General features: G+C 39.7%; 1 protein-coding gene and 1 pseudogene across 3 annotated transcripts; both read right to left on the bottom strand.

Annotated features, from left to right (window-relative positions):
* Positions 1-34,352: 34,352 nt before the first annotated feature.
* On the bottom strand, positions 34,353-36,968 carry LOC147626059 (uncharacterized). The gene is made up of 3 exons (XM_086817619.1): positions 36,469-36,968; positions 36,248-36,360; positions 34,353-36,155 (listed from the first exon to the last, which is right to left on the bottom strand). The coding sequence occupies exons 1-3, from the start codon at positions 36,542-36,544 to the stop codon at positions 35,982-35,984; spliced, it is 363 nt and encodes a 120-aa protein (XP_086673745.1). The 5' UTR covers positions 36,545-36,968; the 3' UTR covers positions 34,353-35,981.
* A 224-nt stretch (positions 36,969-37,192) lies between these two features.
* On the bottom strand, positions 37,193-40,531 carry LOC147626058 (putative TPR repeat-containing protein At2g32450 pseudogene; annotated as a pseudogene). 2 transcript variants are annotated; one of them, XR_015268765.1, is made up of 2 exons: positions 40,402-40,531; positions 37,193-40,125 (listed from the first exon to the last, which is right to left on the bottom strand). The product of XR_015268765.1 is annotated as a putative TPR repeat-containing protein At2g32450 pseudogene, transcript variant X1 (transcript). The 2 variants fall into 2 exon arrangements; XR_015268766.1 differs by having other exon boundaries at positions 37,193-40,113; positions 40,402-40,512.
* Positions 40,532-72,089: the final 31,558 nt, after the last annotated feature.

Here is a 72,089-nt window from a genome sequence, read left to right as displayed (position 1 = left end):
TAAAGAGAATGGCATTTAAAGGTTTCACAACTATGCCCAATATGACTATGTACTATGTTATGGCCTACGAATATCTAGTTTCATTTCCATACAATGTCGATCTCAATGGAGAAAAATTATACCATCAAATTTAGGTAGTGAAAAGCATATGGAACCCTCGGCACTAGGATTCTTGGTGCCACTTGCATAGAAACCCCCCTCTCTATTTCCCTAGCAAATATTGATAGTATATTCAAGTGCATGATGAGTAGGTGGAGGTGGAGGTGTATACATATGCAAATGAATGATAGAATGAATAATAGTATATTCATATGCATGATGTGTAGGTGGAGGTGGAGGTGCATACATATGCAATGAATGATAGAATTAATGATAGTACCCTATAAAATATGGAAAGTAATTTAGCACAAAAGCATTGCATTTTGTGGGATGAAATGTGGGATTAAAAGGTGGTGAACGATAGGGTGTGGATAATCAGTACTTGTAGATGGTGGGGTCAAAAGGTAGAGGATATGGTGGATAATTGGCATGTGTGCAATTACAGTCAATCAATCTTGGTAGCAATTACCCGCGATTACTATCAAATAACATTATTGTCTTTTTCAACCCAAACATTGTTTTATGGACCAATTGATCGACATGACCATGTCAAGTCATCAAAACTTCATGGATTTGTAGAAGGAAAAAATATACATTTACTAACTAGGTAGCCGACTTAAAGGCATGTTTTCACTCATTAATCCATGTGGCACAAGTGTTGGCAAAATCACTATGGCACCTTGATGCAAAATGTCACTTGGCACATCTAGACAACATCCATGCAAAATGAATTACATCGAAGAGGAGGAAAGAAGCCCTAAAAATCAAGGGAAACTTTGGATTTTGCCGAATGTCATGTTTAGGATTAGCCAAGTATGGGGACACATTCCATAGTGACAGGTACAATTCAACAACTCAAAATTTAGATAAAACCCTTGGTAAAGCTAGTCAAACAACTAGTAATTATATAACTGTGGAATAGTGTTGAGTATAATTCAACAACTCAAATTTTAGATAAAACCCTTGGTAAAGCTAGTTAAACAACTAGTAGTTATATAATTATGGGATAGCAAGGTCTCATCAATATGGGGTTGATTATGAGGAAAAATATACATTTACTTACTAGGTAGCTAATTTAAATCCTTGTTTTCACTCATTAATCCATGTGGCACAAGTGTTGGGAAAATCACTAGGGTAACCTGAAGCAAAAAATCGCACTTAGCACGTTTAGACACCATCCATACAAAATGAATTACATCCAAGAGGAGGAAGGAAGCCTAAAAATCTGGTGAAACTTTGGTTTTTGCCGAATGCCATGTTTGTGATTAGCCAAGTATGGGGTCACATTCCATAGTGTTGGGTATAATTCAACAACTCAAATTTTAGATAAAACCCTGGTAAAGCTAGTCAAGTAGTTACATAATTGTGGGATAGCAAGGTCTCATCAATATGGGGTAAGTTATGTGGAAAAGTTTAACCCACTTGCAAAGATTATTATGATAATTAGATTACTTATATAATTGTGGTAGAGCAAGGTCTCATCAATATGGGGTAAATTATCAGGAAAAATTTAACCCACTTGCCAAGATTATTACAATTCTAAAGAGCAATCTCTAACCTAGCCATTCATAAAGATGAAGATGGTTGTAAAAATGATGTTTTAAATGGACGCATGCACGAAGAATATGCATGCAAACTCCAAATTATGATCAGCATTCCAATAAGTTCTGCAATAGATGGTTGTAAAAATGATGTTTTAAATGGATAGTGAAATTTAAGTAGCGACTTGTCATTATATGTCATGATAGGAAGGCATAACATGATTATCATTTTGCTTTATGTGGATGACCTTATTTTGATAGAGGGTTATGAAAGAAAGATAGTGAATGTTAAATAGCAACTTTAAGATGTGTTGACATGAGGCTTATTGTCTTGAGATTAAGATGTTTACACCATTAAAAGACATGTGGAGAGATAACGTGCCATAAAGTAGGCTTGCTAAATATGCATTCAAAAGTTGCAAACCATTACAAACACCATGATATTTTGGTCCCTAGTTCACTTTCTTACCGAAAAATGTTTCCCTAGTTCACTTTCTTGCCGGAAAAGGTCTCCTTAGTTCAGCTCGCAAGTTCACCCCTAGTTTACTCCCGAGTTTACCCGCAGTTCACTTGGGAATCCAATAGTGTTGATCAAATCCTGATTGTCGCGACACCTCTTTCCAACCATAGATCCCTCCTGATTCATGATGTGTCACTTAGTCCTCATGAGGCTACGCTTGTTGCTGGTCAACCATCGTCTGGCCACTAGGTGTGCGCTGTTCTTGGCATTGTCAATGTAATGCGCCGTTTGTGCCGATTGTTGTGCTGCCAGTACGTGCATTGTGTAGTGCACCAGGTGTTGTTATTGATATTCACTCTGATGCGCACTATGGTTGCTGGCCGTTCAGGTGTACTTTGGTACCGGGCCTGTTTGCGAGATGGATCCTTGGCCTTCGTGCCACCGTGTTTATGCCTGTGCAATTACTTTGTGGACCTTAACACACATGACCCCTTGTGCGACACTAGGCCGTATGAGTGCCCCAAACACGCATCTTTTAATGGAGTGTAGTTGGCTCTGATACCACTATGATGGAAAACTACAAAACCTCTATCTCTTAGTGGGTTATGAGCCCATAGTCAAGAAGACCATTGAGCTCATAAAACATTTCTATTGATGCCCACAATTAAAGAAACATGTGTATAATTTTGTGACACATTGTATACAATGTCAAATCTCAAAATATGAGAGTGAAATATCTAGCATTATTTAATATAATGCTTATCTTGGGAGAGGAAGTCGCACAAAGTATCCTCATGGATTTTATCATGATATTTCCTAGGACCAAGGGGTCATAATGTTGTGCTAGTTATGGTGGAGTCTATAGCCCATTTTATTCCCACGAGAGCTAGATCATTCATGAAGTGAGTGATAAACCATACTACATAGCTTATAATGGTGAGAATGATAAGGCTAACCACCAAATAATGGTGAGAATGATAAGGCTAACCACCAAATAATGGTGAGAAAGACATGGCTAACAACCATTTATTTGTACAGATTAATGATCTTGCCTCTTTATCTAACCTCAACTTCACATTTTGTTCCAAGATTTAAATTAAAAACACTCTCCACATACTGGTTATATGTTGAAAGCTTGAGCGAATGGTTCCAAGTTCGAATCCTCTTTTGCACATTAAGCTCAACCCCTCCAAAATTTTCTAAGTCCCAAAAATCCCCATGGTATACCCTGAGTTCACCCCTAGTTCACTTGCCCGATGAGAATCTGACGGTTTAGATTAGGCGAGATTGCGATGCCCTTTTTCAGCCTTAGATCCCTCCTGATTCATAATGTGTCATTTAGTCCCGTGGGGCAAGCGTCGACCCAACACGAAAATTGACAACCGATGACCGCAAACACATCGACCGGTAATGAGAAATGAGTAGTGTAGATGTCTCTTTAAGAGACAAAAGCAAGACACACTGCATTTTTCCCCTTATACCCTCTTCGTCAAGCCAGCAAAACACCATGTGGGATTAAAGCATAGCTGCGTGGCAGCACAAGTTGAGACGCTTTGCAGGAAAAGAAGAAGAAGAGGAGGAGAAGGAGAAGGAGAAGGAGAGAGAGGGAAAAAACAAGGAGGAGGAGGAGGAGGAGGAGGAGGAGGAGAGAGAAGGAAAAGAAGAAGAAGAAGAAGAAGAGGAAGAGGATGAGAGAGAAGGAGGAGAGGAAGAAGAAGAAGAAGAGGAGGAGAGAGAAGGAGGAGGAGAAGAAGAGGGAGAAGAAGAAGAGAAAGAAGAGGGAGAAGAAGAACAAGAAGGGAAAGAAAGAAAGAAAGAAGATAAGAAAAAGCGATTATTGTTATACAGTTCGTGACCAAAATCGTTTGGACTTTGGACTTAATGATTTTAGACATGCCATTATTTTTACAGGGATTCGGGACTTGGGTAGATTTTCTGGTTATACACCTCACTCTAGCTGATGCTTGGTGTTCTCTCAAATTTGATTGACAATAACAATATTTAAATGTGTTATGATTTGTATACACTTTAAATTTAGTTGTGTACAACTAATGCGTCTGTGGTTTAAATGCATGCTTAATAAAATCTAATTCAAGCTTATGATAGGCCATTTTTGCTAAGCCACATTGAGTTTCTTGCTCTCAAAGTAGCTCATCACCCATCTTGGATTAATATAGCTCCTATAGCAATCAATTTCTTGCATCAGTTTTTACTACAAAAGGTAGTTACAAACCAACACTGGGGCAATTGCTACTACTGCCTCTTTTATCTTATTAGAATTCTCCTGTTGTACATTGGTTTATATGCAATAGTACTTTGGGACAAATTAATTAACATGTAATTTCCAAGTACATGACAAAAAATTTATGATCAAAATCAGATAACCCTAAGAAAGATCTAAACTGAATCATACTTTGTAAAACTAGCCATGCTAGAATGTGTATTGCTTTCTTTGGATCCATTGCCAAAGAGATTCTAACTACCTTGACATAAAAATGTTTTTTTTAAATAAACAGTGTTTGTTCTCTCAAGGCACTAAATATTTGTATGAGGTTCATGTTTTGCTAGAGTTTTATTATGAACAAGGATATCAATAATGAAGTCCACTAAAAAATTTCTAAGGAATTGTCTATCTCAACACGTCCTTTATTAACACCATGAATGTAGTAGGTGCATTGGTTAGTCCAAACGGCATAATTGAACATGCATAATGCTTAAAGTGAGCAAAATGCTATTTGTGATACGCAAATGATGATAATCACTTTTAAGACCAATCTTATGAGAGGGGGTGGAGAAAATAGCCCAATGGTGGAGCTTGAGTTAGAGAAGTTGAGTATGCAAGTTCAATACTCTCCCCTCCCCTCACCTTACAAGGGGTGCAATTAAAGAAATGAACTCTCTCACAACCAAGATCAATATCACTAAAAAAAGTCACTCCTTTGAGAGCACCTCTATCCATGGCTTTGGGATAATGATGTTTTGTTTAATTCCCCCTCTTTTTCTTAATTTTAAGAATGTCCAAAGCAAATGGTGGGAAACTCTAGTGTATGAATATTTTGCTATGCTATTCATTAGACTCCTCCTTATCTTTAACCATGCTCATCTGATATGGTAGCTTGTTGAACAAATCAGCTTCTTCAAGAATGAGTTTGATCTTGTGTTCCACCTTTCTATGCAGAGACAAACAAGAAAGAGTTTTTTTACAAACCATCAAAAATTTATTCTTGAATTTTGTTACGGAGATTGCCTTTAGCACAAATTGTCATTTTTCATGATTTGATGTGTCCACCAATACTAGGAAAAACTTAAATATGACATAAATAAAGAGACATAGTTTAATTTGAGAAATTAAGTTACATTTATTATTTTCTTCTCTCAAAAATCGAGCTGCCCTTTGATCTGAAGTGACCTTCCTTCACGAGTAGATTGTTTGACATGCATGCAAAAGTTAATTGTTTGAGTCCTCCATGTATGCCATTGCTTTACAAGCAAGACATAAAAGCACCCTTGTGATGTCAAAATCTAGCTTTTCAAGTGGGACTAAATGTTGATAATTCATGGAGGCTCATCAACAACAAGAAAGCTCATGGTTGAACATAACGACAGAGATTATGAGTAAATCAAGAGCACTATGTTAATCACACATAATAAGTATTAAGATTAGCATAATCACAACATTAATGGATGAGTAATTAAGCGTGTTTTATTCATGAAGGTATGCCTCTTAAATAGGCTAAATACAAGGCATAAAATGTGTCATGGATGATGTCAAGAACCTCCTCAATCATCTCCTACATTCTCTCTAGATGCTCTCCTAAAATCTCTCATCAAAGTCAACATTAGTGGGTTCCTAAATGCATGGGAAATAGGTGCCTTATTGTAGGTAGAAATGATGTCTTTTTACAAGAGTAATGCCATGGTTTTGTGTGCCCAAAATAACCTTAGAACATGGGCATGAATATTGGGTGTATTTCCCAACAAATCCCCCCTTAACCAATATTCATGAGACAATGCTACATCCCCTAGCTATAATGATACTTATAGGGCTCATTAGACTTACTAGTTATGGTTACAATACCATTCATGTAGGTCTTACTGGTTATGATGACAATGCTAGATAGTCATGTGAGTTAATTTGATGATGTTTACAAAGCTTTGAGTTAGGTAGTTATGTTTAGTACGGTGAGGTTTTAACATGGTAGGGGCATAAACCTTAGGCTATTCAAAAAGCCCAATTTGCTTCAATACAGTTAGCCTCCTCAGAGACCTTTCTTGATGTTCTTCCTCTTCTTGAGTTGCAAGGTATGCCTTTTGTGCCTTTTTGTTAAATAAACAATTCTCCTCAATATGATTATCTTTACCACCACAAAATTCACAAGATTTCTTTGTCTTTGAGTCGATGAAGTTCTTGTTAGTGGAGAACTTGTTCTTGGTGTAGTATGCTCCTTCATAGACATTAGTCTTCTCTTGCTTCTTATTGTACTCCTCAAGGAGTGCATCTTCAATGTCCAAAGAAGGTTCTGGAAGTTTTGTTAGAGTAGAGGCTAAATGTCCATACTTTTCATTAGGCATACTTTTTAATAAGACTGCATCTTCATCATCTATTGGAACTTCGGCACAACAGTTTGCTAGTTGGGACATTAAACTCTTCATGTTATTTAGATGAGTTGGAAATGAGTCGGACGCTTTCATTTCAAGTTTGAAAAATTGAATTTAAAGATTAATTTTTAACAGCTTCCCTTTTTCCCCAAACAATTTTCCATAGTCTCTTTGCAACTGAGATGTTATGAATGTAATTATCACTAAGTCCTAAAGCAATGATGGAAAAAGCCTTCTCATCCTTAGCTTCCCATGTAATCTTTGCCTCCCTTGTCCTTGGTTTTTTCCTCTTTCCCATTTGTAATGTCCCATAATCCCTTTTTCATAGGATGAATTTTACCCTTACTTGCCATGTGTGAAAGCTTACTCCATTAAACCTTTCAATGTGCATTGAAGTAGCCATGATGATGAATAGTAAGGTCTTACTTAGGAGACTCTCCCAAGGAGTGTCTACTGCTTGATCCAAATATAACTACAATGAGCTTAATTTCCTTCACCATACAAGTGCATGTTGGTACATAGGAAATCAGAAAAATTCATGGCTTTAGCAAAATAGTAGTAATGAGGTCTGGAGTGTGACTTGTTGATCTTGTTCTTGGGTCTAATATTTTCCTTCTTTGATTGATCACCATCATTAGGAATGGGCATTATGATTGGGTGATAGGAAAAGATGAATTTTTGGAGTGAGCAATTGATGCACCAAAACAAGGGGCAAATACAATGTGAGCTGATGGGACCTTGGAGCAACTTTGTAATGGTAGCATTGAACCACTAACTACACCAAGACACTGAGATTAGAATTGATTAGTGAGATTAACTCACTGTTCAGAGTGTAGAAAAAAGACCCCACTTGGAGGATGCAAATGAAAACCTTGCACTTGGCCAATGCCAAAACGCTTCAAAAAAGGTGTAGAGATATGTGTTTACTTCTGGTTGAATCCATAAAACATGTCATTAAGCATAATGATCCTGGATTAAACACAACATTAACAAAGGGGCTTTCTATGAAGCACACAGCCTTGTGTTGGCTGCTATAGGATCGTATTCGCGAAACGGGCGATACAACAAGGCTTTAAAACCCCTCCGAGCTGGTTGGAATGGCTCCAATTCGTTGTGTACGTCTCGGGATCTACATTTCCCCCAAAAATGCAGGTGAGTATTTGGAGTAGCTCCCGATGACCATTGTTGGTGATTTTCTTCGATTCCTCCATGCTGCGGGTGTGCCTCTGAGTTGGGAAGAGTCACAACCTATTAGCTTGGCAAATGGTGCCATGTGGAACGAGGAATCATTGCTCCACTGTAGATGGATTTGATAGAATGGGAGAAAAAGAGATAATCATAATTAATATAGGAGACTAATCAGCTAATGGTGGGGTTTAGGAAAGTGACAAGACTTTGATACGAGATGTTGAGAATTCATGGAGACTCATAAACAACAAGAAAGCTCATGGTTGAACATAGTGCTATGAGTAAATCAAGAGCACTATGTTAACCACCATAATAAGTATTAGGATTAGCATAATCATAACATTAATGGAGGAGTAATCATGTGTGTTTCATTCATAAAGGTGCGCCCCTTAAATACGCTGAATACAAGGCATAATTTGTGTCATGGATGATGTTAGCACCTCCTCAATCATCTCCTACATTCTCTTTAGATGCTCTCCTAGAATCTTTCATCAAACTTAACATTGATGGATTCCTAAATGCATGGGAAATAGGTGCCTTCTTCTAGGTAGAAATGATGCCTTTTTACAAGAGTAATGCCAAGGTTTTATGTGCCCCAAATAACCTTAGAACATGGGCATGAATATTGGGTGTATTTTCCAACACTAAAGTCTTGCTAATCTAAGAATTTAGCCCCTTTACCACTTGCCAACTCCATCATATAGTGATATGGGGAGGACTATTGTTTCAGCTTAAAGAGTTTTACCAATGTAGAGTTGGTCACATCATGTGTAGAGTTCATGTCAAAACAAAAGCTTCATTTATTTTCCTTCCACATGGTCCCGTATAACTATCAAGTCTATTTATGGAAACTGATATCCATGGCTAGCCTCATGTGATAACACTGCATTAGAATCTATTGTTTCCTTCTTCTCATTGTCATGGTCAATCTCTCTTGAATCTTGAGGAGATTCTATGGATTTATCAGTGTTTAAACTTCCTCACTTCCCTCTATATCCTCTTCAATAGGATTAATGATCAAATTTTACATTCATTTTATTTCTTTAGTGTGAGAAATGATTTTGCCATTGATGATACTCTAAACAATTATAGCACATGACCCTCGTTGCTTGGTTTCTTTCCCTTTACCTCTCAAATGAGTGAAGATTTAGAAAAGGCTCTTTCTATAAACCCCTATGTGCACTGTCTTTAGGTACTTTTAAAATCATATTAGGATATTTATTTGCAAACTCTTACATTAAGAGATTATTTTGTGACACCAAAAACCAAGATTTGAGAGAGCACAACTTTCTTAATCCATAAAATTGTTTTACAACCATCGTTTTAAACCCCTTCCCAATATAAGGATTAACCTAATCTCTTTCTACTTTCTACCACACCACTTATGAGGAACATCCCATGTTGTATGATGCTAAGCTTCCTTATTAGGTATACAATAAGACCATTCTAATCTATCTCTACTTTGTGCCACCACTTATGAGGAGCATCCCACAAGTTGTATAACACAAATGGAAACATTTCTCTGACTATGACAACCATTGCTCCTTGGCACGTTAATGGTCTATACATGAGCGACACTATAATATTTTTAGATGTTTCAAATGTTTTCATGCTAATTTTTTATTAAAAAAAAGATACATTGGTTCATTAAGGTTCTTAATAACTCTTTGTTATGGGCTACCACACCTCCCAAGAGGGAACTCCACACAACCGTAAATGGGAGAAACAATAGACACAACAATCATTGTGTACTTACCAATGCTTCGAGCTCACCTCCCTTGAGGCTCCCCAAGCTCGCTTTGGAAGCTCCACTCCTCCGATCTCCACCTCTACGCTGTCACCGCGGAGTCGCTCGCACCACAATGCAAGGTAATCTGCCTCTCACTCCCTCACACGAACTTGTCACTAGCATGCATGAAGATAAGATTGACATTTTCAAAGCAGAACTCAAGTCTTCATTTGATATAACAAATTTGCACTATTTAATGGCCTTATAGTTTGAATAGTGTGATGATGTGATAGTCGTAAGCAAAGTACATTATTGATTCAAAGGTCCAACATTCAGAATTGCAAGCCCATATTAACTCCACTTGAACCCATGCATGAAAGAGGAACGTGCACTAGAGTACACACACACACACTCTCTCTCTCTCTCTCTCTCTCTCTCTCTCTCTCTCAAGATAAAGACAAGAGATCTCATAGCACAAAGGGGTATTGTGTCATTTCATTATGAGAATTTCCTTTTATACAACTAGCCCCCTTATTCACACTTGGGCGCCCAAAACTTCCTAACTAAGGCTTGGGTGGCGAGTATCTCAAAATGTATAACTTTTATAGTGCCTTGACACTTATTAATGTCCTCAATTGGAGGATCATCTTTGTTAATCTAAAATGGGACTAACATCCCCCCCTAACCGATGTAGGCTCGCAAAACCTTTACCTAGGTCAAAAGACCTGGTCGCCGAACTTGTGTCTATAGAAGTTGTGGTGAGACTGAAGCATTTTAAGGGTTCTTTGAAATGCTCAGTGGAAAGTCTAGAACCCGGTGTTGACCATGTCTTCGAGCTCATGCACTAGGTTTTTCTATGCTGCCAGAGGCGACTAGCTTCCCTCTGTAGTGGACATTGGGTTCAATCTTCCTTCTACCTAGTCCTTGACATCTGAACACAATGCCGGCGTGCTATGTAGCAATGGTCCTAGGGCATTTTGATAGTTGTGGATAGTATGGTTGCGAGACTACGTATATCTCTAGGGTCCCTAGGGCAAGTGAGGGCTCCTTACATGTGTTTGTTATGTATTCAATCTTAGGGAATGAATGGATTGACAAATCTCGATCTACTTCCTTAAACATTCTTGCCACCATGAGGTCACTTTGAGTCCCTTCCTCAGACTCTTCTAGGATTGGAGTAGGCACGTCCAATCTCCTTTCCCTTACAGTTTAGTTCTTGGATACACTATATCCTTAATCCGGTTAGCTCTTAACTTGGCTTTGTGATTTCGTTGACACTCCTCAACCAGGGCCTTAGTTTCTTCAAGCTTTCTTATTTCTTCTTCAGCATTTGGATATTCTCTTATCTCCTTAGGGGGAGTTTCTGGTCTCTCTCTTGTAGATTCTTGGGTATGTCCATCCTGTTTTGACACGTTCACCTTCTTCCTTTGATTGTGTGGATCCGATGTCAATGGTATCTTCTTTAGATCCATCTTGAATTATTACCATGGTATCTTCCTTACCCAACTTTTTTACTCTTCTTCTTCTCCCAGTCTTAGAGGTTGTAACACCTCCTGGGTTTTTCCCTTTGTCCACTTGTTTTGCTTGCACTCGTGTCAAGACATTAAGTGATGTGATATTCCAAGGCTACGCACTTATAGTCCTTATAGTGGTGTGGTTAGAAGTGGAAGCAGAACTACTAGCGTGATATGGACAGTCTTTGATAAAATGATCGACACTACACTTCACACATGAAAGTGTAGGCATCACGTTGGTCTGTGTGCCGCGAGACTGCTGAGCTTGATCAGCATTAGCCACATTCTTAAGAGGATACTCCGCTACTCGATGAGGTCCATTACAATGAAAACGTTGTATGGTTCCCCTTCTCATAGTTGAGTTTATGTCTTTTCTTTCCATCGTATCGTGGTTTGAAACATTGGTATAGGCATGCTTTTTTGTAAGACATAATACTCTGGTGTGATCTCCGTGGGCTCCTCATAGTAGTCATTATTGATTTCTACCTCGTGCATGATTTCTCCCTCATCCAAGGTCTCCTCAATAAACACCTGGTTGATTTTGGCCTACGGTGGTTGTGGGGGTAGAACATGTGGTGTGGCAAAGGTGACATGTCCTGCATTCGGAACATTCCTCTTGGTAGGTAGGTATTTGGCTGCCCTACATCCACATTGGTTTGCATTGGTGGTGCTGGCAAGGCTAGCGGTACTCTGGGCGTTGCCAGTTGTGCTAAGGACTAAACCCTCAGATATCTGCACATGGCAGTGTCATGGTTTCCCAATATCTGACATTGAGCACAATAGAGTAATTGCCTTGGTCTTAAGTGAGGGCATTCGATGCTCATGTGATTCTGTCTACAATTGAGCACCAAATCAGTTCTCTCTAGGGGTAGAGATGAGCATCTCTTGATGCTTCTCTCCCTTCCCTAACTTTTAATTTCTCAAAGATGGCATTACTAAATTCTTCCACTGTCATATTGTCAACCTGCTTGTTCTTGGTTCATGTGTCCTGAGATGACTGGAGACTCGCGATGTTGCCACTACCAAAGCTGCCTTGGCATCTTTTGGCTGCGGCGGCAACTCAAGTATATTGTCCTCATATTCAATTGCTAGCCATACAGCAAGTATCTAGAGTAGTTGGTCAGGCTAACACTAGATAATCATGTATCTTATGATCTTGGACTCCTCTTCGGAAGCAAGGCAGTAATTAATCATCAGTTAGTCTTTCCCTCAACTTGCATCTTGAATTCAAGTGCTTGAGTCGAGAAATATAATCCCATATGGACTCATTTTCCTTTTGCTTGATATTGTGGAGCTGAGCCACATGACTCCATTTGTCACCACTTCGAGCAAAGCTCAGTATGAACACATTTTTAAGTCGAGTGAAATTGACTTCCCTTCTAGGGTCATGGAAAAAGCATGTATCATGGTTATGTCATTCACTCGCCCACATGTTTCATAGGTAGACTCAAAGATCTCTACATGTTGGATCGGGTTCCCATCTCCTGAGATTTTTTGTACAAGCTTTGAAATAATACGTGGCTTCATCTGGGAGGGTTTGGATTCCAGGGCAGTGCCTGGTTCCCTAACCATTCCTCGGTCCATTTTCGTGGCCATGTTCAATAGATCCGTCCTTGTGACTACTTTTAGATCTATGTTGGAATCTATAATTGGCATTCGAGGAGCTACTCCCCCCCCTACCTAGACCACGACCTCTTCTTGGATAGGTTCTTCTATTCAATTCGGGTCTATGGCTGGATCTGGGTAATTCCTCATTGCCTGGCTCATTGTTAGCAGCCTCAGCCCCGCCTTTGTTCAATTAGGAGTTCCATGCTTTGTAAGAACGTGGGATCATTGATCATTTCTTGTATAGAGATGATCCTCACCACCTACAGGTGCCCTAGGTAGGTTGTCCTCCTCTTCTTGTGTTTCAAGGCTTTCGTCAGCCCTTGGTTTCTCATTGATGGTGGGTTCTAAAGTTGGTATCACTCTTGTTATTCCCATTCACATGCTATCAGTGGCATTTCGAGATGTTTTTGGTTCTTTGTCACATGGTCGGAACTAATTCAAATCCTCCATTTCCCTCTGTTCCGCCCTTGTTCTTCGCATATCAAGATCTTATTTTATTAAGCTCAATAGCCGCAATTGTGACTCTACCTCAGCGCTCTTCAAGGCCGTTTCTATTTCCTTGATGCGTGGAAGAAGACTTGACCTGTCTTGGGCGACGCTTCCCTTATCTCTTCTAACCATGGGGGTCATCCCACTTATCCTTATTGTGTTAGTATTCCTAAGGTTTTTTCTTCCTCTCCAAGGCTAGAGAATCTTAGCCCTTCTTCCATGGATTCCTCATTACTTGTTTCTATGGTGGTCATATTCCTTCAAGAAGCTGAAACACTCAATTGAGTGCTCCTCGAGTGGCATGAACCAACACTCCTTTGGTTGGAAGAACCTGGGTGATTTGATGTACTGTCGTCAGGGTTAAGGTCATTTCTAATGAGTTTACCGGACCTCAAGTGCATGAGAATGTATTTTGATAGGTGAAATCACTACTCCAACCATTTTACCTTTTTTTCTATCGAACTTTCTTTTTTGGCTGTGAAATAGCAGACATCCATGAAACTGCAGAGAATGGTTCACGTTGTGAAGTAGCAGGCAACAGTTCACGGCATGAAATAGAATGTTGTTCACGTCATCTGATGTTTCATGTTTAAAATTTTCAGCTCAAAATTACTTCAATTTGAGTCGGATAGACTCCAATGGTGTAATTAGGGTACTTCTCTTACCGCTGGTCTGATAACCCTTAATTCATGAACTAGACTCGTGAACTGCTAACACATGAAGCACTAAGTCATGAAGGGTTAACTCGTGAAGTATTAGGTTATGGTTCACACCTGAAGTATCAAATGCTTCACGTCATGAAATAAAATATGGTTCACGCCGTGAAACAGAGTGTGGTTCACGTCGTGAAATGCTTCGCTGCTATTTCACGTGATAAGATTTTTTTGGTTTTGTTAAGTCAGATGTGTCAGGATAAGACGACCTAACTTTAGTAAGGTAATCACGAGATTCATGGAGTTGATTGCGGAAGGTGTTTCATGTCGTGAAGTAGCAGAGGTTATGGTTCACATCGTGAAACGTTTCCTGCACTAAACCGTGTTGACAGAATGATGGTTTAGAGAGTGATTTTCCTACCCAAATGATCTAAACAGGTTGTGCCAACAAGGATTAGGAATGCAATGCAGGTCATGAACACAACCAGTGGCTCTTTATTTTTGTGGTTTTTGTGATTTTGTGGAAAAAAAACAAAACGTGTCACCTCCTACTAGCTCATGCTGTAGGAATTGGTGATGAAAAATAACAAAATTGAAGATAAAACTAAGTGTAGCTTTCCTCTAAGTACTCACCCACACTTCCAACACACGTTTCCTGTAATTTTTTCTCTACCACTCAAACCTTATCTACACAGTTTCTTCACATTGCCTTGGGTACCTGCACATGAACCCATCTCAATATGACGTGTTTGAAGATATTTGATTTTCCTTTAACTTATGCTTAAATAAATAAAGGAAGATTATGTAATAGAGGTTGAGATTGCCTTTTGCTAGGGGTTAACATGGCCTATCATGTTGTAATGTCCCAACCAAAGTTGTATGGCCATTTCTCAAAATCCTATGTCTCATTCTCCAATAAAACATTGAGAGTCAGTATCACCAGTCCCTTGTAATATTCAAAAGTTAATGAAGTAAGTGATCAAGGATATATATGTGATGTAGAAACACATTGAGAGATATGTGATGCAAAAAACACATTGAGATTCAATATCACTTTGTGTGTAAGTTCGTGGAACGTCCCTTGTAATATTCAAAAGTTGATGAAGTAAGTGGTGAAGGAGATATATGATGGTGAAACATACCCAGTTTAACTTTACCTATGAAGCACCTCTAAGTAGACCTTAGAGTATAAGCTTAGAAACATATACCCACTTCACTAAATAAGTTGAAAGGAGTAGGCCTATCACTGTTGGAATTAGGGATAGGGTTGCAATAATGTACACACACAAGATAGAGAAGCTTGTGAGCATAAAAACTCACTAGATTAGAATGAACAAATGTGTGCAAGATATAAAAGATAAGTACACACCCCAAAATAAGTAGATAAGAGGGTGTACATACACACGGGTGAAAAAACCTCCTAGTGAGGGAAAAAGTGCCCCAACGGTCCTAACTGTGTTCACATACATTACTACCATATAATGCTACGAATCCCCCTTGGAGTGATGATGTGATATACAGGGTATGGCCGATTAATCCTGAAAAGGCAGTAAGCCCAAAGTTTTACGAAAAGCTTTGAACTTTTCACGAGGGAGAGTCTTCATGAATAAATCTGCCATGTTATCATGTGTAGCCACATAGACCAAGCTGATCTCTGCGCATAGAGTCTTTTCCTGACATGGTAATGCACCTCAATGTGCTTAGTGCGAGCATGAAACATTGGGTTTCTCGCAACTACTAATGCGCTTTGGTTGTCAGTGAAAATGGTAGTGCTAGATGACTGTCCGACACCCAAATCAACCACCATAAGACGTCTGAGCCACACACACTCAACTGTAACTATAAAAGTTACCTTGTTCTCAGCTTAAATCTGAATCACTAAAAGCATACAGTTGTGACTCATCCCCCTTTGGATAAAATAATCCAAAATACTGAGTACCCTGTAAATAGCAAAAACCCAACTTAACAGCTTGCCAATGCTTCGTACCTAGGCTATGCATAAATTTGCTCAACTGTGAGACCGCATACTGTGTATATCTGGCCTCGTGTTCCACACATAAAGAAGGGATCCAACATCCTGCTGATACAAACTAGCATTAAAAGAGTCTCCTCCATCTTGAAAACCGAGTACCTGTCTCCATAGGTGTAGCCACAGGTTTACAGTCTTCAAGATTAAACCTCTTCAATAGCTTCTGTATATTTAGACTGCAACATAACAATGCCATCATTGTGCTGCATAAACTAAATCCCCAAATAGTAATGCAAGGGTCCCAAATCTGACATCTCAAACGATGATTACAAGTCAGCCTTAAAGGCTGAAATCTAATCTATATCGGGTCCCGTGAGCAGCATGTCATCAACCTATATCCCTTGCTTTTTCTGAACTATATCCCACAAATATGCATTTAACTACCTTATCATCAAGCTTACTGCGTTGTTGCTTAGGCACAAGAGCATAAGCAAGACAACCAAAAACACGCAAATGAGCCACATAAGGTTTCTTGCCATGCCAAGCTTCATAAAGAGTTTTAGATTGCAAGGCCTTAGTAGGGCATTTGTTCAACACATAGTTTGCGCATATAGTTGTCCCTAACCAGAAACCATGAGGTAAATCTTGAGCTTTCACCATGCATCGTGCCATCTCCATGAGAGACTTGTTCTTCCTCTTAGTCACACCATTTTGCTGAGGTGTGTATGGCACTGTACATTGATGCCTTATGCCTTTTTCAGCCATATATGCATGAAATTCCTTGGACATATACTCCCTCCCTCGATGTGAATGAAGGGTACCAACTTTACATTCACATGCATTTCCAACCATGGATACAAAGTGCCTAAAGCACATAAAAGCCTCTGACTTCTACTTTAATGGATACACCCAGCTATATCTGGAGTAATCATCAATAAAAGTGACAAAGTAAAGATATCCCCCCAATAGATGCTGTCCTCATAGGACCACATACATCACTATGTATAAGCTGTAATTTCTTAACAGCTCTCATAGATCCATCCATTGGAAATGATGCTTGATGTATTTTACCAAGAATACACCCCTCACATACATGTCTAGTAGGGGTCTCAAAAGTTGGCAACTTAGACACCATATCATGCCTTTGAAGGCATAACAAATTGCCATAATTCAGATGGCCAAATTGTGCATGCCATAATTCTGCATCACTCATAGCACGACTCGAGAGACTAAGCAAGCATCAACTTCTCAAATACATCCATCTTGTATAGGCCATGAAACATGGTACGTGAGGTAATGATATAATAACCATCATTTCTATCCTAAACTGTACATCTGTCATCCACAAATTTCTTCTTAATACTGGCACATATAAAACTTTAGAAAGAGTAAATGTGCCCCCATTTGCACAGCAGTGAGTACAACTCTACCAACTCCTTTGACAGGATATGAGGAACCATTTGCACATGTGACGGTTCCTACACTTGGGACAAATTCCAGAGATGAGAACAAATTTTCTTGTGAAGTAATGTGCTTACTAGCACCATTGTCAAAGTATCAAGCATTCGATTTTGCCATTGACATGCATATATTATGAACATAAGGGTCGTAACTGCAATGTACAGTCCATGCCCAATCATCTTGAGCAAAACTTATGGATTTCTTCTTCTCTGCACTTGGTGTAGATGCATCAGCCACACAACCATGCCCGATTCTTTCTTTTTCTCCTTCTCTAGTCTTTTCTTGCACTCATGTATGTAGTGCCCTGGTTTCCTGCTGCAATAGTGACACTTGTCCTTCTTTTTAGGCTTATTGCCTTCTTTCTCTACATCCTTACCTGAGGATTTTGATTTTGGCTTATGGCCACCATGTGAAGAAGCTTTACCTTTGCCTTTATGAGATTGGCAACAAAAGCTTGGTCACCAACTCGCATATTAGATCTGTTTTACCTAGACTACTCTTCTTGCAAGAGTACTGAAACCAGCTCATCAAATATAAGGGCATTTGGATTTTTCTTCATCATGAGTCTAAGGGTAGAGGCAAAACTCTGATAAGAGTCCGGCAGTGCATTGAGAATTCTGGACATCAATGTACTATCAGGATATATCTCATCCACACTAGCAAGCTGCTCCTTAAAATCTTTGATCTTGGTCAAGAAGCTATCCATTCTCCCTCATTCATGTACTCATACTCCAACTGTTTGCACAGATCTGCAACACGTGCTTCATTGCACACCTGGTATAATCCAACAAGTGCATCCCATGCATGTTTTGAAGTCTTACATGACCGAATATGAGGAATAATGCTTCGCTTCGCAGATTGTGCAAGCAATGCATATGCATGTGCATCTCTTCCATCCCATCTCGTTTGAGCAGCAGTGGGAGGTATTGTGGTGCATGTGGAGGAGCCACATCTGTAGAGCAGATTCTACTTCAGATGTATCTATAGCACCTGGTTGCACTGGTAGTTGTGAAATAGGACGAGTTTCACTACCACTGACCACATTCCAAAGGCCTTTAGCAATCACTACATGCCTCATCATATAGGACCACAATGGGTAGTTAGTCCTATCAAGTTTGCCCTCATCAGACAACATGTTGAATACATCACTACTGCTAGCCATGATTGTCTACCAAATGCAAAATCTTTCAACACACGCGAGTACTCACTATTCTCTGAATGCAATCCCGAACGGTTCCCAACTAACTGAATCACCTGCAAAGTGTATGAAAAATAACACAGAGTAGAGAATAGAGTATCACTGGCAAAAGTATGATGGTCAATGTTGTTGAAGACTCCGTAGATGTTGCTGCACACCAAATCTTTGCCGCTACACAGCCTGAACACCCAATATCGAGCAGAACCAATCCAAAATGATGCCTCTCCAAAACGTCTACAGAAGCCTTGTGGTGCCCAAAACGCACCCGAATAGCGCCGTGGACCCTAAAAACGTTGTATACATTGTATACAACATAGTATAGTATATGCCTTCTTCTCCTAAGAGGGTATCTCAATCAGAGACAGAAAAACAGGGTCGTGAGGAGGGAGGCAGACTACCAAATCAAGTGTCAAGGAAGCTAGCTCTGAAACCAATTGTTGGAATTAGGGTTAGGGTTGCAACAATGTACACACACAAGATAGAGAAGCTTGAGAGCACACAAACTCACTAGATTAGAATGAACAAATGTGTGCCAGATACAAAAGATAAGTACACATCCCAAAATGAGTAGATAAGAGGGTGTATATACGCACAGGGGAAAAAACCTCCTAGTGAGGGAAAAAGTGCCCCGACGGTCCTAAGTGTGTTCACATACATTACTACCATCATATAATGCTACAATCACAAAACCCAAAATAGAGAATGCCAGCATAACTTTAAACTTTCTTATTTGAAACTTTAGGGCTTCATGGTAACATTATGGAGATATAGAACAATGTGGATGCATATAGCAAAATTTATGAACAAAAGCATGTGGAGAAATTTTCCCAAAAGCTTTCAAAAGTCACACACAAAGTGGCCATACATTATGCATAATGCATGTGCATTAGAAATATGCATTATGTTTAGGCTTATTTTTATATTTGTATACATATGCATTATACGTAATGCATATGGAATGATGCATTACATCACAACTATGTTAACTGCTTAATAGCGTATGCATAAGGCCTATGCATAGTGCATATATGAGGCCAATGCATAATGTATATATGAGGTCAATGAGTTTGTTATGTCTATGCATATATCAGGCCAATGATTTTGTTACATCTATGCATATATACATAATTTATTAGTCCTTATACATTGGGTATAATACACACATTAGGCTTCTCTTTATTCTAATGCATAATGGCCTATGTATAAGAAAGTGAAATATGCACAAATCATGCATAAATTACACATAAGACCTGTGCATAATTTGTGCACAAGGCCTTGTGCATTAAGTATAATTTATAAGACTTATGCATTATGCCTCAATCATGTTTAATTCATAATGGCACGTGCATAAGGCAACACATTATCAATAAGTTATGCTTAAGGCCTATGCATAATTAATGTATGAGGCCAATACGTTATGAATAAGGCCAATGTATCTCTTGCATGGTTCTCTCTCTTATTCACCTAGTATATATATATTTTCTTCGGCTAGGACAAAGAAGAAGGGGCCTTTTAAGCAGTTCTTTAATTTGGCATTTTGTAAATGGGTTGGAATGATCCCTAACTATGTATATAGGCTAGGCTAGAATATCTCTTTTTGTACTTGTTTTTGGGCTATTCAATAATGAATATTAGCTTATCTTTTTTCTTGAAGATTAGATTTGTGTCTAATTTATACATGGTTACCCTTTTTCTTTTATTTCTTAAATGTGTGTATATGAACATTTTGAATGTGTATACATGAACACTTTAAATACGTATATATGAACATTTTGAATGTGTATACATGAACATTTTATATACGTATATATGAACACTTTGAATGCATATATATATGAACACTTAAATGCATGTATATGAACATTTTGTATTCCATTCCTTATAAATTTTGTAAGATTTCAAAACTGTAATTACCAAACACGGCAAATTGTGGGATTTCCCCTAGTCTATCCCAAAAACATTTGTAGATGTTTGAATCACTAATATTATTGCTCATATAGCACTACTATAATTGCTATTATAATTTGTTGATATAAACATTTAATGTAAGCATTTGAAAATCATTACAAATTATTTCTTATATCAAGGTTTATGTGAGAATTATAGCAACATGTCTCTAGTAATGATTTTATCAATGTATATTTTAACTCGTAGGAACCTAACAATGCTTTTTTCTTTAATGCATAAGCTCAATGCATTAATGCATAAATGCACGAATGCATAAGCTCAATGCATGAATGCATAAGCTTTATGCATAAATGTATAAGCTTTATGCATTAATGCATGAATACATAATGCATTAAGCTTATGCTTAATGCTTATGCATAAGTTTAATTCATTAATGCATAAATGCATAAGCGTTAAGCTTAATGCATGAATGCATAAGCTTAAGCATTAAGCTTATGCAATAATGCATTATGCAATAAGCTTAACGCATTGATGCATTAAGCTTATGCATTAATACATAAGCTTAATGTATGAATGCATAATGCAATAAGCTTAATTCTTTATGCTTAATGCATACATAAGTATTAGAGGCAAAACATATGCAAGAAATAATCGCTGGCACCCGAAGGTGCAAAAATAACAAAACTACTATGGTTATACTATGGTTAAATTACATACATATATCAAGTTTATTATGTTTCAAGACTTACGAGACCTCGTTCATCAATTAGTGAGGCTATGTCAAATGGAGATTTTATCAAGTTCCAGCAAGATCATTGTGTTATTAACTTTTAAATAGCAATTGTACATGCTTACAAGCCATGTACATATAGGCAACATAGGCAAATTTACCCCTTACATGTAAGCATGTACATGGCATGCACATGTACATGGTTTCTTGACTATGAGACAGATTATAAATCAGCTTAACACCTTATCGTGGAATTATCATTTTGGTAATCCACGGTAAAGGAAATGCAACATAAATATATGGTTGAATTTATCTATCTTGTATAAATATTTTGGTAATCCGTGCTAAAGGAAACACAACATAAACATATGGTTGAATTTAGCTTACTTGTATAAATATTCATAAAGGTTAATCGTTAAACCATACCAATAAATTTTTGAGCGATCGTTTTCTAAGTTTCATTAACCTCTTAAATTGATTCACTTGGTCTTGTATGGCTCCATACCCACTAGTCCTCTCACTAGTTATATTTTTTAACACTTATTAAACTATACATAATTTTCAATAGTCACCTTCTTAAAACCAAAAGCTGGCCTACAAATCCTTACTTCAAAAACTAATTCTACTGCACAATTTAATTAATAATGAGGGAGTGTATTTCTTGAACAAAAATTTTCATTATTTTCAAGCACATAATAGAAGAAGACATCAATATACACAATATCCTATACTCCTCAAGAGAAGGATACGACTAAGAGGGATACCCTATACTCCTCAAGAGAAAAAGACATCAATATACATAATACCATCTACTCCTTAAGAGAATGATATGACTAAGACCCTATACTCCTCAAGAGAAGGATAATGACTACGAGGAATAATACCCTATACTCCTCAAGAGAATGATATGACTAAGAGGAATAATACCCTGTACTCCTCATATCATTTACCCTATACTCCTCAAGAGAATGATATGACTAAGAGGAATAATACCCTATACTCCTCAAGAGAATGATATGACTAAGAGGAATAATAGGATAGGACATGCTCAGTTCCATAACAAGAGATGTGTTAGGATCTAAAGATATATGGTATGTGGATTCTGGCGCCTCTAACCACATGACTAGTTATGGTGAATGGTTTAGAGACATACAAAAAATGAAAAAACCAAGTTATGTAAATAGGTGATGATACTACACATCCCATCGAGCATGTTGGTAAAGTGCCATTGTATATGCAGGATGACAAAATGAAGTACTTGGTAGATGTACTTCATGTTCCAAATATTATTAAAAACTTGGTTTCTATTGGATAGATGCTTGAGCAGGGTCTACAAGTGAGGTTTAATCCTGAAGGATGTTTTATGAAAGACTTCAAAAGTTAGTGTCACTTGGTTGCAAAGGGTAACATGAATGGTAGGGTGTTTACTTTGGATGTGAAAATGTCTGAGGTAAAGGCAACCATGTTTGTGTATGGAACATGTGTCATTACAAATATTGACATATGACACAAGTGCATTGGTCATGTGAATATACATTAGCTGAAGTCTATGCAGGCTCAAAATATTATTGCAGGTTTGCCAACGTTTAAGGTCAATGGTATGCATAAAGTATGTGAAGCATGCCAGCTTGGTAAGCATGCTAAACATGCTTTCCCACATGAAAAGCATGTCAGTGCAAGACTATTAAACGTTATATATTCATATATATGAGGACCGACCAAGACTATAACAATTACAGATTGTAGGTATTATGTTACATTCATTGATGATCATACTAGGAAAGTGTGGGTTTCTTTCATGAAGGAGAAAAGTGGTGTTTTCTCACTTTTAGAAATTTAAACTCTTGGTCGAGAAGGAAAAAGGCATAAAAAGAAAATGCCTGAGATCACATGATGGGGAAGAGTATTTCTCTAATGAGTTTAGTGATTTCTTGAGAAAATAGGGAATCAAGAGACAATTTATATGGAGGTCCACTCCACAACAGAATGGTATTGTAGAAAGAAAAAATAGGCACATTGCAGAAGTGGCGCGTGCCTTGATGTCTGAAAAGAATATGCCACATTATTTTTGGATAGCAAGAGTAGCAACAACTGTGTACATTATGAACAGGATCTCCATTATAGCTGTTCATGGTATGATGCGCCTGAATAGAAGTTTACAAGCATAAAACTGGATGTGTCTTGGAAAGTGTTTGGGTGTATTGCATATGTGCATGTTTGCGACAAAGTGAGGACAAAGTTAGATCCAAAGGTAGAGAAATGCATCTTCATTGGTTATGCTTTGGAGAAGAAAGATTATAGATGTCATAATCCTACCACTTCGTTAGATACGAGTAAGCAAAGATGTTGTCTTTGATGAGATGAGTAGTTGGTATGCACCAGCAATGAAGGCAATAGAAGATGCAGATGTAAGAAGTATTGATGCTGCACCACATGTAGAGCAACAATCACAGGTGCTTAGTGGACCTGGAGAGTGCTTAAAAAAGTTAATGAATAAAAAACTTATTTTAAAAAATTTCCCAAAAAAAAAACGTTTTTAAAAGTATTAAACTCGTATAATACTTCCAACTATGTTTTTCTCCAAGTCTCCTGGAAAAGAGCTTCCTTAACTGAAGTAGGCCCTTTGACTCAAATGATACGAGACATCAATGCATAGTTTACTTGTAAAGGCTCCTCCGACTAACTTTTATTACGAATATAAGAACTGCAATGTTCCTGCCTGCTGCCAACATTTGGCAGCCATCCACCATCTCCTCCAGAAAGCCTGCATGTTATGGCTCACCCTAACCCCCTTTGAAACACATCCAACAAGATATTACCTAGTGAACCGCAACTGTCGTGAGAATCTTTCCAATGGCCGAGCTCGTAACCCTTGAGGTTTCCAAGCTCTACAACTCCTTGAGAAGCAATTCCACTGCGCCTCCCACGAGCGTTCACACCGTCGCGTTGCACTACAGGTACTCGTCCCTTCTCTCACCTCACTTCACTCACACACACTCACTAGCATGCATTAAGGAGAGAGATTAACAACATAATTAGCAAGAGCAAGACTTTATCGGACAATGTTGGGGTAAAGGCATTATGCCCACCCTTATAGTGTGTACAAGTCCATAAGTTTTATGGTACATAGTACACTTAGTACTTTTAATGTACTAAGTGCACTATGTGTACTAGAGCAAATATACATGTGTGATAGGGGAGTCACACACTCATACTGTGAGTTGACTTATCCCCACACGTCTCTCTCTCTCTCTCTCTCTTCCTTCTTCTCTGTGTGTGTCTCCCACATGAAACCCTAACTTTCAGCTGAGCTTATTAAGCTCCTTCAACGGGTATCAGAGCCTGTTATATTTCTAGGTTTGCATATGTTGCACCTCTGCTGTTCTAGCATCTGCCCATGTCCTTGAGGTCTGCTAGTTTTGCAGCACTACTCTGACACAGTTGCTGTTCTTTTTTAGGGTTTCGTCCCTGCAGAGAGGCTCTCATAAACTGGGCCTAGCCAACGCCGGTTCACTCTCCCACTGTCGCCCTGCGAAGACAGAAGCTTCAGCGCCGCAGTGCAGATTGCAGATTTCCAGCAAGCGTTGAATGGAAGAACACTAGCAGCACCATCATCAGCAGCAGCAGCCATGGCTAGCGCGCCCCCTCAGCCTGATGTCGATAAGCAGGTGAAAATACTGGAGGGATCATTGTAGGTGTAGGTGTAAGCGTGGGGGCAGGCGCGCTTGAAGAGGCGAGGAAAGGGGGACACTCGGCAAGTCATCGACGTGGCATAGGCGCCCGTGCAGCAGAACTGCGGTTGCGAGAAGGCGTTGCACGTGCTGCGACACGCCACCACAGAGCGTCCGCCGGCACGTTTACGTGTCCCCGTGGAGGTCCCGTCGCCCACTACCTTGCCTGCACCTGTGGCCGCTGTGCCCACCATCGCCAGTTGTGACTGTCGCTGCCTCCTGTGGCTCTTGCAACAGCAACCCACTTGTGCCCTGTTGCACTGACTGTAGAAGCCCGACCAGCAAGCCATCTAACGCCTGTGGACCCTACGTCTTGTGCACCAATACAGCATCCGCATCAGCACACGAGTCAGCATTACGACACCCCCCCCTTTTTGCAACAGAAATCAAAAATTTGTACGAGGTATTTGCTGCAATTTTTTTTTGGGATTTGCATGTCCATTATCATCAATTGAGCAGGTAAAGGTCCAAATGGCTCAGATTTTGAGCAAAATTGGCAACATTGGGTGACATTGGTCACATTCCGGGTCAATTTGCAGGAAATTGGGTGTTAACATTTGGGGCTTTTGATGTAACTGTGCCATTGGGCATTCATACATGCTGTATGATGTGAGCAATCTCACATTCGGGGCTAAATTGCAGGAAATTGGAGTGCAAATCAAAGGGCTTTTGTGCCAATTGGGTTGTTTTGCATGCAGGCACTGGCATTTGATGCTTTGGGCAATGTGTTGATGCCTGTCAAGCACCCAATGTGCCAGTAAATCAAGGGGCTTTTATGTATTGGATGTATATGTGGCCAGGGGGAAGCATTGTGAAGACTCTGGATGCCTTCATGTGCATCAATGTACCATTCATGATCAGAAATTGATCTTGAATCAAGGGGCTTTTCAAGATTTTGTGCTTGTTGAGCTTGGCAAAGCAGAGGGGAAGACTTTTATGCCTTGAACCCTCAGAAATCCACTTGCAGTCAAGGGGCTTTTGCCCAATTTCTGTCCGGGACTGTTGTATGCAGTGGTGGGGACTGTCAAGGTCTAATTTTCACTCATTTGGACAGCCAGGAGAGCATTTATTGCTACTGTACTTGTTGGTACAGATTTGGTACAACTTTGTACAAGTTTTGGCATGGCTGTACATTGTTTTGTGTGAGGAAAAGGCTCACTTTCAGTTGCTGTACTTGCCGGTACAGATTTGGTACATCATTGGTGAGCACTTAGTACTGTTGTACAGTATTTTGGAAGAGGAACAGAGCACATCTAAGGTGCTGTCATAAATCTGCAGCAACCAGATTTTGGTGATTTTATCACATTCAGTGGGAGGAGAGTTGCATTCGTGCTTCCGCAGTGGGAGATAAACTTTGGGAGAACAACTGTGAGCACTTTGTGTGCTTTGGTGCAGTGTTTGCACATCTTGCAGGGAGTCAGGCATTGACTGTGTCAAAGGTTGCATATTGCTATGGCAACCATAGGTGAGAGCTCTTCATTGCTTCACATCAAAAAGCTTGAAGGCTCACATAATTATGACATTTGGCAAACCCAGTGCTATAATGTGTTGCTCCAGAAGAAGCAGCACAAGCCCATCAAAGAAAGGGGTGTAATGCCCGCTTCTCTTACTGCTGAAGAATGGGAAGATATGGATGAGCCGGCAAGATCCACCATCATGTTGTCTGTGTCAGACTCTTTACTTTTCAGCATACGTGAAGAGAAGACAGCTTGGGGAATGTGGCAAAGATTGCAGGACTTGTATGCCCAGCAAAGTGCCTCAAGCAAAGTGTATTGGTTGAAGAAACTCATAGGTCTTCAAATGAAGGAAGGGGCGTCTATGACAGCCCATCTAAATGAGTTTAATGGTGTTGTCAGCCAGGTCATCAATCAAAAGTTGGCAATGGACGATGAGTTCAAAGCCACCTTTCTCTTATGCACTTTGCCAGAGAGTTGGGACACATTCAAGACAGCCACTAGCAATTCAAATGCTATGCTGTCATATGCAGATGTGGAGGGTGCTCTCCTTCACGAGGAGATGAACAGGAAGAACAATTCTGTTGGAAAGTCCAATGCAATGAATGCATGTGGGAGATCCCAGCAAAGGGGTAAAAGCCAAGAACGAGGAAGGAGCAAGTCCCGCTCCAAAAAGGACTTGGAATGCCATTATTGTGGCAAGAAGGGACATTTCAAAAAGCAATGCTACAAATGGAAGAATGATCAAAAGGAAAAGGGCAAAGGCAAAGACAAAGACAAAGATGAAGCCAAAGATGTAAAGCCAAAGGGCAAAAGTGGAGTCAAGATTGAAGAGGTCAATGTGTCACATGCAGGTGACAGTGAGGATGAAGTCCTATTCATGTCTTCACTTGATGCCCATTCACTCCTTGCAAGAGATGGTCATGGTATGCACTCATGGATCATTGATTCAGGTGCCTCCTTTCATGTCACAGGTTGCAGAGACTTGTTTGTCAGGTATACTGCTGGCAATGAAGGAGTAGTTTATTTGGGTGACAATCATGCATGCCAGATTCTTGGCAGAGGTGATGTGAGGCTTGTGTTTTCAGATGGCTCACAGCTTATGCTCCATGATGTCAGGCATGTGCCTGAGATCAAGAAGAACTTGTTTTCTACTGGACAGCTTGATGATGCTGGTTATGTTACCACATTTGGTAGTGGAAAGTGGAAGATTAGTAAGGGCTCACTGGTTGTTACCTGAGGCTCTAAGGTGGACACTCTTTACTTGATGCATGCTAATGTTTGTCACCATGCTGATGTAAATGCAACCGAGCTGCCGGAAATCTCTATGTGGCATAGCCGGTTGGGACACATGAGTGTCAAAGGAATGGAGCAATTGTCTCGTTTTGGTTACTTGCCTTCTCTAAAGTTCTCAAGTTTTCAGTTTTGTGAGCATTGTATATATGGCAGGCAACTCCAGTGCCCCCACAAGAAAGCTCTTGGACAGAAAGATGCTCAGTTAGAGCTTGTGCATACAGATGTATGTGAGATGCCTCAGCTTTCTTTGGGAGGGGCAAAATATTTTGGGTCTTTTATTGATGATGCCACACGCAAGGTGTGGGTTTATTCTCTTCGTTTGAAGAGTGATACATTCTCAGTGTTTGAGAAGTTTGTTGCTCATGTTGAGAATCAAACTGGCAAAACACTGAAGGCTTTGCGTTCCGACAATGGTGGAGAGTATATGTCCAAACAGTTTCACGACTTTTGTGATGCTAAAGGCATCAAGAGGGAGCTCTCTTCTCCTTATGATCCTCCACAAAACGGGACAGCAGAGAGGATGAACAGGACCATTCAGGAGAAGGTCCGTTCTATGTTGTCACATGCTGTGTTACCTCATGGTTTTTTGGGCTGAAGCTGTTATGACAGCCGTTCATCTTATAAACAGGTCACCTAACACGAGGCTTGGTGGGAAAGTGCCAGAGGAAGTATGGACAGGGAAGCCTCCGTCCTACAAGCACTTGAGAGTGTTTGGTTGTGTTGCGTACGTGCACATACGCAGGGAAATACGCACCAAACTTGATCCTAAGTCTCACAAATGCATATTCCTAGGATATGGTGACAGAGGTGAAATGGAGTATAGACTTTGGGATCCAGTGAATAGAAAGATTATACGCAGCAATGATGTCATTTTTTATGAAACATGCATGTATAAGGAGCCTGCAAGGCAACAAGAGCTTGGCAGAGTCATCTTTGATGATAATGGACATCATGGACAACAACCAAGGGCTGTAAATCAGCCATTACAACAACAAAACCAGCCCTTAAATGGTGCTGGAAATGGTCCAAATGGACAGCCAGAGATGGCAGAAGATATCCCTATGGATATCCCACAATTACAGGAGATACCGGGCATGATCTTTCAACCTTATGGCATGGAACAGGAGCCACCAATAGGTGATATGCAGGCTGGACAGCAAACTGCAAATGATGGTCAATGGGTACGGTGGTCCACAAGACCCTCCAGACCCCCTGACAGGTTTGTTCCAGGGGTTGACTACTTGATGCTCACTGACTGTGGGGAGCCCTCTTGTTATAAGGAGGCTTTACAGAGGGCAGGACAAGGCTCTTTGGGAGCGTGCTATGAAGTCAGAGATGGATTCTCTGTACAAAAATGGAACATGGAAGTTGGTGCATTTGCCTAGAGGCAAGAAGGTTTTGCCATGCAAGTGGGTTTACAAGCTCAAAGTTGCACCTGATGTAAAGCCAAGATACAAAGCCAGGTTAGTGGCTAGGGGCTTCAAGCAGGAATATGGTGTGGACTTTGATGAGATCTTCTCTCCAGTGGTCAAAATGACCACACTTAGAGCTGTATTAGCTTTGGTTGCTCATGATGATCTGGATTTGATTCATATGGATGTCAAGACTGCTTTTCTTCACGGTGATCTCCATGAGGAGATATATATGCAACAGCCAGAGGGTTATGCAGTGAATGGAAAGGAGAAGCTTGTATGCAAGCTGAAAAAGAGTCTTTATGGGCTCAAACAGGCACCAAGGGAATGGTATCATAAATTTGATACATTCATGAAATCCCAAGATTTCAAGAGGAGTGACATAGATCACTGCTTATACACCAAGAAAGCTTTGGATGGCAGTCTATTGATCCTCATCTTGTATGTTGATGATATGTTGATTGCCGGGAAATCTCGTAAAGAGATGGATGCCTTGAAGAAGAGGCTGCATCAGACCTTTGATATGAAGGATTTGGGTGATGCAAATCACATTTTGGGTATGCGGATACTTCGGGATAGAAATCAGCATGTGTTGTATTTGTCTCGGAAGGAATACATTGGCAAAGTTTTGCAGAGGTTCAATATGGATGGGGGGAAGAAGACTAGTACTCCTTTGCCTCCATATGTGAAACTCAGTGCTATGGACAGCCCACAGTCGGATAGTGACAGGGCTGATATGGCCAAGATTTCGTATGCTTCAGCTTGTGGCAGTCTCACGTATGCCATGGTTGCTACCAGGCCGGACATTGCATTTGCAGTGGGAGTGGTTACTAGATACATGGCCAACCCTGGCAAGAAGCATTGGGAAGCAGTGAAAGGTGTCATGAGATACCTGAAGGGCACACAGGATATGTGCATTTGCTTTGGCAAACAGGATGCATTAGTGCATGGTTACACGGATTCGGATTATGCCGGTCATCCAGATAACCGGAAATCTACTACCGGTTATGTGTTTACATTCACAGGAGGTGCTGTGTCATGGATATCCAGGATGCAGAAGTACACTGTCTTATCTACTACAGAGGCCGAGTATATTGCAGCCATAGAGGCTTGCAAGGAGGCATTATGGCTATCTCGGTTAGTGGTTGATTTGGGTTATACAGGGGATATTCCATTGTTGCATTGTGACAGTCAGAGTGCCATCTAGTTGGCAAAGAACCCTGTTTTTCATGCAAAGACGAAGCATGTGGATGTGAAGTATCACTTCATCAGAGAGGTGATAGAGAACAAGCTAATTCAGCTTGTCAAGATTCATACGGATGACAACCCGGCTGATCTGTTGACAAAGAGTTTGCCTCTAGAGCGGTTTGCTCATTGCAGACACTTGATGGGCATTGGATGAGGCCAGTTTCAGCCTTGATATGGCCTTGTATATTATCATGTACATGCTGATTTTTTCTTTTCCTTCATTTAAGGGCACTTTGCCTTTAAGTGGGAGGTTGTTGGGGTAAAGGCATTATGCCCACCCTAATAGTGTGTACAAGCCCATAAGTTTTATAGTACATAGTACACTTAGTACTTTTAATGTACTAAGTGCACTATGTGTACTAGAGCAAATATACATATGTGATAGGGGAGTCACACACTCATACTGTGAGTTGACTTATCCCCACACGTCTCTCTCTCTCTCTCTCTCTCCCCCTTCTTCTCTGTGTGTGTCTCCCACATGAAACCCTAACTTTCAGCTGAGCTTATTAAGCTCCTTCACACAATGGAAGAGTATATTGTATTATGAGAGAAATTCACTCATATACATGGCTATAAGTGTTCATACTCACTTAAACTATGGCCGGCTAAGCACTTTAGGCTTATAAGCGGCCTAATGCTATTACAATGACTACTCTCATAATATATCCATGAAGTACATCACTTAGGACTTCATCCTAACGTACTACCACACGCTTTTGAAACGGGAATCGCCATAAGTATTCCGTCAAACCATTACGAGTGCCCGTCCAAGTTGTAGATTTGGACACCATTGCTTCATATCTTGAATAAATATATGACCTTTTGGTGTATCTACCTTGACTCCTTGATATAAGATAATGGTAGTAGCTCTTGTTAACCCTAGAAATGGGTGAACACCACCGTGCGCGTCCACATTCAAGTGGCCAAAACGAGAATGTCACAAATCACCAAGCTGAGTATCTGTAAGAGGAGATAGTGCTGAGAGTTTGTAAATCCCATTCTCCACTCCGCCTTCCCAAACAACCTGGCTTGTTGCTTTGTCCCGGAGAGCAACAAAATGCTCATCAAGCTTCACCCGCATGCCACTCTTGCAAACCTTGTGCATTGACAAAAGATGAAGATGGGACAAAAAGAACCTGGGAGTAATGCTTCCCTCTTCTCCCATCAGGAATGATCTCCAACCTGCTCTCACTGTGAATCGGCATAGTGGACTTGTCACTGATAAGGATGTGACATATTTGCCTTCGTCGAAGATCCTGTAACAACTCTCGGGAAGGAGTCGTGTGCCTGGAAGCACCACTACACTATGGAGTATTCCCAACGATGAGACCAACCGCCTCCCTACTTGAAGAAGATGTCGCTCCGGTGTCCATAATCTCCAAGAGCACAAAAGATGGAGTCATCACGGTTGCAGTTGAGAAATCTGCACCTTTCTCTGTGCTCCACTAAGGACATTTCCTCCAATAGTGACCCTTCTGGCCACAATGGTTACACGTCCGCTTGGCCTTCAAGGCATCATGATCCGAGTCGGGCTCCTGCTTAGAAGACTTCGCCTGTGAAGACTTCCCTTTGCTCTTTGCCCTTGTTGTTGTTGTTGCGGCCTTTCGACTGTTGGTCACTCAAAGCCTCAGAATCTCCACCCTGTGGAGGGTTTAAAAACCGCTCTGCCGGGTCCAATACCGTTGGCACAAGCTCCTCCATGTAATGGTGCTTAGCCTTCCACTGGTGATTAAAGAAGAATAGAAAGTTGAGTACTGAGGGGATAGATGAGACAGCAAGGTGATGGCCATGTCCTCTGATGATATCCCCTTCCCAGCTTGAAGAACCTCTTGCCGAAGAGCCTAGAGTTTGTTGATGTGCTCTCACATCGTCAAAGACTTTGCAGGATTCATCACTCGCATCTGCACTTCCAAGGAAATTCTCTTCATGGACATACCCGATTGTACAAAGAAGCCAAGTGCTGCCAAATTCCTTGAGCCAGCGTCATGCGTTTGATGTGGTTGATCACTTGGGGTGTGCAATTAAGGAAGATGAAAGAACGCACATGGGCATTGATACGATTCCACAACTGTGCTTGAGCCCCCCCGCTCTTTCTTGGTGGATAGTGAAAGCTCCTCCTCCAACCCTGGCCTTGGAACTCCAACCACAATGAAATCAGCCAAATCCATCATTACCTTACAGATGCCATAGTTGTTCCCCTCCAACTGCCGGTCCACCGTGAACGTCGAGAGAGTGGGGATCTTCACATGTTTCTTTGCCATCTCGGGGGTTTACTTGGTCTTGTGAAGGGAGGGTGGTGGGAAAAAAATATGAAGAGGAGGCTCCAATAAATGCAAGGTGGCTATCCAACAATGATGCCGCCCGCCTTCTACCTTCTTCTCCACGTCCCGTACAGCCCAACAATACTCCAATTAGCACCAAACGCAACAGTCCTGAATGATCTCACCGTCTCTGAAACTTAAAGCAACCTAGGGCTCTGATACCATGTCAAAATGGGCAGTAGAAATGAGACAAAGTACTAAAGAGCAGAAAGTACAAAAATGCAAGAGGGGAGAAGGCTGTATAAACTCTGCTATGTACACCTGAATCTGGTACAAAACTGATGTGGGGGGAAGAGGAGCTATATATACATGTAGGGGCAGCCAGTCGGCCAGTAGCAACTGGATCGACAGCCCCTGAATGGGCCCACGACTGGATAATATCCAGTCGGCCAGCATAAAAAGCAGTCGGCCAACACCAGATCCAATCGGCCAACACATACACTCCCCCCACGACTAGCAAAACTAGGAAAATATGGACAGCAAGGAAAAATGGAGAAACTCCTACACGGGCAGGCACACCCACAACAATGGCCCTACTGAGTAATATAGTACAGACAGGAGATGACTACTAACAGTATTGTCATGCGCACACATGGACATGGCTAACTCCTAGTGCTAATCCCTGATAAGGCAGTATAAATAGAAGATTAGGGCGCACTAGCAAGGCTCAGAAAACATCCATATGAGCAAGGATCAGGTCGGCCAGATTTACAGCATCTTCAGCATGTTATTTTTGGGATTTGTCCTAGAACAGGCTGACAGCAGGTCGGCCAGTTCTTGGTGCTGTTTGAGGTGTATATAAAGGCTAGGCCAGGTTTAGTCTGATCTTCTACCCCCTTTTGGGGCAGGTCAAGGGTCTAGAGTTAGGGGTCTTTTCTATTTGCTTTTGGGGAACAGCAAAGGCCACAGATTGTATAAAACATATATCTTTTGTATCATATGAATATACCGAAAATACAGCTCTCTCTCTCTCTCTCTCTCTCTCTCTCGGTGATTTGCATCAAATTTCCTATATATCAGAGCATTAGGCTCAACAAGGCTAAGTGCTAAAAGTGTTCCAAGAAGGTGCACAAGTCCAAGGAGAGTAACACACTTAGGGTATGAATCCTATGGGGCTAGTTGGTGTTAGCAAAACCCAAGGGAATGGCAGCCCTAAGGGTCGGTATGCCATTTGGGGCATACCAAGGAAGACTCATGAAAATGATTCCAAGGGGCTGGAGAAAGGATGCCAGGATCAGCCTCCGGAAGGAGACCATTGTCGAGGCATGAAGGCAAGGGGACAAAGTGGAACAGGTGCAAAGGTCTCAACACCACATCTGGAGTGTACTTAGAGACATGGCAAGGTTTTCAGTGAAAAGGTTGCTAGGGAGAAAGGATGATAGATTTGGGATGTCCAAGAGGAGACAAAGGGATAATGACAGTCATCCAAGGTCAAAGGTTGGAAGCCCGTCATCAAGTTTAGCAAGAGGGGATGTCATCTGCACACATGGACATGCCTGACTTCCAGTGCTAATCCCTGATTAAGCAGTAAGTAGATAGAAGATTAGGGAACTTGCAGGGCTCAGTCTGAGCAAGGATCAGGTCGGCTAGATTTACAGCATCTTTTGAAGGCTGTTGGCCAGCATGTTACTTCTGGGAATTATCTATAACAGGCCAACAATAGGTCGGCCTGTTCTTGGTGCTGTTTGAGGCCTATATAAAGGCTAGGCCGGTCTTTTCTATTTCCTTTTGGGAATAAATTGTATAGAACATACATCTTTTGTATCATATGAATATACTGAAAGTACATCTCTCTCTCTCTCTCTCTCTCTCTCTCTCTCTCTCTCTCTCTCGGTGATTTGCATCAAGTTTCCTATTCAGTCACTTAGGGCTGACAGAGCTTCCGCGCATGTGACATGTACTATAAGCATAAAGAAAAAGCTCCTTCATTGGAGCTCCACGAAGCTCGATCTGGCATCTAGAGCCCCAACTCGGTCTGGCCCACAGTTTCTTTTTGAGGGGAGTGATGCAGATCCTGTTATTCTTGTCCGTAGGGGCATAGGCATAGCTCAGAGATGTTTGCTTATATCCCTCAGTTACGATACACACCACCTCCACTGAGTATTGACACTGCCAGTATCATGGTGGCATATTTGGAAGACCAGATGCTCAGAGACCTTCGGGGGTATTCAAGTTTATGACACCCAGGGTATCTGCAGTATATGGAGTGACATTGTTCATACTCTTTTTTGGCCACCTCAGCCCGTATACAGGGATCATCTAGAGCTGCGCAAACAAAATGCAGAAGATTTATGAGAGAGTGGAACCATGGTATTTTCTTCTCCTCCACTCCTATGGGGCTTTTCTGGCAGCATAGTGCCCCGATTGGTTGAGATCTTCCTACATTTTGGTTTGAGATCTCCCTTTGTACGATTTTATATCACTTAATAGAAGTCTCTTTTTTGAAATTCCCAGCAGTTCTTCTAAATGGAGTTCAATAAATCAACTTTTTTCACTGCAATATAGTATATTCTATCAGAAACAACCTGCGCAATGGTTTTGTTGTTCGCATTTCAACATAGAGATCTTGTCAAGTGTTCATAATTACCAGATTCAGTAACAGCTTGCCATCAAAAACTAAGCGTACTTGGGCATGCCGCCAGGAAAATCGTCCAGAAATATCTGTATCTAGCAGGCAAAAGGGCTCCAAACTTGTGCTAGGTCACATTAACTAGCAGTTCCCTGCTCTACTGAATGAACTGCCCTGGTGCATCTGGTGAGCTGGTGGGTATCTGGTGAGCCGCAGTGAAGCCGATTGCCATATTTATAGCTAACCACTTAAAGCAGGGGATGATCCATAATGACACCAATTGTCAAGGAAGGCCATGTATATTCTATGCACCATGAAATTAAAGAACTATACCATGCAGAGGTGGAAAATCAAGGTGTGCAGACTTACCTTGCCATAGTTTGGAGAGAAGGATGAGCACAGGAGAATTGCTTTTGGCCACAATAGTACGAAAGAAATGAGGAAGAAAAACCACCTCATTTGCCAGAGACGAGAAAGGAGCTCCCTAGCACAGTAAAACTAGTTGGATGATGAAGACAAATTTCCATACCTAGATTAGCATACCTAACATAAGAAAAGAGCTCCTCTGCCATACCAACATGCTCCCATCTTTCTACCCTTTGCTTCCAGCCTCTCTTACACCAAGTCAACTTTCTCCGTGATGCCCGCTTTGTCACCCCATTGGGCTCCTACATCCACATTCCTTGATGTCGTTGGGATGCATTGTACGAAGCGCATCACTCTCCGTGAAGCCCGCTTCGTCACCCCATTGGGCTCCTACATCCACATTCCTTGATGTCGTTGGGATGCATTGTACCAAGCGCATCACTCTCCCCCACTTGAACTGCCATAAGCACAGCAATACCCCTCTGATGAATCTGTATGACTGAAACTGTGTTCAGTGCTAACTGACAAATTGCCTATGGAACTGGATTGATAATCATGCTCTCCATAGCCTGTCACCCCAACTGTAGATCCTCCATAGCTGCCTGCCACCAGCTGTAGATGCCTGAGGCATCAGTGTCTGTAAACATCAATCTTCGAAAGCTCTTAGTTGCAATAAAACTTACATCATTGAACAATTTACTAACCATCAACCCGCAGTGATTGCAAATGATTCGAAGGAGCAGAAAACTAGTATGATAATCCATGTCAGTGAGGTGGCCGCATGTGCTACAGTAGCTACCGTACCGGAGGAGAAGAGCTGAAATACATTGTGACAAATAAGCATAACTTTGGCTCAAATAAAGTGGGTGAGCTGCTCCTAGACTCTCACTTTAACTGCATATCCGATAGCTTCTGAGATTCTAACCTCTCTGATGGGGGCATGCAAGAACAGATTTTAAATTCTCTGAAGGTGAAGTGTCAGTGTGATCATAAGAATCCATATACCAATCAGCAGCTACACCAGTTAGGCATATGCTCTTTGGTGGAATTCACCTCCTACTTCTGCGCATCTTTGCCCCTTGGCTACTATGAGTGGTTTCGGGCTGATGTCCAACCTTGCCTTCTGCCCCCCTACATCCTGCAGAACATTTGCATTACATGTCCTTGTGCTTCAAATATTTTTGTGCCTTTTCCATAATTCCCAAATATACAGGCTATTTCTGGATTGAAGGCAGCACAAATGTTTCAACTCCTATCCTTTGATCCTAGAATGGCTTTGAACCATCACACTCAATCCTCTACACTGCTTATGCCCCCTTCATTCAACTCAAAGGTGTCTCTCAGTCGGCAGACAACAGTAAGGACTCTACTACTTAAATATTCGATTTGTCTCATCATGGAGAGACTTTTGTGAACCTTGTTTGGTAGAGAAGTCTAAGAACAGCACACCCAATCAAGAAGAGCATGCTTCCAATTGAATGATCCACTACTTTTATAGTTCTTTTGAATCGCCAACGTTATATCAAACTTCCAAAAAACCACACCCTACCCAAGAAGTCATGAGTTCGAAACCCTACTGTCAACACCACTTGAAGAACAAAAAAAACGTAGCAATACACAACCAAACCCTCATTTCTCAGCACATTATTATACTAAGACTCGTGCAGCTGCTGGAGGCTTTTTAATGACTTTTTGCTGAATATCTTTAGAGTTCCACAATCATTTGAACACAGATTTTATCTTTACAGTTCCGAACAAGATGCGAAAGGTGATTTAAATATCTGAAGTCTATCCTTGACAGCCTCCAGCTCACTATTGTATTCTTTGAAATAATAAAACTCTTCGTGTTTTGAAGTAGAGGGCACCTTGCCACTACTGTAACATAAGGAACAGAGGCTAAAACTCAACTTTGCCTCCTTGAAGCGGGGACCAACGATAGGATAACAACACACAGAACAGGTCTGCCACCCATGCCGGACATGATCCTCCATCTCCAGTTTTGCTAAGATACTTAAGATCCCAAATCCCCAATCAGGATCATCCAGCATTTCAACAAACTCTGGGAATGATATGCTTGTGTGATCTTCGTCTCCAGTAGCCTCACCCTGATTGCTTACTGTTTGTGAAAGTAGATAAGCTGCTCGCAGCATCTTCACAAACTGCTTTGCATCTTGCTTCGAGATTTCTCCATCGACATTTTTGGAAGAGTGGAAGACCAGAGCATCAAATGCCGTATGCTTTCTTCTGTCTAATGTTCCCCTGCAGACAAGAGCAAGAACAGCAAACACCATGCCTAGGTCTACTCTCCCTGACCCTGTAGGGTCTAACACAGCCAGAACTTTCTCATTGATCACCTTCATGGCTCCTTGAAATGCTTCCGGCTTCAAGAAATGAAGCAGGCGCCGTATAACCTTCTCCAGTGCCTCTTTTCTGATAGACTTCTCCAATATGCCAACATGTGAAGAGGACACTGATAGCAGAGTTTGGTTGAGTTCTTTTTCCACATTGGCTATGTCACATTGGTTGAATCTAGTACAACTTTGAAAATGTCTGATGTCAAGAGCAGACGCAAGACAGTGCCTAGGGGTTGTCTTTGCATTCACTCTTCGGAATTGTGCAGCATCCACTGTAATGAAGTTGTCTTCAGCACTGAAGCTATCCCCTACAGTGCCTGAATTCACCTCGCCTCTTCTCAAAAAGCTTGAGAGACCTTTTGGCCTCTTCTCCATGTGTTGGAGATGCACCAATGCATCATAGAGCTCAGACCTTCCGGTCAACTTGTAAGCTTCCTTGAGAGCTCTCTTTGATTCATCAATCTCCCCTGCTCCTAGTAAAGAAACTGCCCTGTTGAGCTGAGCACGCCAATTACGAGGTTGCAAGGCCAGCACCTTGGAATATGTATTGGCCGCCCTTCCATACTGCCCAATGTCTTTAAGTAAGGTTCCAAAATTGTAGAGAGCCTCCATGTGATCAGATTTCAAGTCTATAGCCTTCTGAAACTCTATGATGGCCTGATCATGATCTCCTAAAGCATGCAACACTGACCCAAGCTCACAGTGAGCATCAGCATAATCTTCATACAAGAAAATAGCCTCAAGCAGGGCCTCTTTTGCAGCCTTGTACTCGCCAACTCCATAAAGAGCACTTCCCAGGAGCTTGAGAGCCCTGTAATGCTTGGGCTCCTTGATGGCTGCCTCCTTGTAGTGCTCAGTTGCACCCAAGAGCATTCCTTCTGCCTCTAAGGTGATGCCCAAGTTAACATGGATCTGAGGAAGAAGACTCCCCCATTGATCCACATCTATCTCCCCTGCATCCAATGCTAAAATATAAGCATCTCTCGCCTCCGATATTTTACCCAAGGCATAAAGTGTGTTACCCTCCTGAAAGAGAGGCCTCACATCTGTGGGTTTTACCTCCGTAGCTCTTTTGAAGCTCCACAGAGCTTCCTTGTACAAGTTGTGATCGAACAGTGTTCTACCACTGGCCATGTGGGCATCAAAAGTCTCTTCTTGTGTCCGTGCATCAGCTTTCTTCCTAATCTCAACCAACGCTCTTTGAAACTGTGAATATTCCTGACCAAGATCTTCCCAGGGTATTTTTCCAATGACCACCTCATTAGTGGTGCTGCCATCTACATCCCTAGCCCATCCTATCCTTGCTGTGCCAGAATCACTACCACATATATCACCCCTTCCCTTCTTATCCATCTTGCTTTCAAGACGCCTTATGAGTATCTCTAGATCTTCTATCAAGCCCCATGTACCATCGCATGCAATGCCATTTTTCGGTGACCCAGCCCATGAGCCAACTGTTCTCTTCCTCCTAGTGGAAGAGGTTGTATCATCTGCTATAAATACAAAAGCAGCAGAGGTCCCATTCCCACCTTCTTTGCTGGAGGCTTCAGTTTCACTCTCCAACTCCAGGCCCAGTGCATTGAAATCTCTGTTGATATCACCAGCACCATCATCATAGGTCTGCAGCAGGCCATCAAAGCTAAGGCCTTGTTCCCCATCAATATAGTCACTGTAAGTGCGGAAAACTTCATCGAGGATAGCTGCAATCTGATCCTCATTGAAGTTCACTCTTGGGTTGACTGCAACCACGAGGGCAGACATCTCCTCTCTGCTGAGGTGCCCATCTTGGTCAACATCAAATTTGGTAAAGATTTTGGTTACCTTTTGCACACGTAGGCTGGAGGCACGCCCTCCATAAGCCATAGCCCAGCAATGGCACTTTCTGCAGGCTACTCAATGGGGTAAACAAATCCCCTGCAAAATACTAATGACGTGAAGAAACCCAGATGCGAAAGCATTACAAGAAGATATCTTTATGTAGATAAGAAGATTTTTCTGCTGTTTGGGAAGGCACCCACAATGCCTGCAGCAGATTTGTAAGCAGAAATTGATGTTTTGGGCGGACACGAGGAACCCAGATAAGCAAAAACTGCCCAAAGCTTGTGGTATACTCTGCGAACCCGAGCTTACTTGCCATGGAGAAAACAGCTTTTGAGAGACTTAGGGAGGTGGGTTCTGGGGTCCTTTTCTTACAAAGGAATCCTGCCCAGCTTTACCTTAAATCAAAACTATGGAAAAAATCAGAATTGTGTAAGCGGGTAGACCGTAGATCTCAAAGGTACAGCGAATCAGACACTATATTATTATGCTTTCCAACGTTATTTAGACAAAAATGGCAGCCAATTTCCAAGAAGAAATTTAACCATGGAGTTCTTCCCGTGACTTGTACGAATTACAACGGAATCAAAAACAGTGGGTAGTAGTCAGCAGGTGGTCGCACGCATAGAAATGCAGCAGGTCAGCTAATCCAAGCTTCAACAAACACAAAAGTTATATGTACATACCTCCTTTGGGAAACCAAGGTTACGCCCTCGCCCCTAGCATGTATAGCTTCAGTATCGCAGCCAGCTCTTGTATACATCAAAAATATGTCCCTTACATGTTCTTTTTCTTTTAATTAATGGAAAACAGGTTACGGAATTGATTTTTCTCAAAGGGTTTACCCTTTATTCCCTTTTTAGTAGTTTTTCTTAGAAATCTAGAACGGTAGATATGGCTTCTCTCTTTCTTTCACACGTGTCCTCTATGTTATCTAAGTTGCCCTTTCTACCCTACACGGTGTCTCCGATTATAACCCTCTCTCTCTCTTCGATGTTTTGCACACCTTCTATCATAGTAATGGCCACCTTCTTTGTCTCTCTATAGGTGTTGCATTGCAAACCTTCCACCTCTATCTAAGTACATCTTCTATGTTCTATTTACATACAACTTCTACGTCTGTCTTTAATTGAGGGGCGGGAAGTTTGTCTTTAATTGAGGACACGTCCCGCCCCTCTCTCTCTCTCTCTCTCTCTCCCTCCCATGTCACGATGGTGATGATAGGAGGTGGAGGCATCTGTGTGAGGGTAGTGCGGACGAATACTTAGCACAAGGAGTGATTCTCACCATTGGCTCTTGTAGAGGCAAGAGAGAGGGTCCTGGCCTATGATTCAGGCAAAGGTTCATAACCTTCGGTTGGCTCCTAGAGGCAAGAGAGAGGGTCCTGGCCTATGATTGAAGCAAAGGTTCATAACCTTTGTTTTGTAAAAGTTGCATTTAATGATGTGGCATTAATTAATGCACACTAAATTAGTATTGTGAATATGGTACCACATGGCATCTAGCATTTTAAGTGGTCACGGGCATCCTAACTAGATTGAGAACTCCTCCTTTACTTCTCACTACACTCCCAGGCCAACTCTAGTCTCCACACTAGCCCTTGTCCAATTTGCATTTAATTCAATGTTGAAATAACTCAAAAACTTTATTTTATATGATTATGATTTTCTAAAAATCATAGCTAATCACAAGGTAGGGTGCACACCACGTGTAAACATATAAGAGTCTTTCTTTGAATAACTACCATAGAAATACCAATCTTATAGCTCACCCAACATGTCAATCAGAGTAGCTACTCTCAATCACTACAAAAAAGTATCACTTGTTGAGGTTAAAACTAATAACTAATTAAAACCTAAGATAAGGAGGATTAAAGTAAAGTAAATACACAACCTCATGATCACTTACCAAGGATAAGACTAATTAAAACCTAAGATAGGGAGGAGTAAAGTAAATACACAACCTCGTGATTAGATAGGAAGGAAGAGTAAAAACACTACCTCATGATTGAATAATAAAGTTAATCAAAACTTCTACAAAAAAACACTTGGCAAGTTGATAAGTCACAAAATAATCTATTACAACAAATCATCTCAACAATGTGAGCCCCAAGAACAACACTTTTTAGCTCCAAGAGAGCACTAGTGACTCATAGGCTTTGTACTTGATGGCACATCTCATAATGCATGGTACATGCTAAGCTCTTATTCTAATGCACTTCATGATCATATATTTTTGGGATGGTGAGTTTAAAAAACTTATGTAGCAAAGCTGGCAATCATCTTGTAATGTGCATATACTTTTGGAAAAAGCCACCCTAAACTTCTCATGAGTGCCCAAATGTAAACTGAGGCTTGATTAATTGGTTTTCCCACAAAGGCACCGCTTCACAATCATGTATTGATCACTTCAAAATCATGTATTGATCGATTCAACTTCACATACCTTTGGAAGCACAATTAAGTGGTATGCCCATGGATCAATTATCTGATGTATTGATTCCTTGATGTATTGGCCTTCCAACGTAAGCATTCAAACATGTACTCATCTAAAGATATACCACTCTGATAGATGGTATCTTATACTAGCTAAAAATATGTAACTAATTCAAAAGCATATCATTCCTTTGGGTCAGTAACACCATGTATTAATTATCAATTCTAAGAACATGTAACTTATTCAAAAGCATAGTATCAATTATCAGTACATCTTTTGTCAGAGTAATTATGGCATATGCATCCTACTAGAGGTTTGAAAACTTGCAGGATTTGACTTAATTCTCATCCTATTGTCTACCAACATTGAAAACTACGTGCAACTATTAGAGAACCTGCCATTTCCTACCCCCTCCACCAAAACTGTAGGTGCTCGATTGATGAGTTGGACCGGTGGAGGAGCAGCAACCTCATAACCCTCTAAAAGTGGTAACCCTAATCTTACTAATCCTAGCAATATAACACCTTAATGTGCAAAGAGGAATTAAGGTACATTATTGACCCAAACTTGGTAACAACCATTGAACATCCCGAGATGGTTGGGATCAAACCATATACATAACAAGTTATACTCATAACCCTCTAAAAGTGGTAACCCTAATCTTACTAATCCTAGCAATGTAACACCTTAATGCATAAAGAGGAATTAAGGTACACTACTGACCGAAACTTGATAACAACCACCATTGAACATCACGAGATGGTTGGGATCAAACCATATATAGAACAAGTTAGGCTTCCAACACAAGGACAATAAGCTTTAGTCAACACGCTATGCTAGCTATGCATCATAAACCTCTATAAATACATCAAGCTATGATGCTACCCACAATGACCATAAAAATAGAGTTCAAACATGGGCATGGAGGTGCCCCCATCTATCACCACTAACTATAGTAGTGTAAGCACCACAATGATCATAGGTAGAATGATCACATTGACCCAATAATACTAGGTTAGCACCATGCAGCTACTAATCCTTTTGTTGGTGCCCAACAACCACCTCTGCATTATGCACCATTTGCGCGTGCCAATTATCCACCATATCCTCTACCTTTTGATCCATCATATCCTCTACCTTTTGATCCCTTTTGGTCCCACCATCTGCAAGCATTGATTATCCACACCATATTGTCCACAACCTTTTAATCCCACATTTGATCCCACAAAATGCAATGCTTGTGTGCGAAATTACTTTCCATATTTTATAGGGTACTTTGATTAATTCTATTAATCATTGCATATGTATGCACCTCCACCTCCACCTACTCGTCATGCATCTAAATATACTATCATTCATTGCATATGTATGCACCTCCACCTACACCTACTCATTATGAACCTGAATATACTATCAATATGTTAAGGATGGCTAAGGAAATAGAGAGGGGGGTTTCTATGCAAGTGGCACCAAGAATCCTAGTGCCGAGGGTTTTATATGCTCAAAAGACAAAGCAAGTACACATATCAAAGCTTATAAGAAAAATTGATTGGATTCGAGAACCTATACAACAACTTGAAATGTCTAATCATATTTACAAAGCTTTTGGATAGGTTGATGATTAAACTAAATTAAGCATATTAGAATGAACTTTGGATGGAAAATTTAGCTAGTGGTTTAGATCACTTAAACTAAAAGATAAGGCAATGTCAATGCTTTAAAAGTCAATTTCATAGTTAGATTCTTCCCCACTGGAGTAAGATAAAGCCCCATCACACAATTGTACGTAGTAGAGAAAAAAGAGGGAGAATAGTGGGCATTAGGTATCTTAGTTTGAGGTTCAAGGAAAGCAAGTGACTTCTCAATGAAAACTACTACCATCCTTCTACATCGAGTTGAATTATAAGAAACTTCATAGATCCTTGTATGCTCCTAGGCATACCTCCTTTGAGTGTGATACAAGGAGGCTATTCACTTTGATGGTGGCCACTTGATAAATGTCTCTCTCAAAAACAAATCATTGAAATTACAGTATAGGCCTCATTCAAGACCTTTCCACTCAAAATAAATGCATCCAAAAAAGGTAAAAATATCTTCAGGGAGCTAAACTATTAATGAGCTAGTGAACTAGCAAATGATGTACTCAAAGAGTTGAATCAATAATGGCAAGTGAGACAAGGTTGAGATCTATAAGGGCACACTCACCTATGCCCATGAAGAGACTTAGTTGGGTATGTTGTATGCTAACAAAGCCCTAAAAGCATTGCGTTTTGCATCGGAGAGATGAAGGCATCTATCGTATCGTCATGCACACTACATGCACTTTGGAAACCATGACACTTTCCAATACTATAGCTAACACAACCAGCAAGCACAAAATTATGCTTAATGCCATAGACTCTAGCTTTACCTTACAAATCAAAGGCAACAAATTGGCCTTCTCCCCACCCTTGTGTTGGGCAACCCATATTTGTTAATGTACTTCAATCCAGAACCTTAATAGGGGGAAAATGTACCCGAGAGAAAGTGCATCTTGCCTCCACTTATCTCACCTCTTCAACCACCATCTTGACATATCTTCATGTACTACTTGCCTTACCTCAATCAATCTAATAAAGTAAGTGTTGAATGATGAGGTCCAAGAATAAAGTAAGTGTTGAATGATGAGGTCCAAGATGGGGAGGCCATTAAAAAAGAGTAGAGTACAAACTAAGTGTTGATTGATGAGGTCCAAGATTATTATTATTTTTTTGGGGGGCGGGAGGGGGAGCATTAAAGAGGAGTACAGATATACTAAGCCTTCAAACATGCAAAGGACACCATAAATACCAAGGTATTACATGGTGGAAAATGTTGTTCTAGATTTAATAAGCAAGAATAAGCTCAATCAAAAGGAAGCATTATAAGAAACAAGGAGGGGGGGAGCTTCCAGATGCTGCACACCAAAAAGTGTCACAATCACTTTTTTAAATCAAACTTACAAAGTTTGCTTAACATTCTTAAAAAATGACATTAAAATAATTGTTATAAGACTGAAACTTAGCCACAACTGTAGTGTCACTTTTTACTTGAATTTTTGTACCCCCTTTTTCCAAATACAAAATATCTCAAGGTATTGTCATTCATTTGCATCTCCATGTTTCTCTCACCTATTGTTATGCCCCTTTCTAGCTCGACTAAATGATGTTCACTAAATACTTAAGTTAAGTTGCACCTTAGTCACCCAAAAGAATAGACAACCCTCTCTTATGGGGAGAAGTGAAAATGAAGCCAACTCCATGAGGAGGATCAATAGCTAATAGGTTACTCTTCTTGTAGTGCATGGCTTGTTGAAAAAAATAATAGAGGGCCTAAAGATGATTTTCGTCGCTCGCTAAAAGATAATGACAATACTTAAGCTAAGGAAATCAATGTTATGCTCACTAGGTTGGGCTAGCACACAAGCACTTGCAAAGAAAAAGGCATCCATGTGCACATGGAAGCTAAGATCCTAGTTGGGCTTTCTTCAGAGTCTCATACGCTCTTTGGAATTCTTTAGTCCACTCCATGTTAACCCATTTATAGGGTTAACAAGAGCTACTACCATTATCTTATATCAAGGAGTCAAGGTAGATACACCAAAAGGTCATACATTCAAGATATAAAGCAATGGTGTCCAAATCTACAACTTGTACGGGCACGTGTGACGGAATACTTATGGTGATTCCCACTTCAAGAGCATGTGGTAGTACGTTAGGATGAAGTCCTAAGTGATGTACTTCATGGATATATTATGAGAGTAGTCATTGTAATAACATTAGGCCTCTTATGAGCCTGAAGTGCTCGGCCGACCACAATTTAAGTGAGTGTGAACACTTATGCCTCTTATGAGCCTGAAGTGCTCGACCGACCACAATTTGAGTATCATTGTAATAACATTAGGCCTCTTATGAGCCTGAAGTGCTCGGCCAACCACAATTTAAGTGAGTGTGAACACTTATGCCTCTTATGAGCCTGAAGTGCTCGGCCGACCACAATTTAAGTGAGTGTGAACACTTATGGTCATGTATATAAGTGGATTTCTCTCATAATACAAGGATGCTCTTCCATTGTGCAATAGAGGCTTGCTCTTGCTAATCCTCTTGCTAATCTCTCTCTCTAATGCATGCTACTGAGTGTGTGTGAGTGATGTGAGGTGAGAGGAGGGACGAGTACACGTAGTGCAATGTAGCGGTGTGACAATGCTCATGGGAGACGCGATGGAATTGCTTCTTAAGGAGTTGTAGAGCTTGGAGACCTTGAGGGTTACGAGGCTGGCCATTGGAAAGATCCTCTCACGAACGGTTGTGGTTTACCAAGTAATATCTTGTTGGATGTGTTTCAAGGGGGGTTAGGGTGAGCTATAACATTTTTGGTGCCGCTTCCAGGGAGCCATCCCTTGGTTTTTTTATCATTTTTCTCTAATCTACGCATTAACCAGTGCCCATTGTCTTAATTAATGGTTTCCCATGAAAAAGATGTGGATTTGATGGAGATTTGTGTGCGATTTTGTAAGAAATAGCTCTATTTTTTGTTTTGTAAAGAATGATTTTTAGCTTAATTTGTTGTTTTTGTTGTTTTGTTAATGTGGGTTTTAATGTTCCTAGGGCTTGCACATAGAGTGTATTAGGCTTAGTTTGCATCCATTGCATCAAATAATGCAATAGAATGTAATTTTTATTGAATTTTAGCTCTCCTTAGAGTTAAACATAGAGTTAGAATTATTAAATTTTGCTTGATTTGTATGTTTTTTGTTTGACTTGTATGCATTAGAGTGTTAGCAAGTATTAGGAGTAGCTTAATTCTTCAAAGAAATTCTCAAAACCATTAAAAAACCCTTGAAATTAACTCATCTTCCTTAATTGACTGGTTTTTATCATTAAGGGTAATTAATCCAATTTAAGGGCAAAAAATATAGAGAATGTGTTTTCTGGGGTCCAAATCGATCAGGTAAGTAGTCGAAATTAGTGTTTTGAGAGCATCTAGATGCATCAAAACACCTAATTACATCAATTTCTTCATCAATTAGATGAATTTCCCTCTCTTTTGCTTAAAGAAAAGAGACATTAATTAAGGACAAGCGTGTCATCGGGTTTTACACCCCCTGTCACTTCAATCCCATTGGGCTTTGGTCCTTTACCTAACATTCCCACAAATCCTATAGGTACCAACCCTTTGCAACCCCTAGATGCCCACACCTTAGATATATTGACTTAGCTAGGAAGGGGGGTTTCCCAAGGACTAAGTGAGTTCCTACCCACAAGAGCACTCACACACGGCCTCAATGACTCATACAAAAACACGACCGTACAGATTTCAAAAATCATGGGCAAATATGATGGAACAACCGATCTTGTTCAACTCATTCAAATGTTTGAATAGAGATGTGAAGCCTTTGGAATCCAAACTACCCCACCAAGGTAAATGCATTGAACTTATGCTTAGTGGGAAAGGCTAGTCGATGGTTCATCACATTGATGCCAGCGATCAAGACAAACTTCAAGACCTTGAAAAAAGCCTTTATCCATGGCTTTTCAAGACAAGGTGATCGGTAGAGTGCAGCTACATAACTCTATTCAATTGAGCGAAAACATAATGAAACCATTCGAGATTTTATCCTTTGGATAAAACTCTTGGACTCACGATGTGAGCCATGGGAGAAACTAAATGATGCTCAATTGAAGAGATGTTTCATGATGGGCTTAAAGAATAACAACTTGATCATTGTATCCAACTGGAAAAAATTTGATTAATGTTGTAAAGAAGCAATACGGTTAGATGACAACATGATAAAAGATGATCATAATACGAGATGTTCCTCATCTAAACCAAGTGAAGCAATGGCTAACGAAAAATTGATCTCGGAGTTGTTATTCCTTGAATTCTATGAAGCCTTGCTTAAAATCTTACAACAACCGACATCTCTAAGAGAGGATGAGACCCTTCAAAACCAAACATCCTTAATGCCTCTTCAAGTGATGAGCGAAATGCCTTGTGCTCAGTTCAATCACTATGACCACCCAATCCCCATTGTGCATACAAGGCACTTGTTTTTCTATACTGCATATATTGTAAAACCTTTGGTCATGGCACAACCCTACAATTCATCAAAAATTAACTCAAAACCTCCATCTCCCATACACCAAATAGAAACAGTCCAAAGGATTGAAACCGCTCAAGAAGCAGTTAAGCAAAGACTTCAGTGTTTCTATTGTCATGGACCTTACAAAGTGGCAGCAATCACTACGACCATCCCAATCCCCATTGTGCATACAAGGCACCTGTTTTTCTATACGACGGCATATATTGTAAAACCTTTGGTCATGACACAACCCTATGTCCCAATTCATCAACAATTAACTCAAAGCCTCCATCTCCCAGGCACCAAACAAAAACAGTCCAAAGGGTAGAAACCGCTCAAGAAGTAGCTAAGCAAACACTTCAGTGTTTCTATTGTCATGGACCTCACAAAGTGGTAGATTGCATAGTTTGGAATACTTCCATGCCCATAATCACTGACACTTTGCAACCCATGTGTGAAACGTGATGTGGCATTGATCACATGTTCCAAGATTTCCCAAGGTGAGTTGCTTCAATGCAACTTGTCTCACAAAATACAACTCTTAACATTTTAAGTGTACAAAACGAGCAATTGACCACGGTGCGTTTGAATGTGCTTACATTCTTACAAGCCAAGGCACGAGAGACAATAAAAAATAATGCAAATGTAAACACTTCGAAATGAGTAGAAGAACATGCTTTAAAACAGAAACCAAAAGAAAAGGCAAAACCTTCTAAACCTAAGAAGGACAATGGGCAACAAACTATCGAAACCAAAGCTGAAATAAAGGATAGGAAAAAAGAGCCCATGGAAGACATAACCCACAAAGAGCCAAAGCTACACATGATGCAAAAGCATCCACCTCAAAGGCTACCACACAAACCACAACATCTATATGTGCGACACAGAATACAAAAGTCCGAAAGAAAATTCGTTCTTGTCGCATGGGTAAACATAATGAAAACCTGACGATCCAAAGAAATTCAGAAGATGAAACAAGTTTTAGTACGTCGCTAAGTGAGGATGAAATAAGTTATGATTCGGCACTAGGTGCACCTCACAGACCAATCAAGAAACTAGAACCCGCCCAGCCACCCCAAATTGAAAATCATGATCACATGACATATGCAGAACATAAAAAGCAAGCTCAGTGCTTAGCATGGTTGAGTGTCATACAAGATCACCGGTTGTGATTGAACCTCATAATGCCAATCTTAAAAAAGCAACCAAAATACAAGAACCTGAGGAGTATCACTTCCTCTTTCAAGAGGAAGACGTACTCTCTATAGAAGAGTTAATAGAGGCAAATTGCACGAATTATGTGGTTGAAAAACCACGTGAGGACAATGAATCCCTTACAAAATTAAAGCAGTATCTCAAATCCTCATTTGGAGGAGTGCTCTTCTCTGATGATGAAGCCAACATAGCGTCAGCACTTGCACCTTTAATGGTTAAAATGAGTTATACAAAGACATTAAGAGCTACATAGAACGGGACTGTATGGATTCGCAAGTTTCCAAATAAACCTCAGTTACAATTGTTAAAGGACCGAGTGTACCATTATACACATTGGGTACTATTGAAAAAGCTGAAGGCCAAAAAGAGGATGAGAGTGAATGGGAATATGAAACCGAGATGGGATCTAAAGCTGAAACATCCATGGTTCCTCTTGAAGATTCTATCATGGTATGGTTAGATTTCCCTGTGAGCAATGATGTTAAGAGCAAACGTGCGTTGATTAGCCTTGGAGCTGGTCATAACATCCTGACAATAGACACTTGGGTGTCATTGGGACAACCTAAACTCATCCCTAAAGACAATGGTCTTACAAGAGGAGCCAATGGAAAAAACATTGAAGTTCCAGGTTACTTTAGCTATGCTACTCAAACAATCGATGGAGATTTGGAATTTAGATTCCATGTTACCTAGATCCCCTTGAGTATGATGTCATCCTTGGTGGAACTTGGATACATGACTCGTTGTATTCACTTGATGAATCCATGCAAACACTCACCTTGAACACTCTGCAGGCATTGTGCAATTGCTCTTAACGGGAGAAAGAGACCTTGGAGGAGTTGGAACTTCCAACATATCTTACTTCAGAGACTATCCCAAGAATTATGGTTAGATTGAAAATTTCCAATAAAATCACCACAATTTAAGCGCAACTTTATCCAACATGAGAGAAGAATCTCATGACCCTCGACTTATGTGATTTGTTAGGTCAATCAACACTCATGTCTCATCCTGAAAGAATTCCATTTACACAAGACTTGAACATGCCATGTCTGGGGTACTTTGAACATACAACGTAAATTGAAACTAACCCCTTTACTTGCAAGTTTTTTGTGGTTGAGTATGTGTTGGAAGTAGATTTGATCTTGGGGCATAAATGGACCGTTACTGCCTAAGCACCACTGTGCTTTGCTAGCGATAGGGTCATCAATGACGATCAACAACACAGAGTTGACAATACCATACTTCATGGGACAGGATCCAACCCTAATGGATTTCTATGATGCTAAACGCAAAAAGTTACAAGCCTCTTCCACAGAAGCCCCTCTACACAATGACCTACCATCTACATTAATGACCAACTCGAACAAAGTATCTACCCCTTCCACTCCATCCTCATCGCCGTGACAAAGTCTAATGCCAAAACCACGCAATCAACCACTATTCATAAGGAAGACTCCAAACCGAAACCATCTATCTCAAAGAACGAACTAAAGGGAAAAGCCCCGGAGCAAATGCCTCTTCATCAACCAACCTTGCTAAAAGAGGGGGTTGCATGCTCAAAAGCCTCCATATCAATAATCACCACTTTGCAAGAGACTCGAACCTCATCTCGTCAACAACGCCCATGGGTCTCAAACCTATAGCCTCAGTGCTAACCAATGTGAAGGAGGGTCCAAAACCTTTCCACCGAAAAGAAAAATCCACCAAGATAACACAAATCAAGGTATCTTAATGGTATCAAAATATGGGTGGAGAAGCAACTACTTGTAGCTCAAGGCTGCTATGAAGGTGCCAATCAAATTTGGGTGCCCCGACAATCAAAGCCTTTTCCTCAATGTAGTAATCAAAGGCTAAAGACAAATAAAAGTACTCCACAACACCGTAAACAAAAGCCAGCGAGTTCCTCAACAAACTCTAACAACTCAACAAGTGTGGGTACCAAAACAATTACTATAAGCATAAGGGTACAACACCAAGGAAATACCAAAGCTTGGATTCCCAAGTGCATAAAAAAGTCCCCCAAGCCTACAAAAAAAAAAAAAGAAACCTCAGCAATAAAAGGATCAGTCACACCAATTTATAATATTCATCACAGATGGGTGCCTGTGCATGTGCTTTAGGAACAAGGGTATTATGATGATAATACCTTCATATGGTTGCCAAAATCGAACAAAGTGAAGAAAGCCTCACCATCAACTTCAACCCCAACAGTTTCACCTAAAGTTCAATAAGAATGGAAACCCAAGCTACTCAACAAATACACAAGAGCTTGCGTGTTCATTCAAACCCAATGGCAAGTTAGACCTACCACCTTGACAACACTTGCGTCAAAAATTCGAGATTCCATTCCCACGTCTGTAATGGAGACTTATGAGCGCATCAAAGACAAACTCACAATGCTCTTTTCATCCCTCTAGATGTGAAGCATGAGTGCAGAAGCTACATGGTAGACATAAGCACCTATTCTCTAAAATAGGGAATAGACACAAGAACCATTAATCGTCGCAAGGTGGTAGAAAAAAAAAAGACAAACACTAGGGAGTCACACATATGGCCTACCTAAAAAAGGTAGAATATCAGAAGCAACTCCCAATAATCTTCAATAGTAGCCAATATAATTTTGTTAAGCTTATAGCTTACTATTCTTTTGGCTAAGTTAATATAGCAGCTGCTCCATGAGTACATATCCATACTCATGCACTAGAGGACATTTGCACCAAAGTCTCACCATCGACAATTTCTAAGTACATCTTTGGATGGGGGGGCCATGGTGGGCAAAAGCCCGGTCAATGGTATAACCCATTGCCTGGAACTTTTCTTCAAATTGCAAACCTCTCCAAAAACAAGTCTTCACAGTCTTCACAATGCATGGGTCTCAAATCCTTAGTGAACGAATCTTGGCCTCACAAGTCGACGTAATTCTTTCATGCCTCACCCCAACAAGTGGCCACATCAACAAGCAGCAGCTCCATAAGAGTATGTGACTCAATTCTTGTACTTCATGTATATCTGCTTTATTAGAGCACTTACATATACATAAAAGCAAAAATAGCACATGGGAAGAAGCATGTAGGAACATGTCCTAATCAACAACATTTGACAAGAATCTTGCCTCAAAAAGGGACTTCATCGAAGGCATATTCAAATGATGAATGTCGCTTCAATGAATCAAATGAGGAACTGAGAAACACAATCTTGTTTTGATGATTATGTCTACGTTCCTCCAGATCCTTCCTTCTCTTCTCCCCCATTATTAACATATCTTAGCTTCCCCACACACACAAATCACATGAACCTTGCTTATGATTGCCAAAAACAAAGTGAGCTAAAAAAAAACATTCTCACTAAAATATAAAAATGTAATCATTCGTACACCCCCCACCCCGTTAGGAATTCCCAATAAACTACTAACCTTTTCATTTACTAACTAGCCTTTCTTATTCCTTTTGGAGGAACAATGACCATTGAACGTCACTCAACATCAAAGCCATCTACAAGCTTGTTAATTCTCCCAACGCAAAGGTCTTCAATGCAATCACGAGGACACGATCAGCATTAGGAGAAGGGGAGAATGTTAACCCATTCCTAGGGTTAACAAAGCTACTACCATTATCTTATATCAAGGAGTCAAGGTAGATACACCAAAAGGTCATACATTCAAGATATGAAGCAATGGTGTCCAAATCTACCACTTGGACGGCAGGTGCCCGTAATGGTGTGACGGAATACTTATGGCGACTCCCGCTTCAAGAGCATATGGTAGTTGTAAGATTCCTCCCTCTAGATTTTGAGGTGTAAAGGTGTAAAAAGCTCCCCTTCTGTTCTTGTAATTATTCCCCTCTCTGAAATAAAAGAAAGATTTTGTTTTACCTTGTTTTGGCCTATCGAGAGAAAATATATAGAGAGAGATAATCCAAAATTGAGATATCTTTGGATATAAAAATCCTCCTAGTGTCTAAAATGGATTCCCCTGAAATAGAAGTTCAAAATAAACTTTCCAATGTTCATTAGGAATTAATTGAAAATGGTGTAAGGGACCTTAGCCTAAGGGTCTACATTTTCAAAAAATTTTGGATTATGGTCCAATTAAGGTTCCAAGGTAGGCACCTTTTTCACATGTGTGGAAGGGTTTTTAATTCAAAAAAATAGTGATATTTTTATCTCTCCTCTCTCCTGGATCAAACCAAATAAAAAAGGGAGCCAAGCTGGTCCAAATCTTGTCCAATTTGAGTCAAACTGAACCTGAAAAATTCTAGAACCCAGTTGGACTTGGTTAGTGGCCTCCCTCACCTATAAATAGACCCTTAGTCATTTGTAATTGAATATTGGAGCTATACTATGCTAATATTATATTAAAATAATCATATTTTTTATTATCCTTTAAATTTTTCTCTCTCTTAGAAGCTTGGAGCTCTCTCTCTCTCTACAACAACTCTTGGAGTTGCTCTTCTCCTCTTGATGGACCAATTGATTGGTCGAGGGCTTCACTGCAATTAGAGAATCAAGCCAAATGTGGAGGAAATCAAATTTTCTCAATAACTTTCTTCTTCTCAACCCCTCTCAAGCTTGAGAAGCTTTCTAAATGATTGTTTTAATTCAAATCAAGCTTTTCCTAAGTTTCTTAATGTTTAATTAGCATTAAGTTAACCTTTATGCTTAAATTGTAATGCTTTCTTTAAGTAAATCTCTCTCTCTCTAAAAGAATAGTCATCTTTATGGCTAAATCCCTTGCAAAAGGATACTTCTCAATGATAGTCTCTTAATTCAAAGCTAAGCTCTAGGCTTGATAAGCTAGAGATTAAGAAAATGGTATTTTTATGATTTTGTGTTAACAAAATAATGGTTATTTCTTTTAGATTATTTATAAGTAGTTAAAAACTACTTTGATTGATTCTAAATGATGAATAGATTATCCTATCAATTTGGGAAAGAGATAATGGAATTAGCTTAATCTAGTGGGATAATCATAATTAAGTTTATGATAGCTAAAATTATGATTTAAATTCATAGTTTGATTTTAAGCATAAAAGAGGAACTACTATCATATTTTCATTACAAGCTTTTATTCTTTAGAAAAAATTGAGAATTATCAATAATAGCACCAAAGCTATGGTGAAATTTTTAGAAAATAATACATATCTTATTTTTATGCATAATGCTAAAAGAGGACTTCCTACCATATTCTAGGATTGGACATCCTATGCAAAAAGAATGATTTTCATCATATTCATGAGAAATAATTTTTTGTTATTATGCATAATTAATTGGTTATGAGAAAAGAGTAAATTTTGGTAAATTTATTTTTATACAAAAAGAGGAATTCCCATGATGATTGAGATCTAAGTAATTAAATGGTAAAAGAGGAATTTTTGGTAAATTTATTCTTATGCAAAAAGAGAAAATTTTGGTAAATTTATTTTTATGCAAAAAGAGGAATTCCCATGATATTTGAGATCCAAGTAATTAAATGGTAAAAGATGAATTTTTGGCATAATTCAAATTATGAGTATTTATCAAAAGTGTAATTTTGAGCATTATTAATTTTATTGGGAAATATGGGTAGAATTGATTTTTGTAAATCCCATGAATCTTTTACTCAAAAAGAAGAATATTAAATATATTTCACTTGAGAAATTTGAGAAAGAATATGAAAATATCCATCAAGAAAAAGTACCTTTAACTAAGCCCATCAATTGGCAAAAACTTAGAAAAGTCCTATCGGTATCGAAAGTAGAAAACGATACTAAATGTGAATGTGATGTGATTGGATGTGATGAGATGTGGATAAGATGTGATGTGATGTAAATAGATGTGGATGGAATGTGTGTGATGTGATGTGGATGCAATGAATGTGATAAATGTGAATGGATGCGATGAGATGTGAATGTGATGTGATGTGATGTAATGTGAATGGATGGATGAGATGTAAGGTGGATGAATGTGGATCTAGGTAGATGCAAATGGATGAGCTGTGATGTGGATCGGGGTAGATGTGAATGGATGAGATGTGATGTGAATGGATGTGATGTGGATATGGGTAGATGTGAATGGATGAGATGTGATGAGGATAGATGTGACGAGATGTAATATGATGTGATTGGATGAGAATGGATGAAGATAATGGGAATACATATGACTGGATGTGGAATAAGCAATATGAATTGATGTAGAAGAATGTGGAATAACGAGAAATGATGTGGAACAATGTGGAAAGATGAGAGTTCGTTAAAAACTGTATTTATGAAACCTATTTTTAAATGACTATTTTATGTCAAGAATGCTGGGGAAGCATTTTGACCATCTTGTGAATGAGGTCGTGGAGACCTAAGTGATAAAGTTGCAACAGTTGACAGAGAGTCAATGAAGGGCGTCTCGCGTAGCAAGGTCGGTCGAGGTCTTGACCAGCCTTGGTTCGATTTAAATGGTGAGCTTTCGATACAGTGGATGAGGGACCAAGGAAGCAGCCTATGAGTGAAGCGCTAAGTGACCTGCGAAGGAGCCTAGAGGGTACTGACCATACCGTGCTCGGGCTTTGGGTCGCCAAAGATAACCACGCGTGCGTCGAGGAAGAAAATGGAATAAGGAGTTAGATTTATTTTCTGCACTCGGGTATAAATTTGGTTAATTGGCCTTGCTGGTCCTCAACGATGAGTCCATGACTCTTTTGTATGGATCTGTTGGTTGATCTTGATGATCTTCAATAGAGAGTCCATCTGGATTTTCTTATGTGATTATATTGCCGGGTACTATGAGCTAGGAACTATTGAAAAGGCCCCTCAGTGAACAGGTGGTGATGAGCGTTCTGGTTGCCAATGATGCCATAGGTACACCGATGAAGGAATGATTGGAAATTAGAATTCAAGCTAGATATTTTGGAAGATTATGATCAGTGATACTATGGTTTCATTAAAAGATTGTTTTAAAGATAGCTGAATCTGTGAAACAGGCAATTTCATATTGGGTGTGTAAGTGGTGTGACTATCTTGAAGTTTGCTTGAAGCGCCGGCTAGGGGGCCTGGGAACTCTTTTCCTTGGTACTTGGGGCAAAACATAACCAAATTTCTAAATGGATCCTGGTTGGGTGGTTGGCTAACCCATGGGATTGGATGGACTTACGTTGGATTGATGGATCCCTAAAATGAGACTCAATTCTGTTAAGTTACGATAATTGAAGTAAATCCCGGATAGTCCTTGTTCTATGGAAAAGAATCAACGGGTGTGCCTCTTGAGATGAGGAAAAAAGCATTGGTCTCTATGATCCAAGTGCAAGTCTCTTCCCTTGATCGGGACCATGTGACTTACAAGTTCGGTCGGATCAGTTTGGTTAGTAAAGACCTTGACTACGTTAGAATAAAATATCCCGGAGGACTCCCCTATGTCTGCGCGAGGGAAGTTTTTCCGGGTTCGGTTTTGGAAGAACCGAGGGATTAGTCTCTTGTCCAGATATCCGTGGGCGAGGGAAGTTTTTTCGGGTTTCGGAAGAACTGAGGGATTAGTCTCTTATCCAGATATCCGTGGGTGAGGGCCCGAGAGTGAGAGGTTCTGCCCTGTGCAAGAAGTGCTACTTCCACTGCTAGCACCCCAAAATTTGTTGCGCGGAGGAACAAGAATCTTTCAGCTCTAGTATCAGAGGGAATTGGCTAAGTGGATCAACTGGGAAGTTTTTCCGGGTTCAGTTTTGGAAGAACTGAGGGATTAGTCTCTTGTCCAGATATCCGTGGGGTGGTGGGCGAGGGCCCGAGAGTGAGAGATTCTGCCCTGTGCAAGAAGTGCTACTTCCGCTCTGCTAGCACCCCAAAATTTGTTGCGCAGAGGGACACGAATCTTTCAGCTCTAGTATCAGAGGGAATTGGCTAAGTGGATCAACTGAGAAGTAAGAAATGTCATAAATTTATGAAGTACTATTAAAAGATTGTAATTGTGTGATGAAATTCATACAAATTGATATTCAGAATAAAGATTCATAAATTGAAAATTGGGTCTTCAGATAGAAGTACCGCGATTGTATGGAATCCCTGACTTGCTTGAGGCCTAGATATGATGGTATTTACCTTATAACTCCAAGGACCGTGACTACTCGTATATACCATGGGTATAATTGCAGCTCTTTACTGATAATATATACAAGTAAATCTAAGACCTTGAAATTATAAGCAAAAAAATCCAGATGATGGATTTGAATGCTGGTTAATATGATTTTAGAATTCTGGTTGAGAATTGATGAGTTGATTTGGATTCTGATTGAAAGATGATGATTTCTGAATTCTGGTTGAAAGAAGATAAGTTGAACAAAACCACAATGAGGATGAATGGAGAGAATCCCAGTGATGATGGTAGTAGCTGGAAGATGATTATAACTTTCAGCATATCACTATGAGATTAGTGGATTGTACTGACAGATTGTTGCTGTTTGACCTTTGACCCAGTGGATCTAATTAAGGAATGACGAATTGAGAACTTGTATAACTCAAATTTTCGTGGTTGTTAAGATAGAATTTTCAGTCTGATGGACCATTATTGTTAGTGTCTAAAATGGATTCCCCTGAAATAGAAGTTCAAAATAAACTTTCCAATGTGCATTAGGAATTAAAAATGGTATAAGGGACCACAGCCTAAGGGTCTACATTTTTAGAAATTTTTGGATTATGGTCCAATTAAGGTTCCAATGGGCCAATTGGATTAATCCAAGTGTTGGGATGAGATAAATCCAAATAATAAAAGAAAATACCCAAAAATGAGTAAATACTCACATAAGATGAAGAGTTGACGTAGTACAAGGTGTATTAGTTGAAAATTATGAGATATTACTAAAAAAATGAGATATTTTGGAATAATGATGCATTTTTGACACCTTGGTAAGGAAAGGGGGACTCTTGAGGTAGGTGCCTTTTTCACATGTGTGGAAGGGTTTTTAATTCAAAAAAATAGTGATATTTTTTTATCTCTCCTCTCTCCTAGATCAAACCAAATAAAAAAGGGAGCCAAACTGGTCCAAATCTTGTCCAATTTGAGTCAAACTGAACCTGGAAAATTCTAGAACCTAGCTGGACTTGGTTAGTGGCCTCCCTCACCTATAAATAGACCCTCAATCATTTGTAATTGAATATTGAAGCTATACTATGCCAATATTATATAAAAATAATCATATTTTCTATTATCCTTTAATTTTTTTTCTCTCTTGGGAGCTTGCACCTCTCTCTCTCTACAACAACTCTTGGAGTTGCTCTTCTCCTCTTGGTGGACCAATTGATTGGTCGAGGGCTTCACTCCGATTAGAGAATCAAGCCAAACTTGGAGGTAAAATCAAATTTTATAATTTTTTCTAATTTTTCTCTAAATGATTGTTTTAATTCAAATAAAGCTTTCCCTAAGTTTCTTAATGTGTTTAAATAGCATTAAGTTAACCTTTGTGCTTAAATTGTAATGCTTTTCTTAAGTAAATCTCTCATTCTAAAAGAATAGCCATCTTTATGGCTAAATCCCTTAAAAAAGGACGCTTCTCAATGATAGTCTCTTAATTCAAAGCTAAACTCTAGGCTTAATAAGCTAGAGATTAAGAAAATGGTATTTTTATGATTTTGTGTTAACAAAATAATGGTTATTTCTTTTAGATTATTTATAGGTAGTTAAAAACTACTTTGATTGATTCTAAATGACAAATAGATTATCCTGTCAATTTGGGAAAAGAGAAATAATGGAATTAGCTTAATCTAGTGGGATAATCATAATTAAGTTTTTGATTATGATCAAAATTATGATTTAAATTCATAGTTTGATTTTAAGCATAAAAGAGGAACTACTATCATATTTTCATTACAAGCTTTTATTCTTTAGAAAAAATTGAGAATTATCAGTAATAGTAGAGTGAAGCTATGGTAAAATTTTTAAAAAATAATACATATCTTATTTTTATGCATAATGCTAAAAGAGGACTTCCTACCATATTCTAGGATTGGACATCCTATGCAAAAAAGAATGATTTTTATCATATTCATGAGAAATATTTTATTGGTAATTATGCATAATTAATTGATTATAAAAAAAGAGTACATTTTGGTAAATTTATTTTTATACAAAAAGAGGAATTCCCATGATAATTGAGATCCAAGTAAAAGAATTGAATGGTAAAAGAGGAATTTTTTATAAATTTATTTTTATGCAAAAAGAGAAATTTTTGATAAATTTATTTTTATGCAAAAAGAGGAATTCCCATGATATTTGAGATCCAAGTAATTAAATGGTAAAAGATGAATTTTCGGCATAATTCAAATTATGAGTATTTATCAAAAGTGAAATTTTAAGCATTATTAATTTTATTGGGAAATATGGGTAGAATTGATTTGTGTAAATCCCATGAATCTTTTACTCAAAAAGAAGAATATTGAATATATTTCACTTGAGAAATTTGAGAAAGAATATGAAAATATCCATTGAGAAAAAGTACCTTTAACTAGGCCAAGCAATTGGCAGAAACTTAGAAAAGTCTTATCGGTATCGAAAGTAGAAAACGATACTAAATGTGAATGCGATGTGATGACATGTGATTGGATGTGATGACATGTGATTGGATGTGATGAGATGTGGATGAGATGTGATGTGATGTAAATAGATGTGGATGGAATATATGTGATGTGATGTGATGTGGATGCAATGAATGCGATGTGATGACATGTGATTGGATGTGATGAGATGTGGATAAGATGTGATGTGATGTAAATAGATGTGGATGGAATGTATGTGATGTGATGTGGATGCAATGAATGTGATGGATGTGAATGGATGCGATGAGATATGGATGTGAATGTGATGTGATGATATCTGAATGGATGCAATGAGATGTGAATGGATGTAAATACGAGGTGATAATATCTGAATGGATGTGATGTAATGTGAATGGATGGATGAGATGTAAGGTGGATGAATGTGGATCTAGGTAGATGTAAATGGATGAGATGTGATGTGAATGGATGTGATGTGGATCGGGGTAGATGTGAATGGATGAGATGTGATGTGAATGGATGTGATGTGGATCGGGTAGATGTGAATGGATGAGATGTGATGTGGATCGGGGTAGATGTGAATGGATGTGATGTGGATATGGGTAGATGTGAATGGATGAGATGTGATGAGGATAGATGTGATGAGATGTAATATGATGTGATTGGATGAGAACGAGCTTGAATCTCAACAAGAACTGCATATAGATTCACTAATGTATGAGGCAAACAAGGCTGCAGCCTTATCATTTTGATAAAGCTCGTTGGGAAGAGCTTGCACATCACACATCGACATTAGTTGTTCAACAAGACTTGAAAACTTATTGAAGGAAAGATCCTCCTTGGCAATGTATTAGGCACATTGAAACAAATTTAGTACTCCCAAATCCACATCACCTTGTTTTGCCGCTTTATTCCCTTTCTTAGAGAATTTTTGCCATAGTTGGCAGAGTAAGTAGCCCATTTGATGCATGCACTCTAATAGCGCTTAACTGTACATATTCACACATCCACATGTACCAAATTAAATTCTACATTTTTTCATTTTTTGGCATATATTGCAAAATATACGACCATGTGCAGCATTAAAATGTACCCAATCAAAAGATATACTTCATGCATCATTCCACATACTGCAAGCATTTTTAATTCTTGCTACCTCTCATCCTCTTGAGTGTTACTAGAAACACCTTCAGAGCCATGCAAACTCGAACCTCTCTCTTTCTTGGTCTTACAGAACGTGTAAAACCAGGCAACGCTATCAAAGTTGATTGTTATTGCACCATTACTGTAAAAAAACACAAAACATTTCATTAATCACAAGAGCTTTAATCAACCCTATTGCTTATGTGTCATTACTATAAAAAAACACCCAAAAAATCATTTATTACAAGATTTTTAATCAACCATTCCTATTTGTTATTTATTAATTGTTTTTCAATATCTTATAGCACACTTTGTACACTCCACTTTCACTTTATTAAGATTGGTCGCATAAACCAATTTTCGAAGACAAGGTCAAATTGCAAGTGCAAAAAAAGGTATATATTACAATGTTAAAATATATAAAAAAATAAATTAGTAATTGGAAGAACAATTTGCATGGCATGTAAGTTTATTAAAGTTACAAAGAAAATGAATAAGCAACTGAAGGAAGTTTCAACATTCCCTTGCCTTAAAAGATAGGAAAAGGACATAAAGCAAGGCATATAAACTTCCAGACAGTCATCATCTCTCTCTCTCTCTCTCTCTCTCTCTCTCTCTCTCTCTCTCTCTCTCTCTCTCGGGAATGTATGAATGGATGTAGTGCTGCAAATGTATGGCTACCCATGGCCAAAGGACAACAACTTTCATGTAGCTTTAAGAGATTCCATTGCCTTGAGAAACAAGAAAAGAGCAAAAAGCAAGGGAAAAAAATGAGTCCCTTGATCACTTATGAGTTTTAGCATTCATTATTTATGCTGGTGTGTGGCAATAAAGCTCATTTACCATAGAAAATCCCTAATTAATTATTTTTTAGGCTATATAGCAATCAAGATGTAGCATTGACGATCTTGGTCAACAATCTAAAAACTTCAAAGAATAGAATACATAGTTTTTCTGCATATTTTAAATTTTAATATGGTTTTTTTAAATGTTTTAAAGGTTTTTTGACATGATAGAGTAGCAACTATATCATGGTTTTTCTTAATGTTTTTAAGGTTTTTTTTGACATGATAGAAAACACTTCTCCAGTGTCATGATTATTAACTCAATTTAACAAAAAACAACACTTACTAAGGTTAATGTCTTGATTAAGCTAATATAGGTTTAAAATTTGTAAAAATGCTAATGTACACTAATGTCCTTATTAATCTAAGGCTAATGCTCATAGTCATGATGAAGTCTACTAAGTAGAGAGATAGCTTACCTCAAACATACCCAAGAGAGCTTGCTCTTCATTCACATCTTGCGTCACTCCCATGAGACAAAAAATTGAACAAATTAAGCAACATAAAACACAAAAGAGCTTACATGGTTAGAAGCAAAAACCTATTCTAATCATACAAATATATTCCTAATCACACCAATAACATAATACATCACACAATTCTCTCTTGTTTAAGCCCTTCCTCTACTCTCTAATCAACTAAGTAATCCTTCCAAAAGGCAATGGTTAAGCTAGGAAGCTTGAGCTACCCTCTCCTATAATCATGCTCAATCACTCTCTCACTCAACCAAGCATGAACATATACACTCCATCAACACACACAAGCATGCTCACTACAACCACTCTCTCACTCAAGCAAGCATGAACATATACACTCCATCAACACCCTCTTCTATAATCATGCTCAATCACTCTCACTCAAGCAAGCATGAACATATACACTCCATCAACACCCTCTTCTATAATCATGCTCAATCACTCTCTCACTCAAGCAAGCAAGCATGAACATATACACTCCATAAACACACACAAGCATGCACACTAAAATCAAGCAAGCAAGAAGGTAAGAGCTTAAGAGGAGAAGAAATATTTTTCACTCTAGAAATGATAGACGGTACACTCCATACACACTACAAGCAAGCAAGAAGGTAAGAGCTTAAGAGGAGAAAAAATATTTTGCACTTGAGAAATGACAGAATTTCCCCTTCACATTAGCAAAAGTTGTATATATACAGGAGGGCTTTGCCTGATCACGCCTAACTTAATTGGGTGTGCGATTCCTATCTCTACCCATATATACAAGGTTTGTGGTTGTGTGGTTGGTTTCAATACATCAATGGTACCATGGCCTATACATAATGTGAATACAACTGAGGCTAGAGGCGAGGATTTTGGGTGTATGGAAAAGAGTTAATAATTTACTTCATGATCACCTTGGTGCCTATCAATATTAAATGCAGGAGGTCAGCCTACTATCTGTAGTTTTGACGATGGTAATAGTGATAATGATGACAAGCTTTCTCCCATCTCCTAAAATAGGATAAAGAAAAATGATAAATTAGGCCAAAAGTGGGTTTTTCTATGTAGCCGTTGAAAAGCAATGACATGTGGCAATTGACGTTCGGCCCAATGAAATACACATTCTCACAACATGAGAACTTTATCACAATGTGAGAATCAAGGCACAGTCTCATGGCATGAGAATGCTTGATGACATCATATCATGATAGGTTTGACACATGCACATGGAAGAATCTCATGCATTAGAGTAGTAAGGAATGGGAATTTAAGTCACGTGATTAGGGCCTAAAAATACAGATGACTCTCACAGCTATGTTAAAAAACGCAACACATTCTCACTCTTTGAGAACCCACCAATGAAGTTCAACTTAGAGGGATTTTTGGTACTTTGAAGTCATGTGATTAGGGCCTAAAATTATAGCACATAAATGATATCACAGCCATGAAAATGCAACACATTCTCGTAGTGTGATAACCCACCAATAATGAAGTTCAACTTGGAGGGATTTCTAGTGCTTTGAAAGTTAAAGAATGTTAATGATTTCCCATAATTAGCTAAATATATTTCTAGTGCTTTAAAAGTTAAAGAATGTTAATGATTGCCCGTAACTAGCTAAATATACCCTAATTTTAGCATGTTAGTCATATTTTCATGATGATTATGAGAGCTAGGCTCATTCTCATGATTCCAAGTGTTAGATTTTGGTCAGTTGGTGAGTTAGCATGATTCCCTTGATGTTGGAAGTTAGCATCCCCTTTGGTTATAGCACATGTAGATAACCTCTTTTATATGAATGTCATTCTCACATGAAAATGATAGAATTCTAAAATCATATCAACCAGCATTCGAATTCATCATCTGGATAGCATTTTTGCTTATAATTTCAAGGTCTTAGATTTACTCGTATATATTGTCAGTAATAAAGAGCTGCAATTATACCCATGGTATATACGGGAAGTCACGGTTCTTGGAGTTATAAGGTAAATACCATTATATCTAGGCCTCAAGCAAGTCAGGGATTCCATACAATCTCGATACTTCTATTTGAAGACCCAATTTCCAATTTATGAATCTTCATTCTGAATATCAATTTGTATGAATTTCATCACACAATTACAATCTTTTATTGGTACTTCGTAAATTTTTGACATTTCTTGCTTCTCAGTTGATCCACTTAGCCAATTCCCTCTTATACCAACTGAAAGATCCCTGCCCACTCCGCGCAACGAATTTTGGGGTGCTAGCAGCGGAAGTAGCACTTCTTGCGCACGGCATAACCTCTTACTCTCGGGCCCTCGCCCACGCATATCTGGACAAGAGACTAATCCCTTGGTTCTTCCAAAACCGAACCCGAAAAAACTTCCCTCACCCAGCAGACATAGGCGAGTCCTCCATGATATTTTATTCTAACATAGTCAAGGACTTCACTAACCAAACTGATCCGACCGAACCTGTAAGTCACATGGTCTGATCAAGGGAAGAGACTTGCACTTGGATCATAGAGACCAATGCTTTTTTCCTCGTCAAGAGGCACAGCTGTTGATTCTTTTCCATAGAACAAGGACTATCTGGGATTTACTTCAACTATCGTAACTTAACAGAATTGGGTCTCATTTTAGGGGTTCATCAATCCAACGTAAGCCCATCCAATCCCATGGGTTCCAACCACTGTAGTGATAGGATCCATTTAGAAATTTGGTTATGTTTTGCCTCGGCGGGTACCAAGGAAAAGAGTTCCCAGGTCCCCTAGCCGGCGCTTCAAGCAAACTTCAAGATAGTCACACCACTTACACACCCACACACCCAATATGAAATTGCCTGTTTCACAGATTCAACTGTCTTTAAAATAATCTTTTAATGAAACCATAGTATTACTGATCATAATCCTCCAAAATATCTAGCTTGAATTCTAATTTCCAATCATTCCTTCATCGATGTACCTATGGCATCATTGGCAACCAGAATGCTCACCACCTGTTCACTCAGGGGCCTTTTCAATAATTCTTAGATCATAGTACCTGACAATATAATCACATAAGAAAATCCAAATGGACTCTCCATTGAAGATCAGCAAGATCAATCAACAGATCCATATAAAAGAGTCATGGACTCATCCGTTGTTGAGGACCAGCAAGGCCAATCAACCAGATCCATACCCGAGTTCAGAAAACAACTCTAACTCCTTATTTCATTCCGTATGGTCAGCACCCTCTAGGCTCCTTCGTAGGTCACCTAGCACTTCACACATAGGCCGCTTCCTTGGTCCCTCATCCACTGTACTGGAAGCTCACCATTTAAATTAAAGCTCACCATTTAAATCAAAGCGAGGCTGGTCAAGACCTCAGTCGACCTTGCTAAGCGAGACGTCCTCCATTGACTCTCTGTCAGCTATTTGCAACTTTATCACTTAGGTCTTTCCATGACCTCATTCACAAGATGGTCAAAATGCTTCCCCAACATTCTTGACATGAAACATTCATTTAAAAACAGGTTTCATAAATACAGTTTCTAACGAACTCTCATCTTTCCACGTTGTTCCATATCATTTCTCGTTATTCCACATTCTTCTACATCAATTCACATTGCTTATTCCACATCCAGTCATTATGTATTCCCATTGTCTTCATCCATTTCCAACTGGTCATAGTGTGTGGACATTAGATAGGGTTAGCAGTGTGGTCATAGTGTGTGGACATTAGCTAGGGTTAGCAGTGTGTGGACACAATGCATGTAGTGTGTTGTAGATTATGGATTATGGCTTTTATGCATTGTGTGAGAAGGGAGATGGCTTCTCTCTATGTTTAGGGTTTGATAATACATTAGGGTTTGCTCCTGTGTGTGTGTCTCTTCTCCCTCTACCTGTTTTTCATCATGGTATCAGAGCTTGGTGCTCTCTATTAGGGTTTATGAGTGAGTGAGAGAAGAAGCAAGAAAAGCTGTAAAGCTTGCCATTGGAGTTGTGAAGCTTGGAGCACATCGATTTTCATCAAATCGGAGAGCTTGGCCTATTGGGTAATGACTACTAAACATCCTTGAGCGGATTGCAGGTGCAAAAACACAAACAACACCAGATTTGAGTTGGCCAAAGCAAAGAAAAATTCTGTTTTGCAAGCTCTCCATTGAAGCTTGAGTGTGGTGAATGTATGAGGCAAATGGTTGCAAATCTGACAAAGAATCATGTATCATGAAAATGGGAATGTATTGGCAACTCATGTGTAAGCCCTACATTGAATTTGGAGCAAGTTTGATGCATATTAGTGAGTGAAAATTCACTGTTTTGAAGCCCTCACAACTCAGAGAGAAAAGTGAAGTGTTGGGAAAGTTTATGGACTTCAAAGCTTTTGTAGAGAAGCAATATGGCTCTTGGATAAAATGTTTGAGGATAGTTAATAAGACACCCATAGTAGCCATACATGGAAGTACGCCAGAGATGCGTCTTACAGGTTTTAGGCCAGACATTGGACACCTCAAAGTGTTTGGTAGCATAGCTTATGTGCATGTGCCGGATGAGAGAAGGAAGAAGTTGGATCCTAAGGCAGAAAAGTGCATTTTTGTGGGTATTCACAGGATCGCAAGGCATATAAATGTTACAATCCACAAACTAGGCAAGGGGTTATCTCACGAGATGTGGTGTTTGATGAACTTGCTAGTTGGTACAAGGCAAAGGATGAGGGTGTCATTGATTCCATTGATGCTGATGTGCATGTGAACTTGCCACAAGCAAGTTCTATTTCTATGTCTGGGCTAGCAGAGTCTAAGAGTAGCACTATACGTCCATGGTCAGGACGTTTGAGACATGAGAGTGTGAGAACTGGGAGTAGTGCTATAGATAAAGGGAAAAAAAGGTTGAAGGAATTGGCATTACAGGTTATGAGTCGTCAAGTTTAGAAAGTTTGGATGAGGAACTTGGCATACCAATTTTACGCACACCAGGTGCAAGGCAGGATAGATATGTGTCTCCACATGCTAGAGTGACAGGTGTTCAGAGTGATCCGCATGCATTGCGGAGATCCCAAAGGGTCAAGTATCCAATTGTTGACAGGTTTACATATCGTGACTTTGCTATGCATTATGCATATATGACCTCTTTGGTGAAGCATGTGGAACCTACATGCTATACAGAAGCTATTGGGAAGCATGTATGGGAGAAGGCAATGGATGTTGAGATGGACGCATTGGTTCATAATGAAACTTGCGATTTGGTTGCCTTACCCCCACAAGGCAAAAATGTCATTGGTTACAAATGGGTTTACAAGGGAAATGCAAATCAGATGGTTCCATTGAGTGCCATAAAGCACGGTTGGAAGCTAAGGGTTATGCTCAAACCCAAGGCTTGGACTATGATGAAACATTTAGTCCAGTTGCAAAGATGGGAATAGTGAGAGCAGTCATTGCTATGGCTGCAGCAAATGGTTGGGAAATGCATCAAATGGATGTGAAAAATGCATTTCTAAATGGTAATTTACAAGAGGAAGTTTATATGGCACAGCTAGAAGGATATGTACACCCGAGGTACCCCACTCATGTATACAGATTAAGGAAGGCATTATATGGTTTGAAGTAAGTACCTCGTCCTTGGAGTGATAAGATAAGCCGATATCTTATCTCCCTTGGATTTCAGGTTTCTTCAGCAGATTCTTCACTCTATGTGAAGAAAATAGATCATGGGATTGTCTTACTTATCATCTATGTGGATGACTTGATTGTCACAGAGATCATACTACAGATGTTATGCATGTCAAGAAGGCATTGAGTGGGCAATTTGATATGAAAGACTTGGGCGAATTGAGATATTTTCTTAGGATTGAAGTGATCAAAGACCATACAGGGACATGGTTAGTGCAACGCCAATATGCATTGGATATGATGGCAAAATATGGGATGACAGGGTGTAAGCCAATGAGTACACCTTTGGAGCAGAATGTGAAGCTGCGGGGCTGATTTTGGTGAAGAGTTGGATGATCCATCTATGTATAGAAAGATGGTTGGCAGTCTTATTTACATGACTATCACACGCCTGGATCTCAATTATGCTGTGGGACTAGTAAGCCAAATTATGCAAAGCCCCAAAAAACCTCATTTGGATACAGTGAGACGCATTATGCGCTATGTAAAGACCACTGCACATTATGGTCTTCTTTATGAGCATGGTAAAGGCTTGGATGTACACGGCTACACAGATGTAGATTGGGCAAGTAGCTCGTATGACAGGAGGTCTACTAGTGGTTATGCCTTTACATTTGGAAGTGCAGTGGTGAGTTGGAGCAGTAAGAAACAACCTACTGTTGCTTTATCTAATACAGAGGTTGAATATAGGGGTGCAGCCATTGCTACATGTGAAGGAGTATGGTTAAAGAGTCTCTTGGTTGATTTGGGTGAGCCTATTAATGGCAAGGCTGTCATTCATTGTGACAACATGAGCAGTATACAGTTGGCCAAGAATCCAATTTTTTCATGCGCGGACCAAACATATAGAGGTCCACTATCATTTTGTCAGAGAGAAAGTGTTGGATGGTATAGGGGATTTGCAGTATGTGAAGATTGAAGAGCAGGCCGATATCTTTACAAAGCCACTTAGCAGGGAGAAGTTTGAGTACTTCCGTACTATGTTGGGAGTACATGGGATGAGCTTGAGGGGGAGTGTTGAGAGCTTTGATAGCCCAAGCTCATCTATATCTTCATCTATGGCAGTACATCATGAGCATGAGAGGGGCTATTGAGATTCAAGCTCGATGTGCTGTATTGAGGGACTATGTGCTGGCATGTTAGGTAGTGACATGTGTGAGACATAAATGACCGTGTCCAGCTGATTATAGTGTGTGGACATTAGCTAGGGTTAGCAGTGTGTGGGCAGAATACATGTAGTGTGTTGTAGATTATGGATTATGGCTTTTATGCATTGTGTGAGAAGGGAGATAGCTTCTCTCTATGGTTAGGGTTTGATAATACATTAGGGTTTGCTCCTGTGTGTGTGTCTCCTCTCCCTCTACCTGTTTTTTCATCACTTCTATCATCCAGGAAGTGAAGGCTTCTCTTTTTTTTGGGGATCATGGTTGATGAGTCGACATATATTTCTATTGTGGAGCATCTTATACTGTATGCAAACTACATGCATGATAATGATGTGCAAACCTCTTTTTTGGGTTTGCTTGAGGTCAGGGATCGTTCAGCCAAAGGGTTAGAATGTGCATTAATAGGATTGTTGGATGAATATGAGCTTGATCATTCAAAACTAGTGAGTTTTGGTTCGGATGGAGCATCTGTAATGACATGTGTAACAAATGGTCTTACTGCCTTAATGAAAAAGAGGAGTCCTTACATGACCTCCATCCATTGCATTGCTCATAGAATGCATTTATGCATGTCGGATCCATTCAAAAGCTCATAGCATGCTAATTTTATGGATTCGACCTTAAATGAGATTGATGGTTTGTTTAAGAATGCTCTGCAAGATTAACTCAATTGCAAGAAGAATTGGATTGTCCACACGCGTTAAGATAGAGAAAATTCATAAACTAAGGTGGTTAAGTCAGCATAAAGTCATTGTTAAGGTATGTGAAGTACTTGCGCCACTTCTTTTATGCCTAAAAGAAGAGAATCAAAGATTGTATAAGATGGTTGCCAACTTCAAGTTTATCTACATGTCGCATTTTTTGGCAGATGTGTTGGAACACTTGGCTAATGTGTCACTAGTGTTTCAAAAAAGTTACGTGGATGTGACAAGCATACCAAGCTTGATATCTTCTACTATTGTTTTGTTAGATGTGGAGTTTTAAGTTGGTCCATACTATATGGACTTGATATCTTCTACTATTGTTTTGTTAGATGTGGAGTTTTAAGTTGGTCCATACTATATGGATATGAACTTGCAAGGTCATGATGGATATGTATTTCCATCAATTTCGGATTTTGGTGGTCAAGATGGTTGGTTGTGGTGGACAATGCGCAAAGCAATCAAAGGTGATATGTACTATGGGCTAAGGATTGAAAGATGTGATGTTGGGAGTGACTTGGCTGCAAATCTTGACTTTCAAATGGAGTTTTGCAATGAAGTGAAGAATAACTTGAATACTAGAGTTGAAAAATTATGGTGCTATTGAGTTGGATGCCTTGGTTTTGCATTATGGATATGCTATCACATTGGAACATGGTACACACATTGATGCAATAATAGATGAGAAATGCTAAAAGAAAGAGTTTCATGTGTTCAAAATTCAAGGTGCATCCGATTGGAAAGGTAAGCCACTCAAGAACACTTGGAGTTTGATTGGGAGAAATGATGTGTGGCATCAAAAGTATCCTACATTTTTGTCTCTAGCTCAAATTGTAATGTTGCAATGTAGTAGTATTGTAGTGTGTGAAAGAGGTTTTAGTGTGCAGAACATCATCAAAAGCAAGTTGAGGAATTGGTTAGAGACAAAGAGCATGTGTTACCCACTCCGAATAACATGACCTTTCCCGCGGCTACTACGCTTTTTTGTAACTCATGTTTTTGTAACCGTGCTAAGTGCTTATTGTAAAAGAGACATGGGATGACCGAGCTTATGGCTTGTTTTGGTCATAAGGAATCGATGTACATAGGGCTAGTTAAACTACAAAGACTACTTTTGGGCCCCTATTTGTAATTGGGCAGCCGGACATTGTAAATATGAGCTCATGTATATAAGACATTTCATGAAATATGAAAAGGGACAATACCATTTGTCTCAATTGAGTGTTGCCTTCTCTTTCTCTCTCTCTCTCTCGCTCTCTCTCTCTCTCTCTCTTTTGAGTTTATAGTTGCTTGCTTGCTTGCTTGGATTGTTGGTGTATGTGAGTAGGAATGGGAGTACTCTCCCTTCTCTTCTCTTCTACCTTCTCATTGCTATCTACCATGCCCTATTTGCATACAAATGGCATGAGGTAGAGATTGAGCTCTCCATAGCTCTCTTTGTCTTGCTCATTACCTAGCTTTGGATCTCTCTTTGGGTGACACACAAGGAGAATGTGGAGTGAGCCCCTAGCAGCCTCACATCGGGGAGTTTACCCTCATAGGTGTTAATCCCATTTTGGATTAACAAGCATGCTCCTCCAATTGAGGACATTAATAAGTTTCATGAAAAGGCACTATAAAAGTTGTACATTATGAGATATTGGCCACCCAAGGGCTAGGTAAGTAAGTTTTGGGCGCCCAAGTGTGAATAAGGGCCAAATAAATATAAGGCATTTTCTCATAATGAAAAGACACAATCCCCCTTTGTGCTATTGAGAGCTCTTCCTTGTGTCTTGAGAGAGATTTAGAGAGAGTATTCTAGCATTTGTGCCTCTTCTATGCTTGTATGATTCATGCTTGTGTGGGAGAGTGAGAGAGAGTGATTGCTTTATGCGACTCTATGAGTAACTCTACGATGATAGTGTGGAGGTGGAGCTTGGAGGTTTGAAGCTTAACAAGTGAGCTTGGAGGCCTCAAGGGACTCAAGTTTGAAACATTGGTAAGTGCCCTACGATAGTTGTGTTCTATTGCTCATCCTTTAGGTGAATGCATTGAGTTTCCTCTTGAGGTGTGGTAGCCCATAAAATTTTTGCCACCGCTGTCAAGAAAACACCTTTGTTTCTTCCTTCCTCTTGGAGTTTAACCTCCCATTGCATAATATTTATGATTGCCTTTGCATTCTGGTAGTGTATTTTGAGGA

Source organism: Cibotium barometz, chromosome 23 (genome assembly GCF_041138505.1).
Source record: "Cibotium barometz isolate CiBa-2024 chromosome 23, ASM4113850v1, whole genome shotgun sequence".
NCBI classification, from domain to species: Eukaryota; Viridiplantae; Streptophyta; class Polypodiopsida; order Cyatheales; family Cibotiaceae; genus Cibotium; species Cibotium barometz.
Note: the sequence above shows the minus strand (reverse complement) of the source record. Positions and strands in the feature narration are given on the sequence as shown.

Bases quoted from the DNA above. Each gene is read 5' to 3' on its own strand.
- LOC147626059 (XM_086817619.1), bottom strand. From the start codon at position 36,544: ATGGATTCTTATGATCACACTGACACTTCACCTTCAGAGAATTTAAAA. The intron at 36,361-36,468 runs GTTAGAATCTCA...AATGTATTTCAG, and splicing joins TGCATGCCCCCATCAGAGAG to CTCTTCTCCTCCGGTACGGT. The intron at 36,156-36,247 runs GTTAGTAAATTG...AGGCATCTACAG, and splicing joins GCAATCACTGCGGGTTGATG to CTGGTGGCAGGCAGCTATGG.